The 71,365-nt window shown below is 43.0% G+C and overlaps 5 protein-coding genes across 11 annotated transcripts in view; 2 read left to right on the top strand and 3 right to left on the bottom strand.

Annotated features, from left to right (window-relative positions):
- Nucleotides 1–18,819: 18,819 nt before the first annotated feature.
- On the bottom strand, nt 18,820–21,462 carry LOC103707624. The gene is made up of 3 exons (XM_008792182.3): nt 21,306–21,462; nt 20,572–20,907; nt 18,820–19,811 (listed from the first exon to the last, which is right to left on the bottom strand). Exons 1-3 carry the CDS (start codon nt 21,399–21,401, stop codon nt 19,023–19,025), a joined length of 1,221 nt encoding a protein of 406 aa, XP_008790404.2. The 5' UTR covers nt 21,402–21,462; the 3' UTR covers nt 18,820–19,022.
- Nucleotides 21,463–22,428: 966 nt separating this feature from the next.
- LOC120108922 (capsanthin/capsorubin synthase, chromoplastic-like) lies at nt 22,429–22,815 on the top strand. Its single transcript, XM_039122639.1, has one exon. It carries the CDS (start codon nt 22,429–22,431, stop codon nt 22,813–22,815), a length of 387 nt encoding a protein of 128 aa, XP_038978567.1.
- Nucleotides 22,816–36,673: 13,858 nt separating this feature from the next.
- Nucleotides 36,674–40,213, bottom strand: LOC120108921 (transcription factor bHLH18-like). Of its 4 annotated transcripts, none has more exons than XM_039122635.1 (5): nt 40,063–40,213; nt 39,588–39,661; nt 38,917–39,495; nt 37,865–38,236; nt 36,674–37,432 (listed from the first exon to the last, which is right to left on the bottom strand). In XM_039122635.1, the coding sequence occupies exons 2-5, from the start codon at nt 39,621–39,623 to the stop codon at nt 37,358–37,360; spliced, it is 1,062 nt and encodes a 353-aa protein (XP_038978563.1). In that variant the 5' UTR covers nt 39,624–39,661; nt 40,063–40,213; the 3' UTR covers nt 36,674–37,357. The 4 variants fall into 4 exon arrangements, with proteins under 4 accessions (XP_038978563.1, XP_038978560.1, XP_038978562.1 ...); XM_039122632.1 differs by having other exon boundaries at nt 39,588–39,992; nt 40,063–40,204; XM_039122634.1 differs by having other exon boundaries at nt 39,835–40,186.
- A 7,343-nt stretch (nt 40,214–47,556) lies between these two features.
- LOC103707622 (COMPASS-like H3K4 histone methylase component WDR5A) lies at nt 47,557–55,062 on the bottom strand. The gene is made up of 2 exons (XM_008792175.4): nt 54,326–55,062; nt 47,557–48,115 (listed from the first exon to the last, which is right to left on the bottom strand). Exons 1-2 carry the CDS (start codon nt 55,007–55,009, stop codon nt 47,807–47,809), a joined length of 993 nt encoding a protein of 330 aa, XP_008790397.1. The 5' UTR covers nt 55,010–55,062; the 3' UTR covers nt 47,557–47,806.
- A 9,654-nt stretch (nt 55,063–64,716) lies between these two features.
- The window catches only part of LOC103707621 (sucrose transport protein SUT2-like), a 13,445-nt gene continuing 6,796 nt past the window's right edge, over nt 64,717–71,365 (top strand). For all 4 annotated transcript variants that reach the window (XM_008792172.4, XM_039122637.1, XM_039122638.1 and 1 more), the window contains exons 1-4: nt 64,717–65,447; nt 69,546–70,291; nt 70,377–70,440; nt 70,524–70,567. In XM_008792172.4, the coding sequence (XP_008790394.1) occupies nt 64,877–65,447; nt 69,546–70,291; nt 70,377–70,440; nt 70,524–70,567 (1,425 nt within the window). In that variant the 5' untranslated portion in view covers nt 64,717–64,876. The remainder of the gene's footprint in view (nt 65,448–69,545; nt 70,292–70,376; nt 70,441–70,523; nt 70,568–71,365) is intronic.

Raw genomic sequence — 71,365 nt, 5'->3', positions numbered from 1 at the left:
CGCAGCTGGTGCCGAACTCATGGCGCGCCTTGACAGCCTTTCAGGTTCTCTGCCGCATGCACGAGGTTCCCGCCACCCTGAATGTCTTTTGGGAATGCTACGGCCTGAGTGGCCACCCCCAGGATAAAGGGTGGTGGTGCTTTGCGGCGCGGCGAGGGTGCGGCCTCGTCAAGGAGGCTCCCACCTCCATTCACGGCTGGAAGGAGCGCTTCTTTTTCGTTGACGCAGATCCCTCTTGGAGAATCAGGGCAACCTGGGAGACGCCGATGAAGTCCCCGATTGGCCTATCGAGGGAGGAATCCGACGGCGTCGCCGTCTTGAAGGAGTTGGTTGCCGAGGGTCGGCTCCCCCCGGTGTGTCGCCTTATTTCCGAGGATACCTTGGTGAACGTCGGTCTGAGCTCGGTCCCCACTGACCGTGAGCCCGCCACCATTTCTTTTTTAGCTCTTTTCTCCTCTTTCGTTTCGTTCTTTCCTTCAGTTTCTCAACCTCCGACCACCTCGTCCTTTTTGCAGAGATCGACGACGTCATGCGGTCGGACAAGGCAACGGCTGTTGGTAGGACGTCCCTACTGGAAGCGGTCCGGAGGAGGAAACGAGCTCCTCCGAGCGGGGCTCCACCGGCGAAGAAGTCCCGCCGGCAGGCGACTCCGACGCCGACAGACGGGTCCGGACCCACCGATCAGGGGGACGCCGCGGGCGCGGACCGGGAGTTGACGTTGTATCAGCCCTCCGATGCCGAGACTACCGTTTCTCCGGAGGCATCACCCGGGCGCGCCCAAGATGGACGGGTCGGACGTGATCAGTCCCCAGCCCAGCCTTCGACTCGGTCGGCTCCGGATGATACGAGGAGGGACGCGCCGAGGCCCCGGCCGAGCAGGACCCTGTCAATTCCAGGGGCGACCCCCGCCCCGAGCGTGGTCAGCATGACTCTTCCCCAGGCGATGGGTAAGGGTAAGGCTGCGGAACCACCGTCCGACTCCGGGGAGAAGTCGTGGTCGGCCTTCACTTTCGCCGGCGCCCGAAACCTCATCGAGACGGTACTGCTGGAGAAGGACCGCAGGCAGGTCCGAGAGATGAGGGTCCCTGACGTTGGGGCTGCCAGCTGCGTCTGTCTCATGTCGGTGAGTGTTCTTTCGGTCGCTTTCATCATTTATAGGCTCTGTTGATCCCCGCCTGACGCCCTCGGTTTTCCTATCTCTTAGCTCGCCCAGTACATGATCCGCCTGGAGGAGTGCTACGAGGAACAGGCGAGGCTTCTGGCGAGGGCCGAGAGCCAACTGAAGGCAACAGAAGAGGGAGGTCAGGCTGCGGCGGGGAGGACGACCAGGGACCTCGAGACGAGGCTCCAGGTAGCCGAAGAGCGGGCACTCGGCTTCGCCACCCTCGAGAAGCAACTGTTGGAGGCTCGGGAGCAACTCAAGGTTGCCTCAGGTCTCGAGGGCGAGATCAAGAAGGCGGAGGAGCGGGCCGAGAAGCAGTCCCGGAAGGCTGCCGACTACCGGGAGAGGTGGGAGAAGGCCCAGCGGTCAGCCGACAACGCCCGCAACCGGACCCGGTCTCTTGAAGCCAAGCTGGGCGAATTGGAGTCGGCTTTGGAGAAATCCCGCGCGAGCGACCAGGAGCTTCATTCGCGCCTGGAGGAGGCTGAGGCTGCTCGCATCGCTGCCGAGGCGAAGCACAAGGAGGCCCAGGCTGATCTGTTGAGGGTCTCCTCCGAGGCGGATGACCGGATTGTGGCGAAGGTCTTGGAGGCAAAAGCTCAGATTATGGAGCGAGCAGAAGCGACGCTGGCCGAGAAGAGTGCGGAGATCGGGCGTCAGGCGGTACAGGCTTATCGTCAGTCCGCCGAGTTCACCCGTGATATGTCGGAGGCGGTACAGGCCTATCGTCAGTCCGACGAGTTCGTCCGTGATATGTCGGACGCGGGGTCCGACTCCTTTGTCTTAGGCTTCGAGGAAGGCCTGGCAAGGGTGTCGGCTAAGTACCCCGAAATTGACCTGAGTGGGATCTCCCTTCTCGACTCCCCTCCGGCGCCATTGCCTGCTGCTTCTCCAACCGTCTCCCTACCCCCTACGGACGTGCCCGACGTTCTCGACCCGGGGGTTCCTCCAAGCTGACCTTCTGTATTTTGTTCTTTTCTTTGTGTGTTGGCGTTTTGTCAAGTTGTATGGGTCTCAGCCCTGAAACAATGAAAGTTAATGCAAATAGAGTTTCCTCATTTCACTTTCGTCCTTCTTTTTAACTCTTGGTAGCGTCTCGCTGACTCCCGACTCAGGAAATTCTTCCGGCGCTAGGCCAGGCATCCGAGGGTTAGGCCTCAGGAAATTCTTCCGGCGCTAAGCCAGGCATCCGAGGGTTAGGCCTCAGGAAATTCTTCCGGCGCTAAGCCAGGCATCCGAGGGTTAGGCCTCAGGAAATTCTTCCGGCGCTAAGCCAGGCATCCGAGGGTTAGACCCCAGGAAATTCTTCCGGCGCTAAGCCAGGCATCCGAGGGTTAGGCCCCAGGAAATTCTTCCGGCGCTAAGCCAGGCATCCGAGGGTTAGGCCTCAGGAAATTCTTCCGGCGCTAAGCCAGGCATCCGAGGGTTAGGCCTCAGGAAATTCTTCCGGCGCTAAGCCAGGCATCCGAGGGTTAGGCCTTCAGGAAATTCCGCTCGTTGGTCGGCCGAGGCTGGCGCAAGCCGAGGCGACCAGTCGTGGCTTCAGGCTAGTCTGCTCCCGGGATGATCATCGGGTTAGCCTGGCATCCAAGGGCCGAGCCTCGGGAAATTCTGCTCGCTGGTCGTGCGCCTGTCGCTCGCCGCCCGACGGGATTTTTCCATGGCCAGCTGCGATTGTATTTCTCCTCCTCTCCAAGCGTCGCCTGGGGAACACCAGATGGGCATTAAGTGCTAATTAAGGGGTTACCTGGGAAATTGGATCGCCAGTTGCTGCTTGCGAGGAGTGTCAGTTAAGCGGCCGCGATATGCGCGTTCTTCGAGGCGGATGCGGCTTGGGGCGCGAGCGGAGATACGTGGACCTAGGGGTACAGGCCACCCGGAGTGTCCTGCACAAAAAATGCGATTAAGGAGAATGACGCTTAGAAAATCGCGGAAAGATACGCCTTGAGAGCCGGATCGGCTCCGGATTCAATGCGCCCGCATTTATTGGAGCCACCCGTATCGGAACGACCGGGGGGCCGCAGTTTGGCTATAAATATAGGTGCAGGTGCGATAGAGCCTGCCAAGCCGGAGCTGTTCAGGTTGCCATGGATCGTGGGCCTCCTCTCCGGCGCATGGTTGAGAGACCCCTGCCGAAGGAACGGGAGGCGCGCCCCTCGCGACTTCCGCCAACTAGCCGTTTCATCTGGGATCAACAAGGAGGTTCTCCCCGGCGGAACTCCGCTCTAGGCGTTTCATCCGGGATCACGTCTCCGCTCCTTGAAGTTCGGCCTCCCGATTGAGCTCCGCACCAGGTGCTTGATCCGGGACCGCGCCTCCATATGCTCTTCCCCCTTGTATTCCTTCTCTCCCCTAACACTGGGGAGGACCGGAATATCCCTTGGAGGTGGCGTTCCCCTGGAGGCAGCGGGAGCTTCGTCTGCGGCGGCTCCTCATCCTCTTCGTGGGGCGTGGATGGCGCCTCCGGTTGGAGGCAGTGTGGACTTCTCCTTCGTCCACTTCTTCTTCATCCGCGCCGGCTCTTCGTCTCTTTCGTGAGACGCCGATGGCGCCTCCGGTTGGAAGCACCTACTTCCGACGGGATTGCAACCGCTTCAGATGGAGGTTTCGGGATCCCAGATCTTCAGCTCCTCGGAGTCTCCACCTCTTCTTTACTTTCTTTACACCCTAATTCCCCTCTGAGAATTCCTTGTAATCACACGAGCACGCCGTTGTAACCAGAAATTATTGAAATGCAAAATGTTATACATTTTTGAACTGTCTTTCTGGCATCGTCGTTCTACTGGTAATACATCCGCAGGTTAGCGGAATTCCAGCTCCTTAGAATTTCTCGACCATCTAGGGCCTCCAACTGGTAGGAGCCAGGTCGGTTTACCCAGCGAACCTTATATGGGCCTTCCCAATTTGGCGCTAGCTTCCCACCTTCCGCAGGTCGAGATGCTTTAGCTCGCCTTAGCACCAGATCTCCGATTCTGAAAAGCTTCGGTCGGACCTTGGAGTTGTAATATCGGGCCACCCTCCGCTGATACATCGCCATCCGAACCTGCGCCATTTCCCTCGCTTCTTCCAAGAGATCCAGGTTCCCTCGGAGTTGTTCCGAATTGGCCTCGGGTCGGTGCGCGGCCACCCGAGGTGAGGGGAGTCCGAGCTCCACGGGGACAACGGCTTCCGTGCCATAGGTTAGGCTGAAAGGCGTCTCCCCGGTAGGGGTCCGATGCGTGGTCCGATACGCCCAAAGGACATTCTCGAGTTCTTCGACCCAAGCTTGCCCCGTCCGACCGATTCGCGCTTTGATTCCTTGGAGGATTGTCCGATTTGTGACCTCGGCCTCGCCGTTGGTTTGGGGATGCGACACAGATGTGAACCGATGCTCGATCCCGAACTCCTCGCAGAAGTCACGGAAATGCTTGTTGTCGAACTGTCGCCCATTATCCGAGATGAGGACCCGAGGTACCCCAAATCGGACAATGATGTTCTTCTTCACGAACTTCCGGACTTGCACCTCCGTGATAGTGGCCAGCGGCTCTGCCTCTACCCACTTGGTGAAGTAGTCGATTGCAACAATCAAAAATTTCCGCTGAGCTGAAGCGACGGGGAATGGTCCGAGGATATCCATTCCCCATTGGGCGAAGGGCCAGGGTGCAGTGATTGGTGCCAAGGGGACAGAAGGGACTCTCTGGACGTTGGCGTGGCGCTGGCAGGCGTCGCATTTCCGTACATGATCCTTTGAGTCCTCCAACAAGGTAGGCCAATAATAGCCTTGCCTCATGATCTTGTGCGCCAAGGACCTAGCCCCCAAGTGGGATCCGCAAACGCCTTCGTGGACTTCGCCGAGGACGTAGGCCGCTTCCGAGGGGCGGAGGCACTTTAAGAGGGGGGCGGTGAACGAGGTCCGATATAGCCTCCCTTCGTTGAGTACGTAGTGGGCGGACTTCATAACAAGTCGCCGAGCTTGATCTTCGTCTTCAGGGAGGATCCCTTCGGCGAGGTAGGCGACAAGCGGGTCCATCCAAGACGGCTCCGGGTCAATCGCCATCACCGCTCCAGCCTCGCCGATGCTCGGGGCATCCAGGGTCTCCAGGTAGATCGCCCTCGACAAGTTGTGCGCGTCTGCGCTCACTAAGCGGGACAGCCTGTCGGCCCTGACATTTTCACTTCTTGGGACCTGCTGGATGTCGACACTGCCGAGGTCGGGAATGAGTGCTTGCACCTTCCGGACGTTATTCTGCATGGTCGGGTTTCGGGCTTCGAACTCCCCACGGACCTGCCCGACCACCAGCTGGGAGTCGGTGAAGACCTTCAGGCGCCGGATGCCGAGCTCCTTGGTGAGTTTGAGTCCCGTGACTAGGGCCTCATACTCCGCCTCGTTGTTGGTCACTGGAAATCCGAACCTCAAGGCATACTCGGCTATCACTCCATCAGGGCTGGTGAGGACCAGCCCGGCCCCTCCACCTTCGGGGTTCGACGACCCATCGGTGTGAAGCGTCCAAATCGGGAGGTCGAGGCCAGGTGTTTCCGGCGACCTAGGTTCCGCCTCCTGCACCGTGCACTCAGCGAGGAAATCCGCGAGCGCCTGGGCCTTGATAGCGGGTCGGGGCTGGTAGCGGATGTCGAACTCACCAAGTTCTACTGCCCACTTCACCAGCCGTCCTGCATTCTCAGGATTGCTGAGGATCTGCCGCAGCGGTTGATCGGTCAAGAGGGTGACAGAATGGGCCTGGAAATAGGGGCGAAGCCTCCTGGTCGCGGTCAGCAGCGCGAAGGCGATCTTTTCAGCCTTCGTATACCGCGTCTCGGCATCCCGTAAGACCCGGCTGATGTAGTACACAGGCTTCTGGAACTTTGCCTCTTCCCGAACCAGTACCGCACTGACTGCGGTTGGGGAGACCGCCAGATAAAGGTAGAGCATCTCCCCTTCTTGCGGCTTGGACAGCAGGGGAGGAGACGCCAAGTATTCCTTGAGCTGGTCGAATGCTGCTTGACATTCGGTCGTCCAGAGGAAGTCTTTCGGGCGTTTCAACACCTTGAAGAAAGGTTGGCAGCGTTCGGCCGACTTTGCCACAAATCGTCCGAGCGCGGCGACCCTCCCAGCGAGCTCCTGAACCTCCTTCACTTTGGTCGGAGGGACATATCTTGGATGGCCTTGATTTTGTCAGGGTTGGCTTCGATCCCCCGCTGGTTGACAATGAAACCGAGGAACCTCCCGGCCGAAGCGCCAAAGGCGCACTTCGCTGGGTTCAGCTTCATGCGAAACTTCCGCAGGGTGGCAAAAGTCTCCTCCAGATCCGCGATGTGCTGGTCTGCATGGCGGCTCTTCACCAGCATATCGTCCACGTACACCTCCATGTTCCGGCCGATTTGCCCTTTGAAGATTTTGTTGACGAGGCGCTGGTAAGTGGCGCCAGCATTCTTCAGACCGAAGGGCATTACCTTGTAACAGTACAGCCCCCGGTCTGTTATAAAGGCAGTTTTCTCCTCGTCCTGTGGAGCCATCATTATCTGGTTGTAGCCGGAGAAGGCGTCCATGAAAGACAGCAGCTGATATCCGGAAGTCGCGTCGACCAGTTGGTCTATCCGCGGAAGCGGAAAGCTATCCTTGGGGCATGCCTTGTTCAGGTCGGTGTAGTCGACGCACATCCTCCACTTTCCGCTCGCCTTCCGGACAAGTACGACATTTGCCAGCCATTCGGGGTAGCTGACCTCCCTTATGAATCCTGCCTCCAAGAGCTTGTCTACCTCCTGGTCGACCACTCGGATCCGATCCGGGGCACAGTGTCTCTTCTTCTGCTTTACTGGTCGGTGGGTTGGGTCGACGTTGAGGGCGTGAGAAATGACCTCCGGGTCTATCCCAGGTACATCGGCCGCCGACCAGGCAAATACATCGGCGTTGGCTCGGAGGAATTCCACCAACCGAGCCCGAGCTCCCGAGTCGAGATTGGTGCCGACCCGGACCGTCCGGTCCGGGCGACCTTCCTCGAGGGGAACTTCGATCACACATTCGGCCGGCTCCCCGTGCCGCAAGGCCACCTCGTCTCTGGCGTCGAGGGACTCGACGCTTAAGGCTTCTACGGGCTTCTTCCCTTTGAGAGTTGCTAAGAAACATTGCCTTGCGGTCGGTTGGTCACCTCGGACCTCTCCAATCCCGGCCGCCGCGGGGAACCGCATGAGCAAGTGGTACGTTGAGACCACCGCGCGAAGGGCGTTCAGTCCGGGTCGTCCGAGGATAGCGTTGTAGGCCGAGGGAACACGGACGATCAAGAACCCGAGCCGCACCGTGGCTTCTGCGGGTGCAACGCCCGCAGTCACAGGCAGCTCAACGACACCTTCGGCCGAGACAGCGTCTCCAGTGAATCCTATGAGGGGGGTGGATGTTTTGTGCAACAATTGTCTGGACAAGCTCATCTTTTGGAAGGCCTCGTAAAACAAAATATCAGCTGAGCTTCCACTATCCACAAGAACACGCCTTACATCATAGTTTGCCATAGTGAGGGAGATCACCATGGCGTCGTCGTGGGGGGTCTGAACCCCCTTTACATCTTCATCACAAAAAGTGATTACATTACCGACCCTCTGCCTCTTTGCGACGGCTGCCCTTGATGCTTCAGTCGAGCCCCCCGCGTTCCTCTCGGGCCGGGGGCAGCCCCCAGTGATAGTATGGATCACGCCCGCGACGGGTCGATTCTGCTCCCGAGGCTCCGGAGGGGCCGGGTCGGCCGGACGCGAGTCCGCGGGGGGACGTCGGTCGTTCACGTATCGATCGAGACGCCCTCGGCGGATGAGAGCCTCGATCTCGTCCCGAAGCTGGAAGCAGTCTTCGGTGTCGTGGCCGTGGTCCCGGTGGTACTCACAGTACGCCCGAGAGGGCCTCCTCCCAGGAATCTTCTTCATCTGTCTCGGGACCGGGAGGTCCTCTCGCCCCTTGATTTCCATGAGAATCTGGGCCCGGGGAGTCAGGAGAGGAGTGTACCGGTTGAAACGTCGGGGCGGAGAACGAGGGCGTAGGGCGCCGTGGTTCCTCGCCGGCGACGGGCTTCTGCGCCGACGTTGAGGCGTCGGGCTCCTCCCCTGGCGTGCCTCTTTTCGCCTTTTCTTCCCGATCTTTGGAGGGATCTCGGCGGCCTCCTTGCTCCGGTGGGCGGCCGCCTCCTCGGCGTCCGCATACTGGTTCGCCCGGGACAACAGCTCCGGGAAGCTTCGCGGCAGGCGTTTGTCCAGGGAGAAGGTGAGTCTGCCCTTTCGGAAGCCACGCTTCAGGGCTGAAAGAGCCACCTCCTGGCTCAGGTTCCGGACTTCCAACGTAGCCTTGTTGAAGCGGGTAAGATAATCCCGCAAGCTTTCTCCCTCGTTTTGCCGGACATCAAAGAGGGAGTCGGAGACCAGTCGCCGCCGGCTACAGACGGCGAAATGGGTGATGAAGAGGCGGGTAAACTGATCGAAGGATTGGATCGAGTTAGCCTCCAAGCCGGCGAACCACGCCCTTGCCGGGCCACGGAGGGTCGCCGGGAAAGCCTTGCAGAGGAGAGGACCTGATGCTCCGTGGAGGAGCATAAGGGTCCTGAAACTCTCGACGTGATCCCGCGGGTCCGCCGCCCCGTCATAGGGCTCGATCGTCGGCATTTTAAACCCCGGCGGATTCGGGGTCCGCAGGATCCTCGAGGCAAGCGCCGGTTGGGAGGAGATCTCCAAGTCGGCGAAGGGATCTTTAGAGTGGCCCTTCAGGACCTGGAGTTGTCGGTGGAGATCGTCCACCCGCCGGTCCAGGGAGCGCGACCGATGGGTGGGAGACAAGAAGCACCGAGAGGGGGACCGACTGGGGCGCGGGTTCCTTGAGGACTGGGGGGTCTGAGAACGCGCCCGGGCCTGCCTCTCGCACCCCGCGCAGCTTCGATGGGACGGTCCCGGCAGAATGGACCGTGCTCGAGAATCTTCCTCGCGCCGGCGCTCCTCCCCATGGGAGAGGAAGGAGCGCGGGTTAAGGAGGACAGGTGAGCGCTCAGGGAGCAGCGGCTCCTGGGCCCGCTGCGGCGCCCGAGACATCACACCCTGCAGGTTCTGCACCGCCTCCGCGAGGGTGCGGACCTGCTGGGCTAACTGGTCGAACTGAGCGGCTTCGACCATCTGAATCGGGGGTGGAACGGTGGAGTGTTGCTGAGAATGTGTTGGAGACGCAGCGGCCTCCCGGCCGGAGGCGCGAGAGGCCCCGCGACCGGAGGCATTGGAAGCTCCACGACCACCTCGCCGTGCCATTACGATCGCTCTAAGATTCGGGGCCCTTCCTCTAGCGCCAACTGTTGCTGGTGGTCCAAACCGAGAACGATTGGCACAGCGGTGTGAACGGAATTCCGTCTGAGCTGCCTTGGTTGATGTTGATTGTGCTCCACCTTCCACCGGAAAACCTGCAAGCAAGCCTCGCACCACCACTGGGGTAGTGGGGGCCCTCCGACGATCAAGTCAGAGGAGATTGGAGGAGAAGGAGAGATAATTGCAGGTAGTAGGAGAATGCTCTGGAAGTTCTTGCTTACCCCCCCTTCTCCCCCCCGCAGCATATATACCAGACTGGGGGGTCCTTCGGGGGGGTTGGTCATCGTGTGGCACGATGGAGTTGCCACTGACATGGCCGTTACAGGGCGTCGTGGGGCAGCGCTGGGTACGGCCGTGACAGGGTGTAGTGGAGCTCCGCCTTGTACGGCTGTTACAGGAGATCGTGGAGCAGCGCCGGATACGACCGTTGCAGGGACAGAGGGTCGTGGCGTGCTTCAGGGGAACAGCCTGTCGTTGTCGAGAGGTTGCCGACTCGGGATCGGATTGCTGGATCAAGGGGCAGCCGACTCGGGGTCGGGCTGCGAAGCCGGAGATATCCGACTCGGGGTCGGGTTACTGGATCAAGGGGCCGCTGTAGTCTTCTTGGGCGCGCGTGTCGGTCACGTGGGGCATGGTGGCTGAGTTCCCCCGTAACACATACGATAGCTCATAAATCTTCATTAATGTTTTCAATGCTTTTTCTTTTCATTCTATATTAACTTGATCCGGATTAATTATCTTTCTGACTTTGGGTCAAATCTCAGTCACATTTCTCAGCCTGTGGTGGGGCAACCAAATTATCACATTTTCAGCCTGTGGCGGGGCCTGCACATTATAGTTCCACATTTCTAGCCTGTGAGGGGGCCTACCAAAGTATCACATTTTCAGCCTGTGGCGGGGCCTGCACATTATAGTTCCACATTTCTAGCCTGTGAGGGGGCCTACCAAAGTACCACATTTTTCAGCCTGTGACGGGGCCTGCCATAATAACAAGATAAACCCAAAGTCCCTTTTCATACAATCTAGTTTACATCCACACATCAATTCCTTTATATTTATTTCCGGCTTTAAACTAACCACGGTCACGTTTCCAGCCCGTGACGGGGCAACCAATATCACATAGTTAGTTTAGTGCACCACATCCATTAGTCCAATTATGTAGGTGTAAGTTATGCGCATGCATGCATCCATCATAATACCAACCACAAGCGAATACGATCATAATATCAACCACAAGCCAACACGATCAAAATATAATTTAGTATAAAACTATTTTCGATTTATCTGGATTATAGCATATCATACATATCTAAGTATAAAAATATTATATCATGCAGGATTGGCGTACAAGGATCCTTACCGAAATTGTAGACTGACTCAAATACGGTCCGAATCACAACCTACGCGCTGGGGTGCTGAGTCCCCTGATCAAACCTCCTGGCTCCGCCGACTCTTCCTCTACAACATCAATTATAAATCACAACTAAATTATTTAATATTTAAATATTCTAAACCATAATTCATATCTACTATGGAGTCCATCACCAGGTCCCCAAACATCTCAATCCCTCAAATCTAGGACAGTCGGGGTGGCCCGACTCCCACCCTGTACCACCGGTCTATGTCGTCGCCAGCCGTGGCCGCTGCCACGCCAGCGATGATGGCCGGTCCCGGTGAAGAGACCAAAAGAAAGGGATGATCCCTCTCTCTTCATGGTTGGGAATACATCTCCCTCCCTCAAATCCTTTTTGATCCAAGGGCAACAACCATGGTGGCTGTGCCCTCTCCTTCCCCAACCCGACATCACCACTGGCCGAACCATCGCCGGCCGCCACTGTTGCAGTCGCCGGCGATGGTGGTCGACCAAGAGAGGGAGAGAAGAAGAAGTTTCTTCTCCTTCTTCTTCTTCTTCCCCCAAAACTGACACAGGGTCCCCTCCCCCTTCCTCCATTCATCCACAGAAAAACCACCGTGATGGTGGCTTGGCTCCCCCCCACCCAACAGCAGCCACGGTGGCCCACGACCGCCACCGTCGTCGCCGCCGGTGGCCATCCGACGAGGGGAAGAGGAGGAGAGGATGGGATCCCGAGGAAGAGGACCTCGGATCCACCCTCCCTCATCACATACACATCCTAGAAAACCCTCTCCGACCTTCATACGAACCCGACCAGCCCCACCGCCATGCATCTCGGCTATCCCGGCGGCCGGCGGCGGCCAAAAACTTGAAAGAAGAGGCCGAAACAGGGGTACTCTGTTTCGGGCTCTTCTCCGACGATTCACCGGCCAAAAACCCCTCCCACACGACCCAAAAACCAAGCAATGAAACGCAAGGAAGAAGCCACGCTTACCTCGGTCCGATGGGGGTGCTCCGGCGGCCTTTCCGGCGACAAAATTGGAGAGGAAGACCTTCGGATCCCTAAGCTTCTTCGCCCGATTTGTGAGGAGTCTTCACGAAGGGAAGAGGTCGCTTTGCGGCCGGCCGAATCTCCTCTCCGGTGCTCGTCTCCTCCGGCGATCGACCTCACGCCGGACGCCGCCGCCTCCCTTTTTTTTTTTTGTTTCTTCTCCCACGATCGTGCCCTAGGCACGATCGTATATGGTGGATGGGCCCGGTCTTTTCGGGCCGGCCCGTCCACCCCTCTCTCTCTCTCTTTTTTTTTTTTTTTAGGGGTATTACATACTCTCCCCCTTAAAAAAAATTTCGTCCTCGAAATTAACTTACTTAAAGCCTCAAATTTTTTTAAAAAAATTGCATCCATTATATCATCCCTGAGATTTCAAATAGTCTCCCTCTCGGAGTACCTACCCACAAGATTTTGACATACAAAAATTACATCATCTCAAAACTTGATCCTTTCTATTTATCACACATAGTAAGTTCTTTTGATCTCCTTCAAAAGAATTCCAAACTCCCAACCTTGGATTAAAATGCCATAATTATATCCCAAAGAAATTAATTTCTCTTAATTCTACCCAGAGATCATAATTGGCTTGACAGAAATAGGAGAAATCTTTAGTATCAAATGCTCCTAATATTCTATAATCATTTTTCTTTTCTTTCTCCCATATCATTCCAACAAATAAGAGATCCATGTTAAAACATTCCAAGTCTAAGACCAACCAAGGAATCATCAACCATAAATGCTAAATTTAACATGCCTAAGATTCTTCCAAAAGTTGTCAACAATAGAAGAATCCACTGGTGAAAATTATATAGCTACCTTTAGATCATCCATAGAATCAACAACATTCTCCTGAAGCTAACTCAAGTATTCCATCATAATGCCTTTTAGATCAAATATTAATGATCTTAACCAGTTTCAAAATAAGTCAAACCACCACACTTCCGCTGCACACTCTGATTTAATTCATTTAATTCTCTAAAGTCATAAAATGATTTCTGACTAGAGTATCACTTTGCATTGAGACTAAAAAATTCCAAATTTCAAATTTCCAAGTAGAACTAGAGCAAAACCTCTAGATCTTTTTGTCCTCAATTTATATAGAGTGTACATACCATAACTAACCCCCGATCCTTTAGTCAAGTTTAAGGTCACTATGGATCTCCACAACCTTTTTAGAATCCAAAATATCTACGTTTAATTTAAAGGGGGTAATTCTTGTATTCCCTTTGCAATTTAATTAAAAAAATCTACATTGATGTTCCTTCCAACAGAATTTACCTCAAACTCAATGGGTTAGAAGTCATTGAGCCAATACACTATGATTAGAATTTAACTCGATCGATCTCCAGATCTTCCTTCACCAAGATTCTTAACATCCATCAGTAATGCTATATATGATAATTCATGTAAGCATCTCATGACCGAAGTCTCTACTCAATATGACATTTATTAGTGGCTTCATCAACAATGACAAAAGATCCCTACTCAAATCTTAAACCTAGGCTTGAGTTTTAAATTAACACATCAAATAGTCTTCTACAATTATAAGTAAAATCCAGTAGCTCAATCCAAACATGAGAATTCAAATAATTAGAATTCTCCCATCAATATGCATACTCTATGGCCTCAAAATAATCAAATACATCCATAGGAAATAGACCTATTTGCAATATCCAACATGCCAACACCAGATATAATCCACATACATTTTCAACTTCGAAGAACGTTCCTTTCAATATTATGAAATCTCCCTAGCTTCTTCCAATACTAAATCAACGTACAAATCCCACTCTAATAATTAGCAGCAAAACCAAAAGTATGATCACATTAAAACCCCCATCAAATTTGAACTTTCAAATCATTTAAATAATATCTGAACATGGTATACTCGATATGCCATTGTTGACCTACACTTATCTTAGGTCAAACCTCTCTTATCATGATCAAAGACAATTTATACTATCCTTCCGTATGCATCGAAAACCAAACCGATGCATACATTTTATAACAATGCCCAATGATCTTACAGCTTAAGCACTGAATTTAATTGTCATGTCCTAAGTGGTCATAACCTTAAGCTATGATATATTTCTGTCACGATCCCTAGTGATCTTAAACATATGCTCAGATTCCAACTGGTCACATTTTCCAATAATCTTAAACCTCAAACTTTAATGCCACTAAGGCCACAGTCCCTAGTGGTCTTAAATCTTAGATTATAATATCATTCTTGTTACAATCTCAGGTGATTATAAACCAAATCTCTGATAGTTTTTCTATCATAATTCTCCACTGATACTCACCTGAACATAAACCCTAGGATACCTTAACCTTAAGCTCTAATACCACTCTGTCACAACCCAGGATCTCACCCAAAATGGCTAGTCGGAAGTTATTATTTGGGTTCCTTGATCCTGTATAAGTACCCAAGATCTACCCAGCGAATAACCGATGTGGGACTAAACACACGCCCGCACGGGTCCTCACAGAAACCACTAGGCCATAATAGTTAAGCTTGCTGAAAGAGATACACCACAGATCACTATCAGAAAATACATCTATTCCAAGTGAGGGAACACATAAAATACAGCAGGATAACGTTGTATTGATATGAAGGAAGGGGTGAAATGGTGGGCTATATCACTCAAACAAGCCATCTCCAGCAGTGCATGTGCCTGACCCAGCTTTATTAGATACAAGAGCATGGTGGTACCCCATCAGATTTGGAGCACAACCACCCGTTCTCCGGCTGAGCTTGCAAAGGTTCCAGCTTCCATATCATTTAGGTGATCCTCGATTCGGATCCGAACCACTCAAAGGGAGTGATGATCATGGAACAGGCAATACTGATGCCGACACCAATAGCTTTCAGCTTCTTTGATCCAAAATCTTGTCCTGGTTCTGAGCTGTACCCACCACAATAAAGAACTGCTATGTTAGAATGGCCATGTTTAGATGAGTACCAAAGAAAGAGACAACAGGACACCAAGGCAGCAACAACTTCGACGTACACCAGCGTAAGAATAGGTAGGCAGTTGCTCCGAACACTGGTTCTAACCTGAAAACATTGAGCTTGAGAGGACCTGCAGCCAAGATGATGACATCCACCTAAATATACAGCTGAGAAAAAGGTTGAAACTATTAAGAGCTATTGCTGATTGTCCTATCAGAAAAAGGAAGCAGAAATGTTCTGATCCATACATTTTCCTAACAAACATGCCCAGAATAATCAGCAGCCAGCATAAGTTCATTGTTTGCACCAAGAAAAGCAGACAATTGGAAAACAAACTAAATGGTGGAAATAATGTACAAGAAGTAGAAGGTGATTAGAAGTATCCATCACAACTTCAAATTTATAGCCACTTTTCAGCAATCAAATCATATATAATTTTTTTCTTAGAGCATCGAGTTATGTCGTCCTTACTCCTACATGCCAAAAATTCTTAATTATATGCTGGTGTTAATACATCTCGCTATACCCATGAGGGCCAAATTAGCTCCTTGATGTGCCATAACGTCACATTTCACCATTAGTTTCTTGTTTTTCCTGTGTGGAATTAAGAATTCTGAGATTGGAAGTGATAAGGAGAATATTTTAGAAGATTACTTTCTAATTTCCTAATTAGAAAAAGAAAAAATGTTAGGCTTTATATGTTTACTGGTAGTAATTGATTAACTTATTGAGAAGCTATACTCCTGTGAAACATAAATCAATGAGGGAAGACCTGAGAAACCTCTAGATGGAAGTGGTAAGAAAGAACCTGCAACAGCTTCTTTTCCAAGAAGAGTTTAGCTCTTCATAAGAACAAGTGGTAAAGAAGAATCCTATAAAAAAAAGAAAAAAAATAAATAAAAGACTTGCTGGTGAAATTATGGGTTGTAACTAAGGAAAGGCCAATCAAGCCTTCTTTGAATGATAATATTGGAAAAAAGAAAGATACTTCAGGTAGTTCTGAATAAGGAACTGTTCTGCTGTATGTTGACAGACGAGAGGCCTCTCTTAAGAGTAGTGATGCACAATTGGCATTTTGACTTGCCTTTCATCTTAATAAAAGATACATCATTCAATCAAAAATCAAAATGAAAATTTAAGAGCATATGAAACTAAAAATTATAACATCCGTTCTCCAAAAGAAGAGAACATGATGAGATCGTTCTGTAATTAACTATATAAAGTTTAGCAATAATTCCATGCTTGTGATCAAATAATTGCATTCTCCTAACATTCTCATTCATTGTTCCATATCCCTCAATATCCTTCCACTCCCTCCAGCAATTCAAATATCTTGTTATAAACCTAGATGCATGGAAGCCAGATCAAAAGGCCAAAAAGTCAAACATCTTAGGATTTAGGACTCATCAATAACTGGATGAACAACTTGTGAAATGAGCGATAGTCTGATTGAAATAAAAATTCAGAAGCCATAACAGAATCCATCATTGAGATAGCAGAACGCATGCCAGAATGAGGAAAGCAGTAGACCTAAAATTATAGCAAGAAATATTGTTATAAGAACATAGGTTGCATATCAAGATTTTCAAAAAAGACTCATGAGAGTGAACTCCTTCAACCTAGAATAGCAGTAAAGGGGTGTTCTCTACACTAGTTCTAACACATTGTGCTTGTCTGGCAAATCATGCTTAGTTTGAACCATCTCCACATAGGGGTAAAATAACCCCCTGAAACTAAAAACATATCAGGACTTATCTCCACATGCAAAGAGAGAATCATATACAGACTGGATTAGTGGTTGTTGAATAACATAAGAAGTAAAACACATTCATACTTCATACAATATAGAGCTTCCATTATGGACATGTTATGGGATCTGATTCATGCACCCATGGTAAAAGCAGAACCACAATTCCCCATCTTGTAGAAACATGAATAGAAATTACAGACCAAATCAAGGTTTTTCTATTCAATTAAGAATTATACATTACAATTAGAGGTTTCATTGTGAAGATATTCATAAAACATGCTCATTGAAATATGCAGTGGTAATTGTGCTGATAAAAATCATCCACCCTGACAATTGAATGAGTGAAAGGAAAAACACGAGATTCTCGTTTTAATGTAAAACACAATTTTCAAAGAAAGTAGTTTATTTGTAACTTTCAGTCACATTATCACCCAAGTACATGTAGAGATATTTCAATTATCTGACAAATGAACAAATTTGAAAAAAAAAATATTGCAGCTTGATCAATAATAGACAGAAAAAATGCATTCTTGTACTTCCCCAGCATTTGGACTTTGAACATCTAACATTAACTGCTATATAATAAGATAACTGAAATTTATCCATTACTAATACATGACATGAACAATTAGATTGATAATTTTAATTGTCATTTGGCCAGTAAGATTTCATTTTGTAATTTAAAAATGCAAGCAATTTGATGACATTGAGTCAAGAATCCTATTACATCTTCAAAGAACACACTAACCATGCGCACTGAGGGTTCGTAGGTTGAGGTGGCTAGAAAAATCTGGGATACTCCCTCTACTATTGCAGCGTCTTGGACTGTGCTTGTTTCTTGGGTGCCGCCATCCTCTGGCTGCCTTAAGTTGAACTTCGATGGCAGTGTAGGCGAGGAGGGACCTGCAGAGGTGTGAGCTTCGTCATCAGAGACTACGACGCCAGACTGGTGGCGGCGAATCTTTGTCGCGTCCGTTGTGTGTGCTGAGCTCAGAGCTGCATGAGAGGGTGTTTTCTATGCGAGACGAGTGATGGGCGCGGACAGCATCCTCCTCGAGGGAGACTCGACCACAGTGATTGAGTGGGCTCGGGGTCGGAGAGGCGCTGCTGAGGGTTCGTAGGTTGAGGTGGCTAGAAAAATCTGGGGTACTCCCTCTACTATTGCAGCGTCTTGGACTGTGCTTGTTTCTTGGGTGCCGCCATCCTCTGGCTGCCTTAAGTTGAACTTCGATGGCAGTGTAGGCGGAGAGGGACCTGCAGAGGTGTGAGCTTCGTCATCAGAGACTACGACGCCAGACTGGTGGCGGCGAATCTTTGTCACGTCCGTTGTGTGTGCTGAGCTCAGAGCTGCATGAGAGGGTGTTTTCTATGCGAGACGAGTGATGGGCGCGGACAGCATCCTCCTCGAGGGAGACTCGACCACAGTGATTGAGTGGGCTCGGGGTCGGAGAGGCGCTGCTGAGGAGAAGCCGCGTAGCCTAGTAGGAGAGTGTGACTCCTACCAAGCCATGCATATTTTCAGGAAGGCAAACGACGCCGTTGAATGGGTTGCCTCCTTTACTGCTTATCACTCTGGAGGGTTTATCTGGATGGACCATGTGTATGTGCCGAAGCCCCTGAGTACCCTTTTGTTTTCCGACTTTGTAGGCCACATTCAAACTTGTAGGGTGTGAGCCGCTGTTGTACCAAAAAAAAAAAGAGAACTATGTGCTCTGCCTGCTTAGAAGGTCTGCCACACAGCATCACTACAAATCACTCAAACTGAATACAAGTTGCCATAACTCATGTAATGCATCATTTCAAGTTCATGCAACACATGAAACTAGAAAAATCTATGCTAAAGCACAATATACTCAATGAAATTTCCAGAAAAAACTGATTATGCACTAGTATGGTACAGAAGACTAAAATTGAATAATATAGATGAATGCTAACAGGCCAAGCAATATCAGTCCCCGCACTATTCACAGCTACGCAATCTCTGCCAAAAGATGTGATGAGATGCAGAAGATAACAATGACTGGTTCTGGCTGTGAATGACCTGATCATGAATAGGAGCCGGTGATGAAGCAATATCTAGCCAACCGATCCCATTCTGCAGGAGGAAGGTTTATGATTATAGTGTAATCTGAGCCATTTTCCAATTTACTATCTGCATAGACAATTTGGTGTTGATACATTCATATTGGTCCAGTTTAAATACCACTCCAGCCTAACAGCAAGAGAAATAAAATTCAGATTGACAAAATATTAGAATCACCAGATATGTTTTTAAATCATGTATATAATATGGCATTTATCACTCTGAATTGTACATACATTATTAGACAAAACTATAATTTAACAAAATGTGCTAGCCAGAGATGAAAAGTCAAAAGAACTTTGGTTGCCTTTTCTATATCTTTACACTTGCTGTTCTTCAGCCAAACTGGAGTAGTCAGAAGAACAGGATTACAGGGTGAAGTAATCCGGTGGAGGGTAAGCTGCTGACACTTGGGACATGGATACATTCCCAGTTTGAACACTACGAAGCACACTGTCTTGCATATTGAATGGCTGAACCGCTGCAATCCTCTCAGGGATCACATTCCCATTGTCTTCAACCCGAGCCAGCACCTCAAAGTGGGCCATGGCCATTTTGGGCCTTGTCTTCCATTCCGGGAACCCCGACCAATCCACCTCCCCATCCAAAAGACTCCTCTCCACAGAGAACCCCATCTTCACATAAGTTCGTGCTGCCACCTCTGCCCTCACCAACCTGAATGATCCCTCCTCCTGTCCCTTCTTTCCCAACACCGATGCCAATAGCTCTTCAAAACCCCTAAGATTAGAACTAGATCCATTTAATGAAGTAAGAGGCCACAACGTGGGGTTCTGTGATGCCTGTGCATCTTCAGAGACAGCTGGGACAGAGCGGGATGAGAGCTCAACAAGGCCAGGGGCAAGGCGCTTGAGCTTGAGCTTCTCATTGGGGGACATGGATGGTGAAGAAGTGAGCGAAGTGGGACCAACAATGCGGAGGGAAAGGATAGGTTTCTCATTTGAACGTGCAGCATTAAGGAGGGCCTCTGCAATGGTTAGGAGGCCCGATGCTATAAAACGATTCTTAGGGTGGGTCTGGTTGAGGGGGAGGGGGAGATCAAGCGGGTGCCTGAGGCTGACAGACCTTGCACCCTTGACTGTCACCACAGCACCATCTGATAGGAGGACCTTCTTCAGCCTACCAGCATCTACATCATGCTGCAAACAAAAAAGAACAGCAACTTCAATGGTTAGACATCTGATTTCTTTACCATTGAAATGCAAATGATGTAGCATCAGGAATTAAGAGGTGCAAGATGGAGGAAAAAAAGAGAGAAAAAAAAAGAAAAGTGCCATGATAATGCCACAGAAAACAGAATTTGAGTTATTAAAGCCCATTAACAGATAAGACTGTGAAGGTCACGAATCAAAAGGAGAAATATCCGTCTGTCCTAACATCGATCAATATAAGTTATAAATTTTCATCGGAGAGATTTTGAGGAGACCACAAAAAGCTTGTGGATTTCCAAGTTGCCCAAAAGATCATTTTGAGCTCACTGCCAAACTTTTCTGCTCTTGTTTCTCCTGAGTAGTTATTACAATTTGAAACAAAGAATTATAATATCCGAATTAAATTGGCAATCAGGTTGATTCAAATTTAAGAAAACTTCAATTATCAAAGAAATAACATACCTAAAGTAGAATGAAATTCTAGATCAAGGCTTTGGAAAATCTAGCATTATAGCCTTTTCTTACGAGAAAAAGAAAACAAAAGAAAATCTGGGATCTCAAAAAAGGGTACATAAAATTCCAATTGGACACGGTCTCGTAGATTCTAAACGAAATCCAAATGAACATATTTCTTTATTAACATTCCCAAACATTCAATCATCGTGGAATTTAGAGATAAAAAAGGCATTTTTAACAATCAATTCGTTTCATACTAGGAGAATTAAGTAATAAGGAAGAGATCTCTCACCGGCAAGGAGAGCCTCATGTCATCCCCGTCCTGGATCCAGAGCTCCATCGGCCCCGCCAGCTGAAACGGCGATAGCTCCGGCAGAACCCTCGCATCCGGCCTCCTCCCTCTCTCGGCCAAGCCCTTCTCCTCCTCAGCCCTAAAGATGGGCAGATCAACGAAATCCCACCTGCTAACATCCTCGAGGAGCTTGACCGGAACCACCTTCTTGTCCACCTCGATGTCGAACTCGTACGCCACCGAATGCCCCACCAGCGCGTCCCTCACGTCGAACCCCGACATCTCCAGCCCCTCCCCGTGGATCCCTAGTCCCTCTATGATCGCCTCCCGCAAATCCTTCAGTCCAAGAGCAAACACATCAGGTCTAACAAATAGAGTTCAAAAGACAGGATATTCCCTCAGAAACGGGAAAAAGGGTGGATTTTTCCATCAAAAACGGGAACTAAGGTTCCAAAAAGAAAGGTCTGTCCATGGAATAAAGGATTTTATTTTTTTTGTTTTTGGTTTCAAAAGATGGAATTTTAGAATAAAAACGGGAAATAGGGACTCAAGGGATGGTATTTTTCCATCAAAAAAGGGATTATTCTAAGGGTTTCAAAGATGGATGTTTCGGACAAAAACGAGGATAAGGGACTAAAATCAAGGGAATTTTTTCATCAAAAACAGGAATTGAGGCTTCAAAAAGAGCCATTTTTCATCGAAAAAGGATTTTTAGGGTTTTTCTTTTGTCTTACCGAGATCGCCTTGGGGGCGGAGGGCTTGAGAGCGTTCGCGGCTCCGATCGCGAGGACGGCGACGAGGATCGCCGTGAATTTAGACGGAGCCACCATCGATCAAAAACGAAGGAATTCGGACAAGAATCGAAGAGCGAAAATTTCGGTTTTCTTTTGTTTTTCCGGACAGAAAATCAGGGAGAATTAGGGCGATTTATTTAATGGAATGGTTGCTGACGTGGGTGAAATGGACCAATGAGAAGCGAGAGAACGATGCGAGGTGAAAGCCTATTGGCCAGGATTCGTTGGATGGAAGCGCTTTCGCCAACGGTACGAAATGAAGGGACGAGGTTTTGCTGTTCTGTTTCGAACAGCGAGTTGCCGCTTTAGTATAATTGCGGCCGTTGATTCAAGGATTGCGCGTTGGCTTAACGGACATGATCGCGCTGAATGAAAGCCTCGGTCATGGTGGGAAACAGCAAGAAGGTAGGCGGCAAACGTGGAGCAACATCCGGTGGCCCTCTGGAAATCTTTTTTTTGTCCCCCTATCATATTTTTAGGATTTTGTTGCACGGATACATGTCCAAATATCAAATTTTGCTTGAGCATGTATACCTTTATAAAATTTTATTATTATTCAAATATCCTGACGGTTATTCTAACCGAATTATAAAAAATTAATTTTATATTAATTAAAAAAATAAAATTTTGAAATTACGCTATTGCTCTTATCTTTTAGATCGCGATCACAATCCTACGGAAGTTCACGACTCACGATCCCGCGGCCATTCGCGACGAGCAAGATCGGGATTGCAAGATGCGAGCGGGATCGCCTCTGTCCCTTCCAAGATCCTGCCCACTTTCAAACAAAACCATCATCAAAGCTCGCAGCAGCAGATTGCAAAGCTTTTTGGATCTGAGCCACGAATCCATGCAAGAGCGTCTCGTTATCAAACTCATCATCCTACAACGTGGTCGTCCTAGGCTGCGGCCCAGCCGGCCTATGCCTCGCCGAGCAAGCTTCCGCGCATGGCATTCGCATCTGCTGCATCGACCCCAACAACTGTGGCGTTTGGGTTGATGAGTTCGAGGCTATGGGGTCATAAAAGACTAAAGACGCAGCTGCTGCAAGGATGCGCCTCTAATGGGGTCAAGTTCCATGTACAAGGCCAAGGCATGGAAGGTGGAGCACAAGGAGTTCAACTCCGTCGTCACGTGCTCCAATGATTCCGAGCTGAAAGCTAGCATGGTCGTTGACGCCACCGGATTCACGAGTCCATTTATAGAGTTTGAGGGGCCGGTGAGGAACCTTGGGTACCAGATTGCGCATGGGATACTCGCAGAGGTGGAGGGCCAGCGTTTCGACGCGGACAAGATGGTGCTCATGGACTGGAGGGACTCGCACTTGGGCAACGAGCCTTGCTTGAGGCATCGGAACGACAAGCTCCCGACGTTCCTTTATGCCATGCCCTTCGACTCTGATGCTCCCAACCTCTTCCTTGCTTGGACTGGAGTTGCCTTTATGCACTAGACACGACCTCTTCCTTTAAAATGCCCCCAACCTCGCTTTCGAAGAAGAAGAAGAAGAAGAAGAAGAAGAAGGGAGAGAAGGGAAGAGTGTTTGATGGCGGGTTTCAGCGTCCTTTTGGAAGCCCAGAAGAACTTCCCAGAGAACACCCTAATCCTCAGCAAGACCTCCATCCTCCGAAACTCTTCTCTCTCCTCCGTTCCATCTCCAATCCCCCCTCCTCCCAATTCCTTCCCCACAAGCCCTTTCCTAGAGTTCTGCTACCCGCAGAAGACTCCAAGAAGGGAAGGACATCTACCTGTACAGGTGAGCATATCTTCCTACTCAGCTCCGTGTGGATATTTTGGGAGTACAAACTCCTATATATATATCTAGAAGTTTTATTTTTCTTTATTTTTGTTGGAGGGGTGACACGGGATTCTGCAGCGTAGATTGCCGGTGCAAGCAGATATGCATGGACGAGCAGAGCGGAAGGAGGGACAGAGGCGAGCTCTCATGATGGTTTTGTTTGGAAGTGGGCGGGATCTTGGAAGGGACAGAGACGATCCCGCTCGCGGCTTGCGATCCCGATTTTGCTCGCGGCTGGCGATCACCAGTCGCAAACGTCCGCGGAATCGCGATCGCAATCCCCATAGCATAAACAAGATAGAAATAATAGCATAATTTCAAAATTTATTTTATTTTTAATCAATATAAAAATAATTTTTCTTAACACCGTTAGAACAACCATTATATTAAGGGCATTTGAACAATAATAGAGTTTTACGAGAGTATACATGCAAATACCAATTTTAAAAGGGTATTCATATAAAATCCGATATTTAGAAGGGTATCCATACAAAAAATTCTATATTTTATTATAATTACTGAGGGTACAAGGTTTGGCAATTTTGTTAGATATTGATCCATCTTATACCAGTGATCCTGCCAACTTGGTTCAATCCTAGGTCCAGAAGAAATACTATTATTATGAAAACATGTTCAAATAAGAGAAGGAAAAGGAAAACAACATTGATATAATTATCCTACTACTGACAATCTAGGAGCTCTTCCAAAAAAAAAAAAAAAAAGTTGGTCAAAGGATATTATTTAGATTTCTTAGGCCTCATTTGGCAGAGCTTTTGGTAGACCAAAAAATACTTTCTGACCCTCTAAAAATACTTTTGGATAGAATAAGGATGTTTGGTAAAAAATTCGGAAAAGCTCAAACAGCTTCTTGGGAAAAACTTTGAAATGGAGTTTCTTCATAAAAACACTTTTAGCATGCGTCGGGAAGCTATTTTGATTTATAATTATTTTAAAACCAAAATACCCATAATAAAATATTATAATTACATAAAATATATTTTTATATTTATTAATATATAATGATAATAATTATAATATTTTATACCTTAATTATTGTATTATACTATAAATTTAATATTATATTACATTATATCATAGTACATTGATATATTATGTTATATAAAATCAAATTATGTTATATCATTATGTTATAATATACAATATTATATTACTATATTATAATAATACTATATTATATTATATATTTATGTATTAATAAATAATATATTTTATTATGCTTTGTTGTATAATACTATGTAATATCCTTTATGGTCATTTTGTCATATCGAAAGAACTTTCTCAATTTGTTTCCATAACCTTTTAGAAATGTAGTCACCAAACAACAAATAGTTTTTGTATAAAGGCTCTACTTCAAAAAGTTACGCTAAATGAGGCTTTAGACGTGTATAAATACCCTTGGATTCTCATATATTTGTCCTATTTAAACTAAATAAATTCATGTTGCAGTGTCTCCTAATCTATATGAATTTTGAGTCGGATTTATTCTGATAATACTATTTGCAATAATTTAAAATTTTATCAAAAAAACTAATAGAAAAAATATGTGTATAAATTTTTAAAATATTTTTGGTAAATAACCGTTATAGAATCAAACACGCGCTCGTTAGTCAATTTTGGCGTCGATGGCCATATCTTTGAGAGCCGGTCAGCTATTTATGTCTCGACAGGAGGAGACGGTTGAGACAAATCATGGTTGCTGTCATGACTCATGAATAGCAACATGCATGCTCGAATCCTTCTTCTATTTCCTTAATTCGTGCCACGTCCGCCAGTGCGGTGGCCGATTCAAAGCATGGGCCAGAATTTTGGTGGGCCGGCTTGCCATTAAATACTCGTCCCAAAAGAAGGGGAAGAGGTTCCTGCGTCCACAAGCCACCTCTCAGCCTAAGATGATGCCAAAAAAATTCAAGATGCGGCAACTAACACCATCACATAGTATTTATTATGACAGGGTTGTGGATTTATATCCAAGAAGCTTCTATAGTATATAACGATATTTATTTTAAATTTTTATTTATAAAAATGCATTTGTTTTTTGATGGCATAGTTTAGGAAATAAGGTACTTACCCCAGTTTTGTTAATTGAAAATACATCAAGAAGCTGAATGATGATTAGAAATATTGGTCAATATGTCAATATTCTATTAATAAATACTTAATTTTTTTTGTAATTTTTTTTTTGTTTATATCAGCTGATATATAAGGTCCAAGATCTTTTCTATTATTATATCAATCAGTGATTGGCAATGATACAAGTAAATCAGGTGTGATGAAAATCTTGAAGCTTTGATAGAATGTATCTTGAAGAACTTCAAATATATGTCAAAGATGATGGGCGATCAGCATGGCATCTGGTATATATCACATCTATAATGGCCATATATGCAAAGAACAAATGAGTTATTGTCTGTTTTTTTCCGTATCAATAGTTGAAATGAGAAGAAAGTGATCCAGTTTCTGCAACCCCCACTAGACCAATTACTAATTGATAGATATATAAATGATAAACTTTGTGTGTGAACTATTCTGAAAAAAGGAAACAAATTGTATTTAGTTACAATGGTGTTTTGATCAAAATTAATTATAATATCCTCTTAAAAACTTCTTTCTCAAACATAGAGAAGCTTCATTTTCTTTATATATTTTTCTTTATCTTTATCTTTACTTGCAATGAAAGTTGCCATCCCTCACTGCTCCACTACCTACTCAATTACCGGATCCTACACCGTAGTTGGGGATTATTTCATTTTCCCACACAAGTGCTATATTACCATGGATAACTTAGCAGGCAGTGAAATAGGAAGGTTAGCTTTCCCCCTTTACTCAATATGGGATTTTTTTTTTCCCTTGATGCAATTCTCCTTCATTTTCTCTATACTACCCAAGTGACTTTGATAACCTCAATTGGCAACACCATGGACTTAGAAAAATGACCTGGTCGACTATAACTATGGTCCATTTAGTTCATTGCACCACCGCCGCCTCCTTTTCTCTTCATGAGGAATTGTATAAATCTTCATATTGACATGCTTGCAGATTATCGGTCGCATCTTCTTAGTACATTGCATTAGATATAAATACTGGAAAACTTTGTTTTAAATATTTCGGTGCTCACCTTTGTTAGAATCTCATTCATTTTACTAATATCATTGCTTAAGTGTCACGCCCTGAACCCGGGGCCCGGGACGCGAGCAGACGCCGCGCACTTGCAGGACGGACCCCGTAGACATGCAAGGCATATAAATCAGATCAACCATCAATAACTAAATGAAGATAAATTCCAGCTTTTATATCAAATGTCTACATACACATATGTCAACAGAAAAGTCAATATCTACTAGCTAAATACATCATGATCACTCCATCCCGTAATCCTATAATCATATGTCATCACCTGCAAAAATGTAAATAGTAGGAGTGAGCTAACAGCTCAGCAGGCAACATCATGCAATAAAGTCATCATATAACATGTCATGATGCATATGAAAAGCAGCTAAAACTCATGAATCCAAAAATCCACACGATAACCCATAAACCCGATCCGAGACTCAAAATAACTCAACTGTATGACTACGGCCACATCACCCAGTGGCATGGTTACATCGAAGTGCCAATACAACTCTCCACAGAGCCGCTCCACTGAGCCAACGCACCACTGTGCCGCGCCCCCTGGTGCCAATCTCACGCTCCACCGAGCCGCTCCGAAGAGCAAAACGCACCCCTGTGCCGTCACTTTCTATCACCGGTGGTCGCGGTGTCGGAACTAGTTCCTCAGTACAAGTCGACAGGGCCAACATATCAGCCCATTAGCGGGGCCTAGACTATAGTCACGCGGTTTTAAAAATCAATAAATCAACTTTCCACATGGTAAATTTCCAAATCAAAGTCATGATCATGCTCCCAATAGTAAAGCACATAACAATTTATGAAATTAAATATTTAATTCTAATTCTAACACATAATGCCAATAATAAATCATAACATCAACATATGCAAGATACATGTTAAAATTCTACTTTAAAGCAATAGGTCACCTACCTGGGCTAGCTTAAAAAATCTCTAGCACAGATATCACGAACCCCTGATTAAATATAAACATTAATTATTTAATTAATTAAGAAACATAATTTAAACTATTTCCAATCCCTTAAACTCCTAAGTTCATAGATCCAAGAATGGGCCCCCAAGATTAAATATAGACCCTAAGAACAAGTAAACCAAAACCCCAAAATCAGAATCCTTTAAACCTAAAACCAATTGTGGCCCAAAACAGACTAGGCCTAATTGAACCAAACCAGATTACAGGTCCAGATCAGATCTCAGGCCCAAACCAAACCAGCCTACAGATCCAATTAGGTCCAACTCAGCCCAAAAACAGATCCCCAGCCCAACCCAAACCAGATCTGATCAGACCAGATTAGATCAAATCTTAACAAACCGGATTACACTCAAATCAGACCAACCTAAATTTCTGACTCAGATTCAAACCCAAAATCTAATTTCAATCTGAAGCTGATTATTCAGATTGCAACTCAACTCAATCCATCCTACTGATTACTGGTTCAATCAGACTATAACAAAACCCATTCACTCAAATTCAGATCAAACCCAATTCAAGGAATAGGTGGAACCGGTTCATAGCCTGAACCAGTTCATGGTCTGATCCACAAATGAGGAACGGAAATCAAAACAAGAAAAAGCCCACGAAGAAGAAAGAAAAAGAAGAAGAAGAAAAAGAAGCAGAAGAAGAAGAAGGAGAAGAAGAAGGGGAAGAAAGGAAGAAGGGAGGGTGGCTGGTGGTTCTGGTCGGCCTTCGGCGGCCGATCGTGGCCCTTGGCGGCGGCACTCGGCCAGCCGCCGTCGGCCACGCCGCTGTCACGAGCAGTGCGGAAGAGAAGAAGAAAAGAAGAAGGAGAGGAAGAAAGGGAGGGAAGAGAGAGGCCGGGGCTGGAAAGTCCGGCCCCCCTGTTCGTCCACCTCCGGCCGAACTCGTTTCAGCTCGGATTGACCCGGCCGGCCACCGTCGGCCGGCCGAATCTCACAAAAACTCCTCCGAAACGGGGGAAGTGAAACCGATTAACGTACCCTCATTCCTCTTCCCTTAAATCCATAAAAAGTTAGTAAATAGGTTGTCTTTCTCACCTCCGGTCGTCGACGAGTGGATTCCCGGCGGCTCCGGCGGCGACGGTGGCTACGGCGATCCTCTCAAAAAGAGGAAAAAAAGAGAGGAGAAAAGATTCAAATTTTAGAGGGATGGGGGCTCCTCTGAGAGTTCCTAAACTCTCTTTAACGAAGAGAGAGAGGAAGGGGAGAGGGGTGCGGGGAGGTTTCGCTGGCCGTTCGGCCCGCGTGGTGATCGTGGGGATGACCAGGATGAACAAACTGAAGTCGGCACCCATTGCCGACTTCAGTTCGTTGGGCCCAAGGACGGGCCCAACACAAATTTCAGGTCTTTACATTAAGCAACTCAAAAAAGTCACTCAGCATGCTTCCTTTGAATTAGCATTGCGAAGTGTGCCATTAACTTTTTTGACTGATTTTGTTGACCTACCTTAGCATTGCTCTTCGAATTTTCTATCTCCTTTTTCTTTTCTCAAGACAAACAGCTAGCTCTCTTTCACATTAACAGAGCATTTTCAATAGACCTAGCACTTTGTTATCTTGAGCTATGGTCCTCACAACAACCAAAGTTCTTACATGTATCATAAAACTTTGAAAGCACATCTATAATGTACTAAATAAATAAGGAAGGTTAGCTGTAAGATGAAGGCAGAGAATCTATTGACGATTTCATCGGTGCATATATTTTAATTTGCTTAGCTGGTTTCATTATCTTAACTTAGTTTCTTTAATCATACCTTCCTATGTACCCAAAGAAAACCTTATATTTCTAATTTAGGTAGTTAAGAGATTACTCCAAGTTTTTTTAAACTACGACATGATGGTACATATGTATCAAAAGAAAGTGAGATTTTTGATTATAAAAAGTCTAATCAAGGTGGTCATCAAATTTCTATTCCCTTGGCAAGAGTATTTTTTTGTCAGATCTTCTCTTGCTTATTGTGCCCTACTCGTAGAGCTATTGACTTCTAATAAAAAAATTTCAAAATTAAATTTTACTAATATTTATGACAATCAGGCTTGCAATTGTCATTATTATTAAGCATGCTGTATTTTTAATTTCTTTTCTGAGTTGACAGATTGAGTGTACTATTAACCAACCATTGTGGTTATATTCTATAATTATCAGAGTTAATCTGTGCAGTGTGACTAGGGTTTGGATGCAAGATGGCTAAGAGATTGCTAATCTTTGGGCATCATTCACTCATCCACTTATTCTAGGATGAGCAATATCCCTTTGGTTGAAGATTGAGGATTAATTTAATAAATTGTGGAAAAATACCAAAAAATAAGACAGAGAAGAAAATAAGAGGGAAGAGACTCACATGCAGGTTAATATTATTTCACCTTTCTGGATTAAATAATTTTAATCGGATTTAATTATTTTTTAAGCATTGAATGGATAGAAATAATCAACGAAAAAAGACATGTTTTAATAGATAGCATGAAATTAGCTGAGCATCATCCTACTTGTTTACCATTAAATGTCAACATGCCAAATAGTAAGAGAGACTTAGCTAAGTTAATAATACTAAACTGATGTCTAACGATAGTTGCTCAAGTGGATTTCGCTTAAATATGACCTTCTAAAGATGAAAATTATTTAATTACACACTCATACTCACTCTGGAACGAAATTTTGTTGCGATCAAATTAGCCATTGATGGGGACATCAGCTAGGTCCCCATTTTATTTGCATATTTGCTTATTGTTATTTCTGGGTTTATTTGTGTTTAGGGATTTATTTGTGGTTTATTTTATTCTGGGCTTATTTTCATTTTAGGGCTTATTTGTGGAGAATTATTTTATGTAAGGGGTTTATTTTAATTGTTCTTATGAGGCCCTATTTAAAGGGAACTTGTAAGCTGATTAGGGTTTAATGCAGAATTAAAAGACTTCTTTCCCCACGTTTCCTCTTCTTCTCTTCTCCTCCCTCCTCCCTCTTCTCCTTCTCTTCCTCCTTCTCTTCTCCTCTTCTCCTGCTCTCATTTTAAAATTAGTCCGGCATCAACTTGGTATCAGAGCAAGGCTGGTTTTGCCCCTGCTGCCAAAGCCACGGTCCAGTGTTTCCCCTCCTTCTCTCTCTATCTTCCTCTCTTCCTTTCTCTCTCGGTTTTCACCAGCCCCCCCCCTTCCTCTGTCAGTCCGCTCACCAAAAAAAAAAAAAAAAAAAAAAACAGAGGATCACTGCCGAGTCTGTGAAGGCCCAGATCGACAACCACCTGCATCCGACCCTTCCTCTCTCTCGGTCTGTGTTTCACCAGAGCAAAAAAAAAAAAAAAAAAAAAAAAAAACAGAGAAGTCTGCAACCGAGAGGGAAGAAAGAGCCACAGCCACAGTCCCTGCGCCGGATTCCCCTCGCGTCCATCTGACTTGATCCCTCGGTCGTCGCCGCCGCCCACCACCGCCCTGTGACAGCCTCGGACGCCCTCCACCCGATCCGGGAAGAAGCTGCCCGCCGCCGTGATCGGCCGCCACCTGTCGCCGCCGACCACAGAGCCGCGGCTTCGAGCTCCGTCGCCGTCCCCTACGGCCGATCCGCAGCCGCCGCCCATCCCTCCTTTCCGCGGCCGCCGCAGCGAGAGTCGGGAAACCCTCCCGAAACGGTCGGGAGGTTGGGAACAGACTAACGGGTAAGTATCAGACCCGTTAGCCCGCCCCACTAGCCCGCCCCACTAGCCCGGACCCGTTCCGGAGAGAGAAAAAAAAAAAAAAAAAAAAAACGTGCACGTGAATTGCACGTGCGGTCGTTAACGGGTATCGGAGCGGGTTGCGTTCTAAAAATCCGAATCCGATAATCCGAACCCGAAAGGGTTAACCAAAAAAAAAAAAAAAAAAAAAAAAAAAAAAAAAAAAAAACTAACCTCTGTTCTGCCGAAAGGGAAACCCTAGGGTTTCACCGTCTTCTTCGCCGCCGTCGCCGAGCTCCACCTGCAGCGCCACCACCAGCCGCTCCGCCTTTCCCCTCGCCGCCGTCGTGCCACCTCTTCGCCGCCGTCGCCGAGCTCAGCCTGCAGCGCCACCACCAGTCGCTCCGCCTTTGCCGCCTCCGCCCGTGCCACCTCCTGCCGCCGCCGAGATCCGTTCCATCCTCTTCTCCTCCGTCGTCCACCGCCCGAGCCGCCGGTGCCCGAACTGACACCACCATCCCGCCGGGGCCCGAGCCGACGCCACCATCTCGCCGGGGCCCGAGCTGACGCCGACGGCCTCCTTCCGCCCCCATTTTCCTCACCACCGGCCGACTCCACAGGCTGCCCGCCGCCCTCCTTCCGCCGTCCTCTCCTTCTCACGGTCCGACTGCCCCGCCGCTACGCCCATCTCCGCTTGCCGTTTGCCGCTGCCCATCTCCTCCACTCGGGTGGTGTGTTATCTTTCACTCGAGCTCCATCGCGCCCCATTCCTGCGCCCGATCCACTGTTGCACCTGCGGCCCAACTGACTGCAGGGCCCGCCACTGATTCAAGGGTCAACTCACAAGCATCCCTCATTTACAGGCCCGCTAGCCACACCATACAGTATACCCCAAAGTTGACAGGTTCAGCAGGTTCCCCAGTTGCTGTAACTCGACCAGATTCACGCCATCCGACGAGCCGACTCACCGCGCCCCGACCGTCGCCCCAGCCCACGAGTACATGATTCTGATTGGCTGTATCCACCACAGGTAATAGGTTCTTCCTCCTTTGGGCTTGTTTATCTAAATATGTTCTAGTTCTCTTGCATGACAACCCTATCTTGAAACTTATTTTATTGTCAAACTGCACAACCCAGAACATCTACTACCACACCCATTCTATCCACCATTTAAAATCTAAATATTAAATTAGCACACCTTAGCGACAGGATAGTTCTCAACATCCATAGATCAGATTACTTTCGGACTTTGAATGACTGTAATACGTGTTTGCAACCTAATTTCTTATAGTGACTAATTTCTTGCCTTAATTCTGAAATAACCAAAGTGCAAATTAGTAATATTTAATTTTAAGTTATTTTTGTAAAAATTTGCTGATTTCCGAATTCATAGTAGGTTGCATTAGTGGGTTGCATCAGTAGGTTGTCCTGCATTACCTTTGGACAATTAGGGTTCATTAGTAGTATTGCATATCATATTACCAACTAGAGTAGTTCCTGTATGCCCACCCGTAGTGGTAGAGAGTACCTCCTCACTGACTCCCAGACCCCTTCATCCACCATGGATCCCAGAGTCATACAAGATATTCTGGAACAATTAGCTGCAATACGAGCTGATCACGACGAATTCAAACGTGAGATCCGTGCTCAAATACAACACCTTAGGCCTCCGGAACCATCATCCCCAATCGCAGCTTACCCCGAGTTTGGTTTGACCACACCGCCGGCAGCTTTTCCCCATCCCCTTAGGAACCAACATCATCCTGATCACCAGCGCGATCTTGATGAGCGACTACTTCGTACTGTGCGAGTAGAAGCCCCCACATTTGCTGGTCAATTAGAGCCGAGCGTGTACCTTGATTGGAGAGCAGCCATGGATAATTATTTTGAGTGGTACGATATGACTGAAGATAGAAAAGTACGATTTGCTAAAATGAAGCTTATTGGGCAAGCTCACTGGTACTGGCATAACGTTGAACATATGCGTGAGACCCAAAGGCTTCCTCGTATCACTACCTGGGAGGATATGAAAGAAAAACTGAATGAAAAGTATCTGCCATTCTCTTACCGACAACGCCTTATGGATAGGTGGCAGAAACTAACTCAAGGGACTTTAACCGTCGCCGATTACATTGCACGATTTGAAGAGTTTCACATGAGGTGCGGTGTAATCGAAGAGGAGACTGTTACTCTTTCTAGGTTTCGGGCAGGACTCCGCCAGGAGATTCAGAAAGAATTAATCCTCCGAGAGATTACCACCCTTGGCCAAGCATACCAGTTGGCTCAAGATGTAGATAGTTTCTTACAAGCCCCTGTAGTGAGGCATACCGACCCTCGACCCATGGCCCCAGGGGCCCGACCTAATCAAAACTACCTCCCACAACCCAGGCAGCTTCCCAATCCTTCTAACCAGCCCGGCCCTAGCCAAGCACCGATTCGGACATCTCCGATACCTGTCCAGAACTCTTCAAATGATAAAGAAAAGGGCATACTAGGTCCCAATCCTCGTTCTAGAAGCCAAACCCAATGTTTCAGGTGCCAAAAGTTTGGCCATATCGCGTCCCAATGTAATGCCAAGACCTATCTAATGACTGAACTTGAAGTAGGAAACCAGGAGACTGAATGTGTCGAAGAAGTCTATGAACCAAACATCGAGGATTTTGTAGAAGACTTTGGAGACGAACAGACCGGGTTAGAGTTTATCCAGTCTGCACCCCAAAATGAGCCCACTGATCGGAATGACCAAAATCCTAGGCTTCATGTGGTTCGGTATACTCTAGCTCAAACCAAGACCGAACAAGATTGGCGTAGAACCTCCATATTTTACACGTTTCTTAAGATCAATGATAAAACATGCAAAATCCTATTTGATAGCGGGAGTTGCATCAACGCCATTGCATCTGGAGTTGTTTCCCGCCTCGGCCTGAAATCTACCCCTCATCCCAACCCATATAAGGTAGCCTGGGTAGATAAGACATCCATCTCGGTGTCGGAAAGATGCCTTGTACCGATTCAATTCCTATCTTATAAAGACGAGATCTGGTGCGACTGCCTTCCGATGGACGTAGGTCAAGTCATTTTAGGGAGACCTTGGTTATATGATAGGGACGTCACACTTCATGGACGTTCGAATTCGTGTAGCTTTATGTTCCAGGGTCGGAAAATTGTACTGAACTCCTTGCCTCCCCGAGAGCCCGCCTCTACAAAAAAGAGTGCTACCCTACGGATAGATAAATCACTTCACATCATTACTTCGAACGAGGTAATGAAAGATATCGACAGCCAATCACCTGTGTTTAACCTTGTGGCTAGAGTTATCAATGTGGAGTCGAATCCTGAGCACCCACCCGCAGTAGTTTCCCTGTTGGAGGAGTTTCACTCTGTTTTCTCTCAGGATCTTCCAGATACACTTCCTCCGATGTGTGACCTCCAGCACGTCATTGACCTCATTCCTGGAGCATCCGTACCAACTCTTCCCCATTATAGGCTCAACCCAAACGACCACACCGAACTGAAATGTAAAGTTGACAAACTCCTCACTCGAGGATATATTTGTGAGAGTTTGAGCCCCAGTGCTACACCCACATTCCGCACCCCCAATAAAATTATGGTTCAGTATCGTTTTTCCATCCCTAGGTTGAACGACCTCTTCGATTCTATGTCTAGTGCCACGATCTCATGGCAAGATGTCAATATGGACTTCGTGTTGGGACTTCCTCGTACCTATATCAAGCACGATTCCATATTTATGGTTGTGGACCATTTTTCGGATATGGCTCCTTTTCTCCTATGTCCTAGGACTTCTAACAATTCTAGAATTGCCACACTTTATTTCAATGAAGTCGTTAGACCTCCTGACCTTCCAACACCTATTATATCTGATAGAGATATTAGATTCGTGAGTTCCTTTAGGAAAATTCTTGGACACATGATTGGCACTAAATTAAAATTTTCGTCGGTCTATACTAGGACCTGGGATTTAGTGTTACCGACCGTCGAGTTTGCATATAATAGTTCGGTCAATAGGTCCTTAGGCGTGAGTCCTTTCGAAGTGGTGAATGAATATAAACCTAGGCAGCCCATAGACTTGATTCCCATGTCACATCAACATAGAGTCTCTGAGTCTGCACAATCATTTGCTTCACACCTGCATTCATTGCATCAGGAGATCAGCAAACTTATTCACTCTAATAACTTAAAATATAAATCCTTTGCTGATTTGCACCGCCGTTATAAAGAATTAAATGTAGGTGATTCAGTCATGGTAAGAATTAGACCTGAACGACTTCCTTCGGGGACGTTCAAAAAGTTGCAATCTCGTAGTGCGGGACCATTCAAAGTCCTAAAGAAAATCAGTTCGAATGCGTATGTTGTAGATCTTCCTGAAGACTATGGGATTAGTGCGACATTTAATATTGAAGATTTAGTCCCATACAAGAAATCAACATTCATTCCTTCTGACCCTTTTGTTGATACATCCACTGTTGTTGATCACCCTGCTCTAGCACCTGCTAGTGAGCCTCCACCTTCCCAGTTTCATGCACGCAGAGAACACATAGAACATATATTAGATGAGCAGGTTATCTCTACCAGGAGAGGAAGCTACCAACGTTACCTTGTTCGGTGGAAAGGTCGACCCGAATCAGATGTGTCGTGGATTTCGCGAGCTGAGTTGCAGCGCCTTGACCCGGATCTTCTGGAGCAGTACGACGGCCGCCCCGATTTACACTCGACGGGGTCGAGTTTTTCTCACCCGGGAGGAGTTGATGGGGACATCAGCTAGGTCCCCATTTTATTTGCATATTTGCTTATTGTTATTTCTGGGTTTATTTGTGTTTAGGGATTTATTTGTGGTTTATTTTATTCTGGGCTTATTTTCATTTTAGGGCTTATTTGTGGAGAATTATTTTATGTAAGGGGTTTATTTTAATTGTTCTTATGAGGCCCTATTTAAAGGGAACTTGTAAGCTGATTAGGGTTTAATGCAGAATTAAAAGACTTCTTTCCCCACGTTTCCTCTTCTTCTCTTCTCCTCCCTCCTCCCTCTTCTCCTTCTCTTCCTCCTTCTCTTCTCCTCTTCTCCTGCTCTCATTTTAAAATTAGTCCGGCATCAGCCATGTTCTTGTAGGCTCATTCGATGAACTCGAGATCATGTTTTTCTCTTCCTCCAATGGATTTTTCTTGGAGTTCCTGCAATAAGCTAGAATGATAACCTTCTTGAGATGTATGTAAGTTGCCTTCGGATTTTTTGATGATAAAAATGGTGTAGCAAAGTTAGAAACTAGTGGTATTTCATGTCAATGGTAAACAAGTACAGCCTTATCAAGAAGAGGTGGTGGAAAAATTGACAAGCTCTATGGTCTAGTAGACTTTGGTATCATTGCTTTCGTGGATTCAGGATGGATGTGAGTGTTTTGTTATAAGTCTTCCAGGAAAGATCCTAATTAATCTGTGACTGAAAGAGATTGCCTGACTAAAATACTACTACAATTAATCAAGATATCATCATTGGGTATTCAATAAGATCTTGCTACCTCATCACTCATCCCAACCATAAATTTCTTATCTGTTTGCCTTCAAAAAAATTCATCTGACTTGCTTGAACTACGAGAAAAGGACCCAAGAAACCAAGCATAATAAATAGAGTGCACGCATTGTTAAAAATAAAGAAAACAAAATACATGTGCTTCACAGCCCATAGCGTATAACTTCGCCACCAAGAGAAGACTCTTGCCATATCATGCACCGAAACAAGTAGGTATTTTTATTCATACATTTTGTCCAATAGAACAGCAACATAGTGGGTGTTTCTGAACACCTTTTCACAAGAAAACAACAGAAGGAGAAAAGGGACACAAGTAGGAATTATTCATAAGACCCTCAAAAAAAAAAAGAAAAAAAAAGACCCCAGGCTTCAGAGATAAGGCCAATTTGACCCCCACACAAGAAAAAAAGAGCACATTTTTTTTTTCTACAGACCAGCTTTTGGGAATAGAGATAGATGGAAAGGAAGGCAAGAGGTAGGTTTGAAAACTCAAACCCCTCAGAAAAAAAGGCCATAAGAAAAGGGGGGAGAGGTTCCGAAAAGTCAATCTCCCCAACGGAGCCCAGAAAAAGCCTCATGTTGTTAGTCTTTTCTCTCCTAGAAGAACATGGCCGAGTGCTTCAACCATGCCAAAAAAGGTGGAGAGAAGAGATTAAAAAGAGAGAAGAAAAAACCCATGCAGCAAAAACAAGTGAAAATGGTGATCTTTAAAGTATGAGGGGGTCGAAGGCCTTATTTTCAGAAGCAGAAAAAAGTCTAAAAATTTTAGGAACCGACAATAGCTAGCTAACCACTAGACCTATATTTTTCTTGAGACTAATAAAAAAAGGACCACCATCATCACCACCGCCATTTTTTGTACAAGACTGTCTTGGCTTCCTCACACGAACTGCCTGAAAGCTGAATTTAGCTTCTTCACTAGATCCTTCAATGTCATGGAGAACTCCTCCTCAACCTGTATAAAAGAACGAGTTTAAAGTTTACCTAGTGTTTAAGTATGACCGAAAAGAACCTAAGAGTGTGGTTTATGTGGATTTTTAACTTTAGCTGCTAAGCTACATTAGCTATATATATATATATATATATATTACATCAAGAGAGAGAGAGCTAGACTTAGCTATATTTGAGTCGATCTCTACTTTGATTCGGTCAGATCTAGATTGAATGATGAGAGTCCTACAATGAAGATTCGAGATGTTGGATATAATCTACTGCCTCTAAACTGCTTATACATACAAAATCATATAATTTGAAGGTCTCTAGATAATGTATCAAATAGTCAAAAAAAAATAGGCAGTCGAAATAATATAAAATTATATATATATTATTACAATATGCTAAAGGTCTCCAAATTATTTAATTTTTTAAGAAGAAGTTTAAATCTTGCCTGAGCCACAACAGTAATATCAAGGGAGGAACTGGCAAAGGGGATGACGCTTGCGTTGATGACGGTGAGATGGAGTTTCTCAATCTCGGAGAGTGCCTCCACCAATATCCCTTTGCTTTTCTCACAGTGGATCTTAATGAGGACACTCTTCTCGGACATCTTGGCCTCAATCTCTGGGAGGGATTCACCAGAGGGATGCCCATCAAAATTCTCATCACAGGAGCCAACGTCGTCAGAAGAAAGCTGAGACTTTTTCACTAGAACTGCTGACTCAACTGTCCTTTTCGTATTCTGCTCTTCAAGACTTTTCACCTTCTCTTGAAGTTGTTTCAGATACTTGATTGCATCTCCAAGAACGGAAGCCTTGTCCATCTGCCCGAAGGGTTTAACAAGTTGGAGATATGATTTCTCTCAAAAAATATTATATACATATATATATATATATATAACAATTAGTACTTAGCAGTGTGAGATTTACTTTAAACTTATATTCAGTATTCATATACATGATGGATTTATTACCGAGAGTGAAAACAAGGAGTATGTATCATAGTTCTAATGAAGTGGGCATATAATTTTCCTTCAAAATGTAGTCCTACGTAGAATTTAAAGTAGAGATCATCTATCAAGAGGAATTTTAGCGTTTTCCTCAGTGAACAAAGTGGTAGGTCTTCTCGTTTTTTTTTTTTTTTAAGTTTTTGGTACATGTAGTAAATTCTCTGATCATGAACTACTTATTCCATTTTCCATCATTTCATGCGAGCTCTCAAAACTCATATCATAAATTCTGACCATGAAATTCAACAGAAAGAAGGGATTAATCCAAGGTAATTTAAAAGGATCCCTTCCACTATGCGATTGCCTTCCTTCTTGTTTTGATTGCATATTCTATTTGGAGTTGCAATCAGTATCACTTATTGTGATGATGCTTTTCGCTACTTCCAACTTCACAAGAATTTAAATCTATAGTAATGTAAATATTTACATAGTGCATGCTGAAAGGTAACAGATGAAGAATTATCAAGGCAGAAGGATTATGATCAGAAGCATACCTTCTTGAGACCAGGAATGATTGCTGACAGTGCTATAAATCTCTGGCTCAGCTTCTCCCTTCGCTTCCTCTCCGCAATGATGTGGTCTTGGTTATGAGAAGAAGGCCTAGCCCCCATGTTCATCCTCTTAGGTCCTTGTCCAACCATGTTTTCATAGCTTCTCTTTGAGCCATGAGGAATCAAGATCTCCATCTCTTCCTTTGGCCTCACAGCCCCAACTAATCTCTCGTATAAGTCAGATTGATTCCTTGGCGAGTCCAGGTTGCCGAAGGAAAGGATGCTCGGAGACGAGGCATCGGTGATCGCCGGAGCCGGGTTCTGCTCGGTGGTGCAAGAATTCCAGCTGCTGGCCTTGAGGACTTTCTTGGGCCTTTCGGCACACCTGGTATCCATGGATGAGCAGCTAAAGGTGTTTGATGTGGTGCTGCCTGGCGGCTGGAAGGGAGGGTAGGAGGTGTAGCTCTCTGAAGAGAGCGACTGCTGGAAGTCCTGCCCAAGAGCCACTGCAAGCTGCTGCGCAGTGACCTGATCCAAGGAGTTGGTATCCCACTGATGGAAGAAACTAGGATCCTCCATTCCCTGCACGAATTATACCGCAAAGCTTTCAGCCCTTTATTAATTGTACTGAATCATCTAAACTCGAAAACTATAAAAATTTAAGCTGAAGCTACCATATCAGGGAACCATCTTGCAACTGATGCCTCCATTAGACTGCTGCTCCCTTTGTATCAAAAACAAAGATATCCTGCATCAAGAATAAAAATTAGTGCTATAGAAATCAATTCTAACTCCTTTCGGTCCAAGCAAAGAATTTAGCTAGTTAATGAGGATCCAAAGAAGAAACAAGCCCATATCCATGTCTCAGAACAGCTGCAAACCATTCAGTTAAAAAAAAGAAGGCAAGGGCTGAAATTGTACCACGATATCGAAAATTAGAAAGAAAAGAAGGATGCCAACTCCATTCAAGAACTCTAAAAAAAAATTGAGAAACCAAGGTTTTCTCTAAGCCACTTGATATCAAAGACGAAACGGAACCATCCAACATAGATGTCTTGGATATCATGCATGAACAGTACCTGATCAAACTTCGAGAATTAGAGGCTAAAATGCTAAAGACTATTCAGAGTCAAGAAGAGAAAAGCCAACCTATGGAAGAAGGTTAGGCTGCTTTCTTTTTCTCTAGAGCAGCAGAAGTCAGCCTTCCCCTATTATAGAGTCCTTGGGGACCTCAGAGTTGCTTGTTGCTTCTGTTGGTGTGAACATCGCCTCAACCACCTTTCCCTGTTTAAATGGATGCTCTCTCCCCTCTCTTGTAAAAGCTTGGGAAGCTACCCTCTTATAATCACAATGTTAATAATATTCTTTTATTAATTGCTATGACTTCATGCTGACCTCAGCAATAGGGGGGGAATGCCAATAATTTCCTTGCTCTGTTTTAAGTGACCATCAAAATATTTAAGTAATGGTGAACAGGTGAGTCCATTTTGCTACAGAAGGAAACAGGATGATTAATAGGGAGACCAATCGAGCAGCAGCTGATGTTTTTTATTGCAACATGAATGCCAGAAGTGCAGAGTAACAACTTATGATGGAATCACAATTTGTCCACATCTCTATATTTTCCAAGATGTGGTTAATCAGAAACCTTTGGACAAAAAATAAAATTAAGAAACTAATTATCCTCCTAATTAACAAGTCATAGTTAACCTATGTTTATTTTCAAATCATTTTTTTAATTGACCCGTTATAATGTACAAGACGACAAACAGAACCAGTGATTTACATTCAAATCGTCGTTAATTACATGTAGTAGGCTAACTAGGCAGCTAATCAAAAGATAATTAGTTTTAACACTTGTGTGTTTGGCATTAAACATATGTGGCTAACTATTGTTAATTATTTTACTATAGGAGAGGGCTTCCCAATCACTCAAGGGAGAGAGAGTGGGGGAGAGAGAGAGAGAAAGAAAGCGAAAAAAGACTGCTATTAACTATTAGTTTTTTGGCTTGCTTGTCAAATAATTTACAAAAAATACAGAAAGAAAATCTTCCTCCTTATCTGTGCATTTAATTTCCAGTCTCTCTTTTGCAGATGTTTTCCTTTCTTTTTATTTTTTTTTGGTGAGAGTTCAGTTTCACAGAACTGTTACTCTATTATTGTGAACAATGTCCGGAACCAAAACAAAGTTTCTTCAGACTTTTCTATCATAGCCTTATATGAAACTTATCTATTTTCAGAAGAGAAAATAATAGATTTTAGTTTTCCATAAGCCATTGTTGGCTGAAGTCGAGGCAAACAAATAAATAGTACCATGGTAGACCCATCTCTGCTGGATAACGCATTGCCTTTAAAATATTTTCTTGTGGCCACCATTTTTATCACTTCTGCTCTGCGACAAACTGCTAGGTATTTATTGCACATACCAACTTGCTGAGAAGAACAGAAATCTGAATCTAAAACAGCTGGCATATGGCAATGAGAACTCAAAAGAAAAAGAAAAATAAAAGCAGAACAATACAATACTCATCTTAGCTCATAAATCATCAACTTGCAAGCAAAACAAGGTAAAGCCACCATTATTTATTGATTTCGTATGGTTTAAATAGTCTAATAGAGCTACCATCATTGTTAAGTAATCAAGCAGGGATTTTACCTCTGTTTGTTATGTTCTCATGTTTATGCGTAAGATTTCGTCTCCGGTTCATCTCGTTAATTAAGCGTTGGAGCTAATCTCTTCCCTTTTCTCGGAAAAAAAGAATCCAAAAGAATTTTTTTTAGGTAATAAACCTCAAAGAGAAATGGATGTTAATAGAGATGAAATAACTCAACATAAGCAAGTAGTTTACGAAGTCTAATTGGACAAGGTTGCTTCACTTTCTGAAGTATTCAACTTGGGTGTCACTCGTGCACGCTATTTCAACACCAGCTTCTCCAATGAACCTTCTATACATTAGAAAGTCAATCATTGAGCAAATGTCAAGATAGTGAGAGTTGTGCTGGTCCAAACTTTAGATTAACATTTTGTATTCTTTCCCCTTTTCTTCCTTCCAACTACACGGACAATGGATCTTTGATTTGTAGGATTCACGAACGGGGTGTAACAATCCAGAAACTTATCAAAAAAAACTAGTCAAAAGATAATAATTGATTTTTTTTTCAATGTATATATGTATCCAAGATCTGCTCAGTACATAACTGATGTATGATTCGACAAACGGCTGCGGAGATCTTCATACTGAAAGTTAAAAGTTTGATATTGAAGGAGGCAAGGCAATTGGACATTTAAAGATTTTAATCCTATAAAGATTTGTTCTTATTGAATAAATGTGTACATAATAAACTTGTATATGAGGTAATTATGGCATTGCTTCATTTTTTTTGGGGGGGAAGAAAGTTTCAAAGGAATGTGCTGCAATTGATGGAACAACAGCTTATTAGCAGTATGCAAATGTTATATACTAGTCAACAATTCCAGGACTATGGGAAAGGAATGAGGGATTGTCAGCAAATGGCGGGGAACCTGCAATGAAATTAATAATGGAATACAATATCGTCTCAGTTAACCTAATGAATCCCATAAAGTAAGCTTAGTACCAACATGGCCATATGCCCATTTTTCTCCGTAGCCATTGACCAATGAGGTTAACGATTGAATACATTTGCTACCTAACTCATAATTTCGGCTACCATAAGTTCACATAGGCCGTATTTCTCTGTCCACACGCAACAAGCTTTTCTCCTTTAACCACTCTTTCTATTGTTTTTGACCATGTTATAAAAGTGTGATGCACATTGACTAAACAATGCCTACAACCATAGGTTAAGGGAAAAGTCTCTCATGAAACTTAGATGGAAGTGCAAGGTTGACAAGGCTCCAACTCCAATTGGACTGGTTAAGCCTATTTCATGAATCTAAATCCTTGTGTTAGCCTTCAATCCTAAAACCAGCTTGACTTCAGATAAATTTGACAAGTAGAAAAATCATCATCATCTTCTTCTTCTTCTTCCTTTACTTTTTCTTTTAATTTCCACCTTTTCCTGCAGCAAGTAAATATTTATCAACCTCTTTAGACTTTCATGTTTTTTCTTTCTTTCTTTTTTTATAATCCTTTTTTTTTAATTATAATGTAAATGACCAATAAGTTTCATCTCAACATTTTAGGATCTAACTCTGTACTGTTTATCATGTAGACTTTTCCTAGCAAGTGGCAGAAGTATATAATTCCTCTCAAGGCCATATCCTTTCCCATATCTCTTCTCTGAATAATAAATTTGGCCATTCCATCACATCTGACCTATGTGATGCCCGAGTTCCAAGAATCAGTGACAGCATCTATTGAAGCAGATCCAGCCACAACTTGGATTCCAACAGTTATTTCAAGGTGCCCGCATGGTGAACTTGCTAGAAAAATGCTGATATCTTCTTTCTGAATGGAGAAGAATGAATCGTATCTTTCTTGTTCTTTGAGGAAGTCATATCTTTCTTGTTTTTATGCAGGACAAGCCACAGGAGAGAGAGAGCAGAAAGTCTTCAGGTTGCTGATATTTCTTGTTGCTTGGGTTCGCCCTCATCCAACATGATGATTTGAGTTTGGTTGAGTCTGAACCTCAAAGTTTAGATCTGGCAAACTGGACACAACTCAAACCTAATTACTCATATCATTTGTAAATTGCGTGCGAAGTAGTTGGGATATCTTAATCTGATGCATGTAATTATACGACCAGACTAAGAAACAAACAAGATCATGAGCCCAAATCTTTTCTTTCCCCAAAGAAATGACTCAAACTCAATAATTGAGACCAAACTCTTGACAATTGACAAAGCCAATTCATGTGGAAGCTAAGTTTAGGCCAGCCTATACCGGTAACCGTAGAAGAATGTGTCTACCTTTGCTTGCAAATGTCGTTTAGGGCCAGCAAGATCTAGAACAAATCCACCAAAGATTCCTCCATCAGATCACAAGATGGATTCTTTTAATCTCTGGATGCAACCAAGAAGTGGCACCCGAAAGCATCCTAACATATCTAATGTTATTATGCAAGGAATGTACAAATAATCTTTTGAGACAATCTTAGAAGGCATTATTAGTTCATATTCATCAGGCATCATCACGTGTCTATTGGATATTTCTTTAAGTTTAATGACCCCAAGAAGGTGGGAAGTTGTTCCTAGTCAAATGAAGTTGAAAATTCAAAATAATTTGGGAGAGAGGCTAATTATTGTTAGGTGAACATCAAGTAGGAATACAATAAGATGAGGTTTAAATTAGATATAAAGATGTTCGATACCGATATAACCTCTAAGAAACCCTAGCTTTCAGCTGTCACCAGCAAATGGAGATTGAACATCGTTCTTTTTTTCCCACAAACTTTATTAGTATTGGTTGTTATTTTTTTTATAACCCTGAAATCCTCCAAATCTTTTCAGATCTAGGTTCAGTAGTTTCTTTCCTATAAATAATCTGTCTCCTTGTTTAAATAAATAAGTTTGTCTATGTGTGAATAGCTGACAAGGACTTCTGAAAACAATATAAGCGTTTTCAATTACAAAAAAAGTAAATAGACCCCACAAAATGATAAAAAAATAATACAGTAATTTGTCATTATAAGCTGAGGTGAAAAGCGTGCTAGAAAACTGCATTCCAAAAATGAAATATTTTCCTTCTTATTAACATGATGAACTTTATTTTTTTTTCTTTTTTTCCAAATTCATAGCGATGGCAGGATTTAAACCCGGGTCACTAGGATCCAAAAATGACTGACTTATCATCAAAAAAAAAAAAAAAAAAACTGCGACTCCATCAACTAAATTGGTTAGCACCCTGCCGCATGTTTTATTTCTTTTGATCATTACAATAGAGTATGCCTTAGGTCTGTTGTGCAAATATAAGAATTTAAAGAGATCTAGAAAGCTTCACATTTTAAAAACTGACCTGAGCTCTGAAATCATTAAAATTATTATCATGCCACTGTTATGAATTTTAAAATTTATCATATAACATATGAAGATTCAAATGAGAAAAAACACGACTTGCATGAAGAAATGTAATATTAAAAACTATCAAAGATCTTAAAGATAAAATTATTGGGTGGCACCCCATCGCACCGCAATGATGGCGTACTCTTTCTGTAATTTGATTCCAATCTCTAAGATTCCATCCGATCGTGCCTGATCTCCGGGATAGATTAGCCAACTAACATACACCCATTAATAGATGGGCAGCATGTGGGTCACCTCGTTTGACTATTAATTTAAGACTACCATTTCCCCTAAAAAAGGTGCTTTCTTCATTAGATTAAGTTAAAGATACTTCTCTCAACAGGCTTCACTGGATTTGGTTATTCTGATATGTCTGGTCAAATCTATGAACAGATTTTGTGGGAGACCGTGCTGGATAATTTAATTATGGAGGAGATAAAACTATAAGTTTATAAGTTGAGGAGTCTCAATTATGCTAATTAATCATGTAGAGAGGTGTTGCCAGTGCCAACAAGAAGTGACACCTTGTGAAAAATAATTAGTTATGTGATGCATAGTATGTGAGCTAACATATGGAACAGGTTCCACCATGATGAACAACTTGTTCCATTTGTGTTTTTTTTAAGAAAACTTCTAAAATCTAGGAAAGACCTTGAACTAGTTGTTCGCCTCGGTGGATGAAAAGAGAGTGTGACAGAGATTAGCAACTTGCTCACCTAATTGTAGAGGAGTAGGAAGTCATCATATCTAGGCTGATGAGTTGATGGACACAAAAAGGTCGTCGAAACATAGAAAAATACAAGCAGGTTAGATATCATTAAGCCTTTCATCTCTGCAACGAAATGATCGCTGGATATATCCCAGCTGCTGCATCATAACTTTTTTTTTTAAGAAAAAAAGGGTTAATGTTGGATTATCAGAAGTCCCAGTTTTTTGCCATGCAAGGAGTTGTGATGAAGACAACGGTTGGTAGATCCATGCAAATGAGTTGGAATTCATCAATTCTCTACACCTGATCTCAAAGTAATTGCGTCCAATGGTCATGCTCCTACAAATTCTTAGTGTTACACATGCCAAAAAATAGAGTGCACAAAACTGGTGGGAAATTAATCACCTTGTTGCTTTTTTTTTTCCTCTAGTTGTTGCCTCGCTCCTGATTGAGCTGTCAATCAATAAATCATGGTTTCCAGGAGCTGCCAGGGACAAAGATTATATTTTGGCCCAAAATTGATCTCTAATGTCCTTTTGTTGCATCAAAAACTGGTTTCACCGACTGAATCTTGGGGAAATGCAGCATCAATCTCATGAAGAGCATAGATATTATTAAAGTTTTCCATTTGGCTTTTGCACTGTTTTGGTTGGTCAATCAATAAAATTCTCTGCTCAAAGAATCTGCTCTCATGTTTTCGTTTACATTCTTTGTGCACCACCTATCTAAAGAAGATTTAGTTGATTTTGTGCCCAAAAAATGTTACTTGGAAAATCCGGGCAAAGAGGTGGATGCATTTCGTAACCAATATGCTTTAGAAACAATTTGGTGGCAAGAACTAGCATATAAATGAGCTCTGTTGAGTAAGATTTATTCCTTATTATCTCCACCCCAGGTTAGTGGTGCTATCAGATTGAATGCCGGTATCATCTAGTCTTGGACCTGAACTAGTGGAGGGTCCGAGTCTATTATGACAATCGATATGCAATATGGCCTGCCAGTTATAAACAGAATTTTTTGTACCAAGTTTGGCAGCTAGCAATTTTTCCTTTTGCATGGTAGATTGCAAGGTCCTCCCTTTGAATATGATTTATACCTAGTCTCGACCTCAACTGGTTTGAGATGAAGGCTTAGTTGAGTTATACTTAATTTCAATTTTCTAAAATTTTTATTCTAGGTCCTTAATCTCAACTACTATTTTATATTTAACCCTTCATCCGTACACGTAATTAGCATAACTGTTACAAATAACAAGTCTATCTATATACAAGGACTATCTATTGATGAAAGCAAAATTTGTGGTAAAAAAAAAAGAGGCAAAGTTCACCGTGGACCATATACTAGTGCCACACTAGCACTGTATTAATATGATATGATATAAAATATATTTGGCATATCAAATATCAGTATGCTACCGATACCGAATACCAGTGCCAAACCGGTATAGTATTATATCCCATACCATACCGCTCAATTTGAACTGGTAAGTGAACCATGAAAAAGAAAAAACCTAAAAAATAAGGAAAGCTTAACATGATAATTGGAGACAGGGAGGACTGGCATCTAAATGACTTGTCCAACAATTTTCAGTTCCAGGTCACAAAAAGCTGCTAGATGAGGAATGTCAAAAAAACAAATTGATGGAATATAGTAACGAACAAAGAGATTGGTCTCTGACAATAAGTAGCAAGGGAGAAATATGTCAGTCACTAAGAGGTCAGCTAAGCCTTAGTAGACTTCACGCGAAAAACATAAGACAAAATATTGTATCTCATGCCTGCTGCCATGGGAGCAACCATGATGAGATGGATCTTTCATCTCTCTGTATTGCCACGAGCTAGTTGCTGAAAAATTATTTTAATAAACAAGCACCAACCCACCACAGAAGAGGATCCATGCCTTGGATACAAGATTGTCCATTCTGGAACCACCACTTGCAGCATTTGCTGTATCCCATGCATGATCAGGTACAGAACTCTGAATTGCACAAATATGTGGATAAGATAAATATATTTGACATTAACACGATTTTGCCCTAGGGTAACAGTTCCCCTAGTGAAGATAACACAGTGGTGGATTGACAAGATAGGGTAGGTAAAACTATGTAGTAGGAATTTCATTTTTTGCAAAATCACGATTTGGCCCCTGAAAAAACAAGCCCCCCAATGAAGATTCCATAATGGTGTTGCAACAAAACTCACTCAGGCTTCTTTTTGATCTTCATCCTCCTGAATCCATATCTTTACTGTCTTGTCCTTACCAAGTGCCCCCGAGGCAACCACGTTCTCTGATGGATGGCATGAAACGGCAATTACAGTGTCTGTATGACCTTTCAGTTTCTGGACAATTTTTCTTGTTTGGAGTTCCCACAGGTACACACAGTTGTCCTCTGAACCGCTAACAATGTACTTCCCATTTGTGACAGAGAATGCGGCTGGAATGCAGAACTTCGAATTGATGTGTCCAGTGTATGTCTTTAGAAATTTACCTGCTGAGAAGTTCCAAAGCCTCTGCAAGCAACAGAATCTGAATGTTGAGATATGATTATGAGACAAGATGCATCACGATCTAGAACCTGTTAGCCGTATAAGATGAAAAATCTAAGCTTTTAAGATCTTTAAACCTATGAACCGTCAAACCTGTTTCAAATACAGTAAATGTTTTTGAACCCACTTTGGTTTTGGAATTATGAAGGAATGGAGATGCTTTCGAACTTGATTATATATACAACAATATATAAAGCATACCGAAAGCTTTTTCTTCTATTTCTTTTGTAAATAGAGTTTCACCCTATTGTTCCTCTCACTCAGTAGATAGTACAGATAGCATATGATTACATACTGGGATCTCAAGTATCCAAAGACAGTGAGATGTTACAGGAAAATACAACCCCATATGATATTTCACCCTCAATATTATCTCTATGTCGGAATAAATGCCGCCCTAAGAGTATAACTGAAGGAAATGCATTCACTTGAGGCAAGTTTTTAGAAGGCATTTGACCATTTGAAAAAAGGAATAACAATGCTGGAGCGACCTTCAACACTAATTTCATTTTTGCAAAATCACGTAGTCTCCCCTTCACAGAGAGTACCTGTGTATTTCTTTTATCTTTTTAACCAAAGGATTGACATATTTAAGTAGGAGCCCTTTACTGCTCCGCTAATAGTGGAAGGACCAGTTTGCTAAACAAGCTGCCATCAATATTGAGCTTCAGTCATCGCCAAATAAGTGGACTGTCAATATGGTATTGAAAATGAGATAAGCAAGCATAACATGAATTTAAAATCTTATTTCCACATGAAGGATAACAGCTTCTTCTTAAGGTCTATTCCAATAAAAGTAAGATGTTTCATTATTTTCAATAATGTGCTTGAGAATATCTTGACCTCTAGAAAATCTGATTTCCTTCCCTTCTAATAACTCCACAGTGTTGATGAAATCAAATTGACCCTGCTCTACTTTATAAGCATGTCCTCTCCATTTTATAAACTTAAGGCATGACCAACAAGACATGCATAGACGTCTAATGGTGAATAAAATAGATAATTGCACATTTAACTAGGAATGCTTAAATGACTGGCTATTCCACAATTCTTTCAACAGAGTACAAATACTTGGATGAAGGTTTGATGTCGGTTATGCTTTTTAATAATTCTCACAAGTCACATAAAGTTTATCAGTAGCCAACTAAGGAAACAATTTCACCCCAGGTATAATACGACCACATGAAGCGTAAACTAGAGTATTTGAAAAGGTCTTAAACAAAAGGAAATTTGAAATATAGTTTCGTGTAGTACAACTACCTGAAATACTGCTATTTGGCAAACTTCAGAACATTAAAAAGTTGATATGATCATCAAATTCCAGTTTGATTAAATGCTGCTGAAGTCCTAAGTATTATACATATCTTTATCATACATGTTCGGACAAAGCACCTCCCAAACGATCAGGTAAGAGTATATTAGCCAAATAGCACATAACATTAACAGCTTACATATCAACTTGCCTCGGGGCTCGGAACCAAGGAATTTAATAATAAATAAAAAAGCACTCTATCAGAATGTCAACATGGAACATGCTCCTTAAATACACTCTTCCATCAGAAAAATTCTTTCCGCATAGCCAAAAGGATAGGTATTTTTAGCTATGTTGAAATATAAGCAAATCACTCTTATATATCTTCTGTGAACGAGTTTCTTACACCTTCATTATGTAAAAAAGATATTGTTCTGGCTACTTGTCCAGAATGCCTTTTACAGATGGTGATTTTGTAGCCCTTCTACTTAAACTGTAAGGCCAAAAATATGTTGCTCAAGTGTATTAGCTAGTTTCAAGTAGATGATATTGGACTTCGCAATGTCGAACTTTTAGTCCATTGCAATCACCAAGCAAATTTTTGAAGTCAACCATGCAGCAACTATAAAGATTCCAGTGCAAAATGAACCTTTCGGTCTGAATGCTCTTGTAAGTTATGGGAACTAATCAAAGAGAGATTATATTAATTTGATCATCATACTTGCAGTAAGATGTCTGAATATGATAACATACAATAGATTCATGACAAAAGAAAAAGGCTCATTGTCAGAAAGTAGCAATAAGATATAATCATACAATTGAGAATACCAACAAAATCATCAAATTGATGGTTGATGTTGCCAGATCAAAAAAAAAAGCAGAACTTCACGCTACAAAATTCCATTTAAGGATTGAAAGCCAGAGTCGAGAGGGAAGAACACAGAACTATTTTAATGGTTAAAGATTATTTAATCGATGCAACACATAGACACTGATTAAATGATAAACATGGATAAACTTTGTTATAAAAGCATGGAGCTTGAGTATTTGCCTACTTAAGAGGCCTCTAAAGTCCAAAATGTTGCCTGCTTAAGCACTAGAAATTTTAGCCAACGCATGGCTTCAAGGATGCTAGAACTTCTTATAAGGCAACAAGATATGATTTTATCTATATATGGTTGAAAAATTAAGAATATGATAAGAAATTAAGCACGGGGGAGAGAGAATTTAACCATAATGGGACTCATAACAGTCCGCATAAGGTAAAACATCTCTCAAATGGAACGAATAATCCCAATTTTTCAGGGATTGTGAGCTCCAGATGGTCTCGAACTCTCGATCCCTATAACTTTTAGTTCTCTCTCCTCTCTCTTTTTTCCCCTAAATTTTATTCTAATCGAACCACACCTTATCCAAAGAATAATGTACCCAGCCATCCAACAGGCCCTAAGCAGTTATTGAAGCATCAGCTGCTCATTTAAGAAATTAAGCAAAGCACTTGAACAACTTAATTATTTTTTTATGGCAATCCTATGTCTAGTTTCCATCCAATGGATCAGGGTAGTATTCTAACCTTCATTATCAAATTTTGTAGGGGCCCTATGGTGATATATGAGATTTCTTACAACTGTTCATGGTAAAACCTGATTGAAAAGCAAGGGGAGATTGTTTCTCACGAAACTCATTTTTCAGTCATTTTTTACAAAACAGGTTTTCTGAAAGCAAACAAACAAGTACTCTTGTAAAAGATATTTATTTTAATTTTTGTACAAACCTATTTTCGTATTACCTAACAACCAGACAACTGCATAATACTGAATGGTGAACTTGAAGGCAGGACAATTTGTTAAAGCATTTTGTATCATCAAACTTTCTTTTCATTGATAAATCAACCAATAGAAATAAAGTGTAAGATAATCTACAATGCATATAGCTTACAGTGTCCCACTGAGCTAACTGAACTTCTAAGATATCCTCCCTTTCCAGCTAAGGCTTCCGTGAGGTCTGCCTGCTACAACCAGACAACAATTTCATTGCCTTCGCTGCAGATAAAATTGGCAATTTTCTGTCAATGAACTGCCAAGAAGTGGCTATAATGCTTAAAACCTTAAAACGAGTGTCTTTGAGACCCTCCAGCATGTGTTGTCCAGCACTTACTAAATCACAGAAATAAACCAATCTTTGTGTCCCAACTATTTTGAACAGGCTAATGCAACTTCTTTTCCACAAGCCACCCTAATCCAGTCTGCAAGAAGAAAAAGAATGCTGTCCTGGGTCTCCTGCTCATTGTACTGTTTGTTCTGAAGAGTTTTGCATTTTAATCTAACCAAATACACCACAGCTTTACGACCACCAAGACATCCCAACCTCTCCTAATCTGGAGGAACAGAAGGAGTTTAAAGATAATATGTTTAAGTAGGCACTGCTGGAAGATAGAGTCTAATAGAAGATGTCAAATTGACATCAAGAAGGTCCAATATAGTAGGAAACTCTCTATATGGCTTCCAGCTGAGTTTGACAGAGTACAAAAGAAGGATGACTGTTCCATTATCTCTTCAGTATTTACAGCATTGAAAAATGAAATACTTCACCATTCATTCCTATCAGAGTCTACAAGTTGTCAATGCAAACCTTTTCAAGATTTCCTTCACAACGTCCAATCATTCCTTGAATTTTCTCTTTCTTTAGACCCTCCTAAGCATATTGAAACCCTCACATTGCTGCAGCGCAGCCATTTTCACATCTTTGTTGCAATTTATATATGCTAATACTATCTAAATCAATTCTTAATTACTTCAACAAATTTACTCCAAGATTATCCTAAACTACTCATACTTAATTCAAAAGTTCCTACTCTTGCCCCACATTAATCTAACTGCTCTCATATCTCCTACGCTTATCTTACATGCTTAAAACTCTAAATTACCCAATGTTGGTCCTGTAGAACATAGTTGACCCTGCAGTCAAATGTAGCATTTTACCTACAAATCTCAAGGCAACTTAGTGACTATATAAAACCCAAGGAGAAACTCTCCAAATCATAAAGCTCACTTCAATTCTATTAAAAATGCATCTTTATATCTCCATCTCCAATGCAATCCAAGATAGCCATGATTGCACTAGTGTATCTCTAGACGATCAATTTAATTGTGATTTCACTCACACATCTATTTCAAATATAGTTAAAATTCATGGTTAATCCAACCAGTCATTACTTCAACTAACATACAATCCTACTTTTGTCAAAGAACTAACAGTATTGTCCACAAATAATATAGCCACAGCACCTCTTCTTCTCCTCTTTCTCTTCCTCCCCTGCAGCCCACCAGCAGCACCACCACCACCTGCCGCCACCATAACCACAACCACCACCTGAACCTCCACCGCCACTAATGACCCCTCCCCACCATTTTGACATTGCTATGATTCTTGATAGCAATTTTTCCTCTGATTAGAAGATAGGATGAAATATTTTTTAAAAAAAATCTTTCGATTATAACAATTTCAATTTAATTCAAATCTGCTAGTTTTTAAGACATCTATATCATGTAGGCCTTATCTCACTCCATCATAGTCCTCTTTCTTTTTCTCAGATCAAGTAGTTCTGTGTTCCTATAAATCTCACATGATTGAGACTCCCTTCTCCACCATATGCAAAGTTCAAACATATAATGCTCTGAATGTATAGTCGTCATTGATATGTATTGAAGATTCTATTCATAATTGTATCTGATTATTTAAAAACCTTTGCCAATATTAAATATTCTATTCATACCTTAATGGATGCATTTTGAGAACAGCATTGATTACCAAACAGGTTTTCAGTTTTAGATATAAGTACAGCAATGTGTACCAAACAGGTTTGAGATTTTTAGTTTTCAGAAAGAGAAACCAAAACTAGTTTCAGTTTTTGAAATTCTGAGAACTAGCAGCCATGGTGAATGCCACATTATTTCAGACCAAATACACCGGTTCTATTGGAAATCCATTCCTAAATACATGCCAAAATAAGTCATAACTCATTTGACCATGGGTTCATGCTTGTTTCAGATGTAACCAATCAGATAATGATGAGTATTGCTGATTTGATGAAATGAATTGCAGCAGAAACTTAATATAACTGAAAATATAAAATAAAGATGAGCTGGTCAGGAATGGGGAAAACAGGCCAAATCTGAGAATGACTCAAATTTGCAAATTCCACTAGCTAATTTTCAGATGAAACAATTCAGAGCCTTAGACACTCAAAACAGGGTCTCCAGGTGAGATGCAAAATATCTTGACAGCCATCATATCTCACGCCATATATATAAGCTAGACAACTGTAATACAATAAAAAGAACTAAAGCGGAAAAAGTACCATATAAGCTAAACATAAGCTTGACTCTGAAAGGAACTCCTACAGAAAAACGATTCACTTACTTCTCTGCATTTAGGTAGTTATATTATCTCATTTTATCTTTGGGAAGAGTAGATGCTCGAGATAAGACTCGATATTTCATGATAAATACTGATTCTTATGATTCATTCAGCATCCAATAAATATTTCTCCCGTGAAGGGGATCCCAGATCTTAACATTCATAGCACCTAACAAACCTAAATGCATGATCCACAAGTGAACATGGACCTACCAAAAAAAGAAGTTTCTTTCTCTCTGCATTTAGTTACTTAAATATCTCATGTTGTTTCCAGAGAGAGTTGATGCTCAAAGGAAGGCTTCAAAACTCGACGTGCGGATTGCCTTTTACCTATTTTTGTTTTCAAAAATATGATCCCCAACCTAAAATTCACCACTCCACAATCAATTTTATTTGGAATCAGCACATAAAAAGCGAATCTTTTCTACAGCAATGCAATTTTCATTACTCAGTGAATGTAAAAATATACTGAAAAATGAATAGAAGCTAATGATCAACCATACCAAGGTGCTATCGAGAGTGGCCGCGAGGACGAACTTCCCATTGGGCGAGAACTTGACGAAGGACACTGGAGGGCTCTCGTCGTCGATGAGGGTCTTCATGCAGTGCCCGGTTGCCGAGTCCCAAATCCGGCAGAGCCCGTCATAGCTGCTGGAGACGATGAGGCTGCCGTCGTGGTTGAAGTCGACGGCGGTGACGGGCTCGGAGTGGGCGGGGAGGACGCGGAGGCACTTGCCGGACTTGACCTCCCAGACGCGGACGGTCTCGTCGAAAGAGCCGGAGGCGATCATGTTGGACTGGGGGTTGAAGGAGCAGCAGAAGGCGTAGTTGGTGTGCCCGGTGAAAGTCTTGAGAGGGGCAGCGGTGGCGAGGTCCCAGATGCGGATGGTGCGGTCGTCGGAGGCGGAGCAGAGGTAGCGGCCGTCGGCGGAGAAGGAGACGTCGGAGACGCCCTCGTCGTGGCCAGAGAGCTCAGCACAGAGGGAGAGATCGGCGGTGGACCAGACGCGGAGGGTCTTGTCGGCAGAGGCGGAGGCGAGGAGGGAGCCGTCGGGGGAGAACTTCACCGATGAGACGGCGCGCTTGTGGCCGACCAGGGTCTCCCGGAGGACGTAGGGCTGGTGGGTGGCGGCAGCGGTGCCGCCATCCGTGGAAGCGGCGGTGGAGGGGGGTTCGGCTGCGGCCATGGACGGGGGAGGGCGAGGGTTTGGGATCCCGGGGGTTCGGCGAGGAGGGTTTAAGGCTTTCGGATGGGGTTTTAGGGTGCGAATTGGGCCGAGTTAACCCGGATCCAAGTTTTCTACAAACCACAAAGGAGGAAAGCCCAATTGTGGTTTGCACTAAACCAAGGCCCTGCCGAGCATCGCTTTTGGTTTCCAATTTCCAGTTTTTATTTTAAGTTTTTTTTTTAGCGTACATACTTTTTTAAATATTAAAATTTATGTAAATACCCTTTTAAACCAATATTTGTATATGTATCCTCATCAAGAACTTGTTTTATATGTACACCTGTCTTTTTTTTTCTTTTTTTGTGTATCTACCCATACCATCTAACGCTATTCAAATGTTAGCAGTTTAAAATTGAAATGACGAAAATACTCATAGAAGGTAAACATAGAAAAAGAAACGTTTGTAAGGGTATATATACAAATATGCAATTTCAAATATTCAAAAAAGTATTCTACAAAAAAAATTAAATTTTTGCATAAATATCCTTCTAAATATTGGAATTTGCATGAATATTCTCCAAATTGATGTTTACGTGCATGCTCTTACAAAACACTATTTTTATATGAATACCTTTGACATAGCAATTCGACTATCATGATTAGCTAAAATCATATTTATTTAAATTAAAAATTAATTAAAATTATGAAAGTATCTTTTTATTTTTAAAGTGGATAACAAGTTAACAGGTCTCATGAAAACTAATATTTCTACCCTTTTTGAGAAATTTTTCGATCTCTCTTGACCCTCTCTTTCACTTCTCCCTTCTCCATCATAAACAACCCTTCATTATATCTTTTTTATATGAAGATGGTCAGGTCATGCCTTTAGTTTTCTAAATTATTTTTAAAAAAATATTGTGAGAGATTTGCAATATTTATCTTTTAATGAATGAGATTTGCAATGTTTATTTTTTATAGTTGGAAAATTTCTCAGACTAGTGGCTGAATTAAAATTACTATGACAAGATAGGTTCCATGCAACATTTTTTTTTTAAAAAGTTGAAGCTCCAAAGAAAACTGACTTAAGGTATACAACGTATGGAGCGGCCTTATACCATATGGTTGCGGAGGTTGTTAATAAGTTTGAAGGATTCAAAGTCCTTCAATAATTTTGCTTGAGGATGATTGATATTATTCTTCTACCCATGATCATAGTAGCAACAAGGAACCTCGATCATTGCAATCTATTATGTGCCTTTAGGAGTTTCTAATTCTTTTCTATATTCTAATACATATCATCATATATGCATCTGTAACAATAAATATTATAAGCTATGATTTAATAAAATAAGATATAGTGGTTGTTATAAATGAAGAAAACTAAAGTAGAATAATCTCATTATAAGTGAAAAAACTTCCATAACTCTCTTTGTTTTTGGTGAAAATGGCAATTCACATAGCTCTAACGTGAGTACATCCTGCCAAATCAAGAGAAAGTAAAAAATACAAGGGTTGAGGTATGTCCCCCGTCGATATCTATAAAAACTCTCCGGAATGCCAGACGACAAAGGAAGCGACCCAGTTTACTGCACTGTTTACTTTCCTGAACACATGTGATATCTGAACGCCTCTCAACTCCCATACCAGTCTATGGGACTCGCGGATGAGGGGGTGACCGTCTCCATACCTGTCCACTCCCTGAATCCAGTCGATCACCATAGTAGAATCCCCCTCGAGGTGCACACGCTCTGCGCCCAGTAGCCGCCTCACACAGGAGATCCCCTCCCATACTACTTGGAGCTCTGCCCCAAGTGCAGTAAGGCCAGGCGTGCGACAGCCTCCAACTACAATCAATCTACCAAGATGGTCACGGATAACAAATCCCATACTTTTAGACACTCCATCCACCGACATATTACCATAAAAGTTCACTTTGAGATGACCAAGGGGTGGAGGCACTAAAGAAACAAAGGCAAATCTGGACGCTGAAATAGCGAATAGGGTACCCCAAATGTCCCTGGTTAACTCGGAAGGGAACGACGTGGTAGCAGAAGTGACCTCCCCTGCCTGACGCATAGCTCTGTCCACCACCATCCACGAAGGCGATCTCCTATCCTCAAACAAACCGGCATTCCTGTCCAATCATATATGGTAGGACAAGTATGCCCTCAGAATTCTGACCCCAAAAGTGCTCGAGCGTCGCATGGAGACCCTCAACAAGTGAATCAAATCCTGTGTTAACTCCACTGCCTAAGGTAACAACCCAGGGGACCTCCTCCATATCGTCTTGGTCCTGGGACACCGCAGTAGAACATGATCAATAGTCTCCTCAGTATCTGTACACATCTCGCAGCACTGCGTGATCCGCACACCACGTCGGGCTAACAAACTTCTGGTCGGAAGACAGCCCTATGCCATCTTCCAGACGAAGAGGGCAACACATGGGTGTATACACATCCTCCAAATTCAACCTTCCTCAATCTGCCGAACCGACTTCCGACTGATTAGAGCCTGAAGATCCCTGGCTTGAACCTGTGACCGCCTCGTAGGCACCCATACCAACCTGTCTGGCACCTCCCGACCGGGGGCTGGTATCGCCAGGACCACCTCCGCCAATTGCTCCCCAAAAGCTTTCCGAATCGCCCCTCCCTCCAACGACCCCCACCATGATCCAACAAGTCGCTGACCTGGTATCCAACTAGCTTCGCCATGTCCACCATGGTCGGCAATCGACTAATCGGCAACTCAGTAACCCAGTTGTCCTCCAATATATCGATTGACCGGCCATCACTAACGGCCCATCTAATCTCCAGAAGCACCAATCCGGCTCTAGCACACATCTCTCTCCATACCAATGAATGATGACGCCCCACATGAGTACCAGATAGTAGATTGCCGTACTTAGCCCTCATCAGGAAAGACCACATACTATCAGGCTCAAGAACAAATCTGGCAGCATGTCGCGCTGCTAAGGCCTCCTGTCTCGACAACAGGGACTGCACCCCCAGACCCCTGTACCTAGTCGGCAAGCAAACAACCTCCCAGGCCACTAAGACTCTTTTTGCTATCTAATTGTCGCATCAATTTTTTTCTTAAGCAATATTTTTATGAAAAATATTGAGGAGCAGACACTAGACAAATCTGAGTGTTAAAACAGGTTGAAATAGAAAAAAATAAATTTTAAATTTTTTTGCATGTAAATCCTCCTAAATATGTGAAATTGCACGAATACTCTCGCAAAGTATTATTTGCATATATACCTTTATAAATATTTCTTTTTGCATATCTACCCATTAAGAGTATTTCAATTATTTTTAATTTTAAACCACTAATTTCTTGATGTTGTTAGATTGTGTGGGCACATATGCAAGAAAAAAAAAAAAAGGGGTATGCACGCGAAGCAAATATTTTATAAAGGGTATATATGCAAATATAAATTTGAAGAAAGTGTTCATGCAAATTTTAATATTTAGAAGGATATGTACATAAAAAATTCTTTTATTTTTGAAGACAGAAATGGAGATGTTTTAGTGGCTTGATTTCTACTTTCAATTTGTTTGGCAGAAAAATTCCAATTTCAACGTTTAAAAATCCTTAATTAATTTTTAAAAATTATAAAAACTAATTTATTATTAAAGGGGTGATTCGTGCTCCTTGCAAGAGAAGAGAATATATTTTTTTCTCAAGTCCAAAATCAAAACCGATGTATTCAAACTTAAAAATTTATACAGTTGATTGTGATCTATACTATTTGACGTACTTAAAAAGCAAAAGAGGCATATTCGAGCAGCTTCTAAACTACGCATATAGACATAAAATAAACAATTTTTATTGTACCATAATGCAAAGATACGATAAAGCATTTAAATTCCATCTTCTAAATCATAATCTATGCATGCTAAAATATATATAGATGAAAAATTAATATATTTTAATACTCGAATTATAGCAAAATATAGTATCGCATCATTCCAATTGTTTTGCATTAACTTGATAGATAGATTAAAAATTAGTAGAAATATCTGAACTTTGATATATAAGTATTTTTAATGGCATAGATCACGAGCAATGATATCGATTTTTAGTTTATTTTTTTTTTATTGATTTTGCACTCGTACAAAGCAAGAAACGTTCATTTCATCATTAAATACCATCCATGCACTTGAACCAAATATTCAGGCTTAGATGTTTGGGTTTGTTGTTTGCTCAAATCACCGACCCCTAATTAATTCAAAATAAAAAGGTCAGCTCACTCCGGCACTTGGATGTTTTATGACTCTTGATTGGTTCGTTAGTCAAGTTCAGGGTGGAACTTAATGCAACCCATCCAAATTTCGCCCTCGCTTTACATTTCTGGTTCTGGTGCCAAGTTCACGGACGAAACTTTTTGAAAACACATGTGATTTCTCTGTAAGGAATAAATTTCGCTATCTATTCACATTTGTGGTTCTGGTGTTAGCCTCCGTCTGCTGCCGTTTGTGATTGTGCTTGTCTTGCCACCTTATACTTCATACCTCCTTTATGTGGGATTTATTCTTACTGACCTTGAAGCCAAACCTCACCGAAGATTCATCTGGCATAAGTATTCACACATTTGAGCTGACGTTGGGAAAGGATGCATGAGGACTTCGGCTGAAATCATGCTGTTTCCTATTGAAAATTGATTTGAGTGCGAACTAACTTACTAAAGGGCTCGGTAATCGGCTGTTCAAATTGTAGAAGCCGGCGAAAGATCACAACGTACTTTCAAGATGGGCAGATAGTGGTTGATATGCACGGATGGTGATGGCTCTAATATCGGTTGTTCTCAAAATCATGCTAAAAACAGAAGACCGTAATCGGACCTTTGCTCCGACGCCAGATCCGACTTGAAGCAACAAAGATAGAGCAGAGCAAAGAGTATCCTTCAACACCTAAGTCAGATCGATCTCGACGTACAGTAAATATATTGCGAGAGTGGCAGAGCGACAACACAAAGGTGTATAAAGGTTCGAAAGCATTTACTTAAAAGGTGGTTCCACAAGATTGGTTTGTATAAGTCAAGGTCGGTGCTCGTCGTCGACGAATTTGGATGTACGAATTGGCCTTTTTGGGCAATCATCGCACATCTCGCTCATCGATCGAGTTCGTGTGGTTAGAAAAAACGCTCGCGGTTGCGGTAGCGATCACTATGGTGTGGCCAGTGGAGAAAAATCTTGAAATTGGGTGAATTCTCCTTCCACCTCTGAGCTGGTCATGCGTAGGCATTGGCCAAGTTGATTCGAAGTTTTATTGTGAGTTCTTTATTGGTTCGATTCACTATGTCGATTTTAGTCGCCTTCGAGATCTATCACATGCCCATCACTTACCTATTTGACAAGGGTAACAACTACTACTAACAAATTCCAAAAACTTTACAGATGGGTAGGTCTCGTAGTACCACACATTTTTTTTGTGTGTGTGGGGGCCGAGTGGCTGTCTTCTTTATTCCAGTGGTTGGTAGAAGAAGCAGGCAACGGCTACCATCTAAGTTGTCATCGTTTAAACAACTAAAAGCGGCCACGGCCAATAAGCTTCTTTCATCGTGCCAAATTTCTCTATGCAGATGCCGTGATGTAAAATATAATTTTCTATCATCAGAAAGCAGCCACATCACAAAAACTAATAATATACCAACTTGCAAAACGACAGTAAGAGCCACAGAACGCGTTGTCACCTTTCAGACACATGAACAAGTTGCGTGATTCTTCTTTAAATATCACCATTCAAGTAGAAGCAATGAAAATGGCCCGTTACAGAAAATGTATGGAGCAAACTGTGCCATGATGATGATTATACATACCTATAAGCATGTCATCATGCCTAAAATCAAGTTTTATTGGCTTGGAAAGGGACAATATCAACAATATTTTATACCTACAATCATGTCATCATTCCTACCCATTGATGCATATTCAAATCAAGTTAGATTGAATTGGATGGTGCCAACATCAACAACATCAACTTCATGCAGAGAACATCTACAGTAATCTTCAGCAATTACCAAGATTACATGACACATACCTCATTTTTGTGCAGGTCGTTTTTGCATAGGGTTAAAAGCTCTTGCTTGTGCACATATTTTTTTAATATATATTCATATGCCAGTTGAATATGTATTTTCTTCACACACACACACATTAGCCAATAAAAGTAGACACCATTGATTTGCTTCTTGGAATACAATATAAATTTAAAATAAGTAGAAAGATTCGATTGCTAATTTTTTATGGAACATTAAGCAAATGAATTATAATGATAGGTAAGCAGAAACTTTCATCATATATCTAAACTGATATAGCAATAATATTGGGTTAGATAAATATAATACTAATCTGTTTTAGTTAAATAATATTCATAAGTATCGATAATACTTCTATTACGTAGTATAAGTATGATTGGTACCTGTATAATTGATACTTAATATTGATAGTAATTAGATACTCTATTATCCATCACTTATACTTGTTATGATATGCTTCTTGACATTAATGATTTTCTTTGAATGTGAGAATATGATATTAGCTATTTGTGAGAAATTGTGAGAAGTATATGCATTTTACTGTTAATGATTTCCTTTGAATAGAATAATATAGTATTAATCTGGTTTCTTCATCATTATCATTGAAGATAATATCCAATTAATGTAATTATGTATTCTTTTATTATTAGTACAATAATTTTATAGTTGTTATATTTATATTATATAATACCAAAATTTACCTAATTATCTAAATATAACTGATATATGATGAATAATATAATATATAATAAAAGATATATATTATATTATTAATTATCATATACATGTTATAATATCAGAATATTGCACTGGATAAGAATTATCATAATATTTTACTAATGGATTATATTAAAGATATTACACTTTAATATTTTAAAATATCCATTGCAATATAGAAGTGTAGCGTTTAATGCAGAAATTTAATTAAAGAATGCTAAATAATGAAATTGCTTTAGATGCATTTTACATGAACTGAAAATGACATCGTTATCATCTGACCTTGAAATGGAAGGATATGCTTATTGATAGTAATGATATACTTTGAATGTTAGAATGTGGTATTAACTATTTTTTAGAAATTGAGCACAGAATATAGATCTTGCTATTGATGATTTGCTTTGAATGGGATAAGGTCGTACTAATATGGTTTCAACATTATTACCATCATTAACTATATCCAATTAACTATTAATACAATAATTTTAATATCTGTTATATTTATATTATATCAGACCAAATCCTACCTAATTATCTAAATATAATTGACATATGATAAAAATATAGTATATAAGAAATGATATATTATATTATTAATTATCATATACATGCTATAATATCTGAATATTGTACTAAATAAGAACTATTCTATTATTCTACTATAGATTACATTAAACATGCTGTAATTTTGTATATTAAAATATCCATTATAATGCAGAAATGCATAATATAATATAAAAATTTAGTTAAAGTATGCTAGAAAATAATATGCACTTTACTTGGATTGAGAATTACATTATCATCATCTTATCTTGGAATCGGAGATATGCTTCACGACATTAATGATTTGCTTTAAATGGGATAGTGTAATTTTAATCTATTGTCCACATAGCAAGAAGGGAACTCTAACCAAGTAGAACCTCCATTTTATTATATATATATATATATGTATATGTATATATATATACAATAGAGTAAATATAATAGATATCATATGAGTAGATCATCTATTATGTATGATAAATTTTTAAGGGCTCGTTTGGTTCGTAGAAAGAATTTGTTCTCAGTAAAATATTTGTTTTAGAAAGATAATTTCTGAAAATATGACACATAGAAAATTAATTTTGGCATATTTGGTTGATAATAAAAAAATGTCATATTGCAAAGTAACTTATGTTTGATTGAGCATCTACTTTTCTAAATATTGTATAAAATACCTATTATACCTTTAACAAAAGAAAAGATCTTACCTATAGGTTTTGATAGCTTAATGATACTTTTGAATAAAAAAACTCCAATTTTCAACCGGTGGAAAAGTAGCTTTTTCCTGTCTTCCAGGAATTTTTTTATAAAATATAAAAATTTTATTTTTTTATTTTCCTATTGACTTTTTTTTTTCCTGCAAACTAAAAGAAAGCATAAATGGATAACAATATCGACTCACAGCATGGGATGCAAATGTGGGTGTCAAAAGGAGACATGCATTTAGGAGGACCGATTCATGGTGCACATAAATGAGATATTTGCTCCATATATATGTATATAGATGTGTGTGTATACTTGACGACAAGCTTTGTTTTTTTTTTAAAAGGTCAAAGATATTTGCTACATGTACATGTATAAGCTTATGCGCATATCCCACATGGCTCTGGACATGAGCTGCTCTTTGGTCCCATACGGTGACATCCATAGCCCCAATCATTTGAGGCATCCATTGTCCCTTGCCCGCATAAACCTTCTCACACCTGACAACAGCTGGTGCCTCGAGCCGCTATCCGATCGCCAACACGGAAGCAAATCCGCGCCGACGGCCACCGCCCAAACCCTGTCCGTAGTCCAATCAAATGATCCCATTTAATCACGACCGTCCGATCAGCCTTCTCCTGCCAGTTCCGAGTCCAATCCGCCCGGCGCTGTGACCAACAGGAAGCCAGGAAAGCCGAATTCGGTGGCATGTCCCGTAAAAATATCCAAAAGCCAGACCCCTTAAAATAAAACGCCGTCCAACTCTCCACCCACACTCGGGGGGGGGGGGGGGGGGGGGTTCTATATACACCCCCCCCCCCCCCCCCCCTATTGCTAAGGACACCCCCAAAAACCAAAAAAAAAAACCCAAACTAACCTTTAGTGTAATTACCATATTGCCCTTGAAATTTTCTCAGTACCCTCCCCCCCCTTCCTCCTCCTCCGTTTCGTTTTGAAAAGAAAAAAAAAAAAAAAAACACCCCTCAAACCCCCCTTAAACCCCTCGATCCATTTACATCGTTTAGACGATCTTTGAAGGAGATTTAAGCCCCATTCGAAGCATGGACAAGCAACTAGTGATTTGGGACGAAGAATCGGCCGCAAAGGTACGTGTTCCACCTTGTTTCGAATTTTTTTTTTTTCACGGTTCGTGCTCCGTTCGGCACTGGATCGCCGAACAAAAGGCTTCTGTTCGGCTGAACAGTGCCGAACAGAAGCCTTCTGTTCGGCAACCCTCAACCGAACTCTTCTGCTCGGCTGCACAGTGCCGAACAGAAGGCTTCTGTCCGGCACTGTGCAGCCGAACAGAAGGGTTCTGTCCGGCTCTGTGCAGCCGAACAGAATGCCGGCGACGAGAGGGAGAAGGGGGAACGGGGGGGTTTTGGGCGTTGGCGAGGTGCTTTGGGCGGAACAGTTCAAAGGGAGACGGAGGGGGTTTGGCCGCCGGCGAGGTGCTTGAGGCGAGGTTTTTTGGGCGGAAGGGAGAAGCCGGCGGGTGTTTTGGAGGGGAAGAGCGGGGTGGGGGAGGGGTTTGGGGGTGTAGAGAGCAATTTAGGTGAGGGGGTGGGGAGGGTGGGGGGTAATTTAGGAATTTTTAATTTTTTAGGGGTGTCCTTAGCAAATGGGGGGTGTAGAGAGTATTTAATTTTTTTTTAATTTTTGGGGGGTGTCCTGAGCAATAGGGGGGGTGTATATAGAACCAACCCCCACACTCGCTTCCTCCGCTCAACCCATGAGACCCCAATATAGCCCTCACCTCGAACGCCACCCCGGCTTTCTCATCTCCTGCGAATTGCGATTCCAAAAAAGATTCGTTCATTAATTCGACAAAGATCGCTCCCCCCGGCCTTACCGACTCCGAATACCGCGGCGACGCGAGACTGATGGAGAGAGAGAAGAGACCGTTGAAAGAGACAGTGCCCGGGAGGCATCGGAGCGGGGCGCCACCACCACCGCGGGTGCCCGGGAGGCATCGGGGCGGGGCGGCACCTCCGGTCGCGGCGCTAGCGCCGCCGCCTCCTAGGGTTCCGCTGCGGCAGCTCTTCCGGGTGGCGTCCGTGGCTTGCGGCGTCCAGTTCGGGTGGGCCCTCCAGCTCTCGCTCCTGACGCCCTATGTCCAGGAGCTGGGGATCCCCCACGCGTTCGCGAGCCTGGTGTGGCTTTGCGGACCCCTCTCGGGGCTCATCGTCCAGCCCCTTATCGGCCACCTGAGCGACCGCTCCACCAGCTCCTTCGGCCGCCGCCGCCCCTACATCGTCGGCGGCGCCGCCACCATCGGCCTTTCCGTCCTCCTCGTCGGCCACTCCGCCGACCTTGGCCGCCTCCTCGGTGACCCCCCCGCCGGATCCCGCCATCCCCGCGCCATCGCCGTCTACCTCCTAGGATTCTGGCTCCTCGACGTCGGCAACAACACCACCCAGGGCCCCTGCCGCGCCCTCCTCGCCGATCTCGCAGGTCCGCTCTCTCTTTCCTCTTCCTTCTTGATTCCATCGCCACGCAGCGGAGCTGGGCTTTGCAACGTCGCCGGCTCCCTGCGTTGCGATTTAGTAAAGTTCGACGGAGCCGAAAGCGACGTGGGCGGAGGAATCGGGAAAGCGATGCGCTTTATTGCCCTTTTCAGCCCTAGCGGTTCGCAAAAAAAAAAAACCGGGTCGGGATAGGCAAAGCATTTTAACGACCTTGAATCTTCGATAAATTTACTAAATGCCATGCCGTGGGATCCCTGCTCCTATCGTTCGCTGTCAGGTGAACGCAAAATTTGCTAATTTTTGGAGGAGGAGACGAGGGTCGGTAGCATCACAAATCGTTTTCTTAATGGCTTATAAATACATTTGGTATAGGTCTTGTTACGGGGGTTCCCCGAATTTAGTCCCACATCGGCTAATCAGCGGGAAGGTCTGTGCCATATAATGGGGGGCTCAATCACCCTTCCCTTAGGAGGCGCCTTTTGTGGGGCAAAACCGTGAGGAGGGCTCCGAGTACGCTCGACCCCCAAATCGGACAATACCTTCTGAGGGACACTTTCTCTTCCCCTGCTCGACTTGTGTGTGGGCTCTGCTGGTGACGGGGTGCAAATCCCGCATCAGATGGCGCTAGAAGGAGGGCCTCGGTCCTCCGCCTATCCAGCAAGGAGCCGACCCGGGCACAGGACCTTCCCGCTGGGGGGGCTGTGTTACGGGGGGTTCCCCGAATTTAGTCCCACATCGGCTAATCAGCGGGAAGGTCTGTGCCATATAATGGGGGGCTCAATCACCCTTCCCTTAGGAGGCGCCTTTTGTGGGGCAAAACCGTGAGGCGCCATGAGGAGGGCTCCGGGTACGCTCGACCCCCAAATCGGACCCAAAGCGGACAATACCTTCTGAGGGACACTCTCTCTTCCCCTGCTCGGCTGGTGTGTGGGCTCTGCTGGTGACGGGGTGCAAATCCCGCATCAGATTTGTGTTACGGGGGGTTCTCCGAATTTAGTCCCACATCGGCTAATCAGCGGGAAGGTCTGTGCCATATAATGGGGGGCTCAATCACCCTTCCCTTAGGAGGCGCCTTTTGTGGGGCAAAACCGTGAGGCGCCGTGAGGAGGGCTCCGGGTACGCTCGACCCCCAAATCGGACCCAAAGCGGACAATACCTTCTGAGGGACACTCTCTCTTCTCCTGCTCGGCTGGTGTGTGGGCTCTGCTGGTGACGGGGTGCAAATCCCGCATCAGATGGCGCTAGAAGGAGGGCCTCGGCCCTCCGCCTATCCAGCAAGGAGCCGACCCGGGCACAGGACCTCCCCGCTGGGGGGCTGTGTTACGGGGGGTTCCCCGAATTTAGTCCCACATCGGCTAATCAGCGGGAAGGTCTGTGCCATATAATGGGGGGCTCAATCACCCTTCCCTTAGGAGGCGCCTTTTGTGGGGCAAAATCGTGAGGCGCCGTGAGGAGGGCTCCGGGTACGCTCGACCCCCAAATCGGACCCAAAGCGGACAATACCTTCTGAGGGACACTCTCTCTTCCCCTGCTCGGCTGGTGTGTGGGCTCTGCTGGTGACGGGGTGCAAATCCCGCATCAGGTCTAATGCTGCTGACCGGAAAATTTTGTTTGCTCTAGTCTTTAGTCAATTCAATTTATTATTTATGTATTTATGGTTCTTAGTATTGTATAGATGATTCTGTCCATTTTATAGCTCATCACTCGTGATGGGATTGGACCAGGTAGGATGTTGCATCAAGTTGTTGTCTATGTCCTATATCTGGGAAGCAGCATAGTTTGCGGGGTTCATTGGATCTACTCTGAGCCACCATGGTGCCCATAACGCTAACAGGAGAGTCGAACTATTTTTAAGTTAGCTGACTTAATTTGGTAGGACTTGGCGCATTTACGTTGTGCAATTAGTAGAATACATGATGAAGAGCAATTAGTAGAATATATGGTGAAGAGTGGAAAATGAGAGCAGAGGAACAAGACAAGAGACTTTGGACCACTTTGAGAGGATAGGGGATCGGACTCTTTAGGCTTTAGCGTACTACTATACTAGCTTGTGTAGATGGCCAATAAGCATTGTAATTTATGAACTGCAAAGCTCCTAGACCTACCCAAAAACTTGAAACTTTGAAATGGGAAATGTATGTTCTAAGGTTATTACCCTGATTACTTGCTTGGATGACATGCAGGCATTGCCATCTGTAGACTTAAAAACTCATAGTCATATAACAATAGTGAAACTGAAATGCGATATGGAATGCCTGAGGCTTTTTACTTGATCCTGTGGATAAATAGTTTGCACACACTAAAATTCATATGACTTCAGAATTCTTAGACCTATAAGAATAGAGAAACTGAATGGGCACGTATTGCGTCTTAGGCTTTGTTACCTTGTTTCTCTGGATAAATGGCTTGTTAACATTGTAATTTATAGATCGATTACTCTTAGGCCTATAGGAGTAGGGAAACTGAAATAGAAATCATGACTGACATTTTGACCTTTCTTGAACAGAAACCTGCAACATAGGATTTAGGGTAGTATAAGACGTTCTCTCTTTGATGGGACTGGACTTCAAGAAACCGCCGGAAATGATACATTACTGTTACTTGGATCCGTGTATAGAATAGAAAGATGGGGTAACTGATGCAGCACTATTTTTCATTGACATGGCATCGGCCTGACCACTAGAAAATAACATTTTAAATACATGAAAGTGATAGGATCATAGGAATACTATGTTATACTGGGTCTTATCATTTGTGTCCCATTAATGAGCTCACCAAGCATTTTTGATTCATTATTAAGGCCCAAATAATTAAATCCTAGTGTTAATTAAAAATAAAGGTTCATAACTCAAATATATTGTTGTTTGAGTGGCTTCTAAGTTATTATTCTTGAGGGTCTTGGCACTTATGTAATTACATGCCTTCGACTGTTGAATTTGCTAGCATCTGTTCAGGTGCTGTGTCACATTACTTATGGCAGAGCACTTTTTTTCCTAGTTATAACTTTGCAAGTTTGTTTCTTTGTGAAGCTTTCCCCATTCCAAGTTCTGTCAACTTTTTCTCTAGAATGTTATCCTTTATAGTTAAATTTAGACTTTCAGGTTTTCATAATTGGGTTTTAACTTCTAAAATTTTATGCTTTTGTCAATATTGGATACACTAATTTTTGTGCCTTAGTTTGTCAATCTGGTCTTTGATTGTCTTCCATTGGTAGGTCTTATAGGTTATAAGTAAGAATAGGGTTATAAACTAGTCGAAATTGAGCATGTCAAGCCAAGCTCAAGCTCAGCTCATTCTGTAAGTAGGTCGAGCTTGAACCAGCATATTTAATTTAAACTAGACTTAAGCTTGTCATGAACAATTGTTTTAAGAAATCTAGTGGGAACAAGAGGTCCCTCAAGGCCTTTGTAAAAAAATTTTGAGCTAATTTCGGCATTAAAACTTAATTTGAAATACATTCTTCTGCATGTGAATTTAGTATAAAAATAATTTTTATTTATATGCAGTAACTACTGTAATATATATTAATTATTTATATATTCCTATTTCTAGCTTGATGGTTCCAAGTTCAAGCAGGTCAAACCTAGCTCTAGCAGCCTACTTTGACTTTAACAGAGCGGCTGAGTTTGAGTTGAATTTCTAGTTGAACACAACTGCTCAAAATGGGTCACTTGTTTGACAGCCCTAGGTAAGACAACTTCTTCTCTGAATTGAAATGTAATCCTATTGACCAAGCATGCCCTTTTTTTTTTCAATGCCTCCCAGTCATTTTCAGATTTTAGGAATTTTGGTCAGGATAGAGATTTTTGGAGGTTTTATGGGAGGAAAGATACCTTTTTCACTTTTTTTTCCTTTTTTTTCTTTTGAGAAAAATTTCTCCTCCTTTTGTTCATGTCTGTGGAAAACTTTAAGAGACCTGAAAAAAAGACTTTAACTAACTTGAGTCAAGTGAATGACTTGTTCAATATCTGGTTGGGGCAGTCACATGACCCAAGCTAGTATATTCAGTTCTTGAGTCACTTCAGATTCGCTGCTCTACAAGATGATTGCCTAATAGATGCCTCCATTCTTTCTGTTATTTCAGGGAAGGATCACAGGAGGACTCGGATAGCTAATGCTTATTTTTCACTCTTCATGGCCTTGGGAAATATACTAGGCTTTGCTACTGGATCTTATAGTGGCTGGTTTACCATCCTTCCCTTCACTGTCACCTCTGCTTGCAGCATAAATTGTGCCAACCTCAAGTCTGCTTTTCTTCTTGACATCATTCTTCTCATCATCACTACTTATATCAGTATATCATCAGTCCAAGAAGTTCCTCTAAATTCTAGCAGTGTGGCTCCATACTCTGCTGAAGGAACAGAAGAGCAGCTAAACCATGGCCAAGAGGCTTTCCTCTGGGAATTGATAGGATCCTTTAGATACCTAACATTGCCTGTTTGGATGGTTCTGATTGTTACTGCACTTACTTGGATAGGATGGTTTCCATTTATTCTCTTTGACACTGATTGGATGGGCCGGGAGATCTATCGAGGCAACCCAGATGAAGGGCAAAGATATCAAACTGGAGTGCGAATGGGGGCTTTCGGTCTGATGTTGAATTCTGTTGTTCTGGGTTTTACTTCAATGGTGATCGAAAAAATGTGTCGGAAGTTGGGAGCTGGCCTTGTTTGGGGAATCTCAAACATTCTCATGTTTTTCTGCTTTGTAGCAATGCTCATAATATCTTATATTGCAAAAAATACAGATTACCAAAGCAGTGGACTTCCTTCAGTTGGCATTGTTGTTTCTGCACTAATTGCCTTTGCAATACTTGGAGCACCACTGGCAGTGAGTGAATAGCTTCAATACAAACTTTCATTAAAATTAATAGTCATTGGCATGTTACTTTACAAAGAAGTTGTCATTTTTGTAGGTGACTTATAGTATTCCTTATGCAATGATTTCTAGTCGAATTGAGTCCTTAAGGCTTGGTCAAGGTAGGTGCTCAATTTCTTCGCCCTGAATCTTTTGTATTTTGTTACCTTTGTTTTTTATGTGCTTACTGACAATTAAATTGCAGGATTAGCAATGGGCATTCTAAATCTTGCGATTGTGATCCCTCAGGTAGACATTCTCTTACTATAATATTCCTAAATTGTGTTTAACTAGTATCTTTTTTTCCTTGTTATAGGACTAGTGTTTGAGAATTCTACGCAAAATTACTTATGTTTCTTGAATTCTCGTTTTGGGAAATAAGGCACGTTACTATCCTGTATTGGGCAACTCAAGTGCTTCTAGATTTAAAGAAAGACTACGAAATTTAAATGTAATGAAAGAAACCAAATGACTTGGTATCCTAAAGAAATCACATCATTCCACTGACCATTCAAGAGACTAAACCAAAGAAAGCAATTACATATGTATAATCTGCAAAGTAAAACCAAGGCTCACATCAAAATGAAACCCATAGAAGCAAGGGAAAGCTTTAGAATGAAGATATTCTATGACATCCTATAGTGTTGCAGAATTTTATAAGGATAAATTTACTCTTTTTTTAACTTTTATATTGGGTCATATTATTTTATTTTTTTATTGTTTCACAGGATCTGTCCATTTTGAATTTTTTGGACCATCATACACCTATCTTCATGAATAGTATGAGAGCTTTTCTGTCTGTGTATTGACTTGTATTATGTATGTATCTGTTACTTATCTGTGTGCTTTGACTATCACAATGTTCTTTTATGAGCTAAATGTGTGGTCATTTGAGAGTATGGGTGTGATGCTGCACCAAAGTCCAAAATGAACACTTTCTGCAAAAAAGAATGAAAGTGTCATTTTTGTAAATGAAAATAAAGTCAATTTTGGGGGCAAAATTCCTGTTCATTATTGTGTAACTTAATGTGATGGAATAACACACAA

This window comes from Phoenix dactylifera, unplaced genomic scaffold (genome assembly GCF_009389715.1).
Source record: "Phoenix dactylifera cultivar Barhee BC4 unplaced genomic scaffold, palm_55x_up_171113_PBpolish2nd_filt_p 001642F, whole genome shotgun sequence".
NCBI lineage: Eukaryota > Viridiplantae > Streptophyta > Magnoliopsida > Arecales > Arecaceae > Phoenix > Phoenix dactylifera.
This window is presented reverse-complemented; position numbering and strand designations above follow the sequence as displayed.

Bases quoted from the DNA above. Each gene is read 5' to 3' on its own strand.
- LOC103707622 (XM_008792175.4), bottom strand. From the start codon at position 55,009: ATGGCCGCAGCCGAACCCCCCTCCACCGCCGCTTCCACGGATGGCGGC. The intron at 48,116-54,325 runs GTATGGTTGATC...TGTTGCTTGCAG, and splicing joins CCACTCTCGATAGCACCTTG to AGGCTTTGGAACTTCTCAGC.
- LOC120108921 (XM_039122635.1), bottom strand. From the start codon at position 39,623: ATGGAGGCATCAGTTGCAAGATGGTTCCCTGATATG. The intron at 38,237-38,916 runs GTATGCTTCTGA...CCCTTCGGGCAG, and splicing joins TCATTCCTGGTCTCAAGAAG to ATGGACAAGGCTTCCGTTCT. The intron at 37,433-37,864 runs GCAAGATTTAAA...TCTTTTATACAG, and splicing joins ATATTACTGTTGTGGCTCAG to GTTGAGGAGGAGTTCTCCAT.
- LOC120108922 (XM_039122639.1), top strand. From the start codon at position 22,429: ATGGGGTCAAGTTCCATGTACAAGGCCAAGGCATGGAAGGTGGAGCAC.
- LOC103707624 (XM_008792182.3), bottom strand. From the start codon at position 21,401: ATGGTGGCTCCGTCTAAATTCACGGCGATCCTCGTCGCCGTCCTCGCG. The intron at 20,908-21,305 runs GTAAGACAAAAG...CTTGGACTGAAG, and splicing joins CCGCCCCCAAGGCGATCTCG to GATTTGCGGGAGGCGATCAT. The intron at 19,812-20,571 runs GTGAGAGATCTC...TTTTGTTTGCAG, and splicing joins ACATGAGGCTCTCCTTGCCG to CATGATGTAGATGCTGGTAG.